A 72089-nucleotide genomic window follows, 5' to 3' on the forward strand; every position below is an offset into this window, starting at 1 on the left:
CCTTCATATTTGCTGCCTTGAAGAAACATAGACATCTGAGAGGGAGGCTGAGTGCTAAATTCAACCTTTTGTGTTACTGCTCTTTCTGTCACACATTTTTAACTTGTAAAATGCCTTATGTTTTTTCTTTGTGTGCTCTACTATGATTTCATATTGACACATCCTTCATTCTCTCTCTATGAAGCTTCTTGGAATAGCAGTTTGGCCTTAGGTTAAGAGTCTCTTATTAGAATCACAGAATCATAGATATGTTTGAGTTAGAAGGGACGTTCAAAGGCCACCTAGTCCAACTCATCTTCAGTGAACAGGGATGCCCACAGCCAGATCAGGCTACTTGTAGCCCCATCCAGCCTGGCCTTGAATGTTTCCAGGAAAAGGGCATCCACCATCTCTCTGGGCAACCTGTGCCAGTGCCTCACCACCCTTACTGTAAAAAAAGTTCTTCCTTATATCCAATCTTAATCTTCCCTCTTTTAGTTTGAAAACATTTTATCTTGTCCTGGCATAGGAGACTCTGCTAAAGAGCCTGTACCTTTCTTTCTCATAGCCCCCCTGTAGATACTGAAAAGCCACTGTCAGGCCTCCATGGAGCCTTCTCCAGGCTGAATAGCCCCATCTCTCTCAGCCTGTCCTCACAGGGGAGGTGCTCCATGCCTTGAATCATTTTTGTGGCCCTCCTCTGGCCATGTTTCAATAAGTCCACATCTCTCCTGTACTGAAGACTCCACATCTTGACACAGTGCTCAAGGTGAGGTCACATTAGTACTGAAGGCAGGATCACCCACCTCCACCCACTGGCCATTCTTCTTTTGATGCTGCCTAGGATCCGGTTGACTTTCTGGGCTGCAAGGGCACACTGCTGGCTCATGTCCAGCTTGCCATCCACCAATACCCCCAAGTCCTTTTCAGCAGGACTATGCTCTATTCTTACATCGCTCAGCTTGTATTGGTATTGGGACTTGCCACGACCCAGGTGCAAGACCTTGCACTTGGCTTTCTTTAACTTCATAAGGTTCACCTGGGCCCACTCTCCAGCCTGTCTAGGTCTCTCTGGATGGTATCCCATTCCTCGGGTGTGCCAATCACACCATAAAACTTGGTGTCAACTGCAAACTTGCTGAGAGTGCACTCAATCCCACTGTCAGTGTCACTGAGAAAGATGTTTAAAAGCACTGGTCCCAGTACCAAGCCCTGAGAGACACCACTCATTAGTGACTTCCATCTTGACATTCAAACATCTTTTTAGATTCTTTCTTTGAAAATCCTTTTTCTCACAATTATTTATCAGAACCAGCAGGAAGGCACAGGCAATGCTGGATGTAGGGTCCGTGAGTTAGCTAGTGAAACGTGCTCTTCACTGAAGCTAAGTTCTAAAGGAATAAGAAAATCCCTTCAAATTTGGTGAAGGAGAATGCCAACTTCTGTTTCCATGACCTTGTCATTATTTGCCTTAGAGGCATAAGATCCATGAAGATGACAAGATTGCAGGGCCAGCAGACTTATATTTCTTCATGATTATGTCCGTAATTGAAATTGAATGGCTGTGATTTTCTTAAGGCAGAATTTGAATCTAGAGATGCCCTTTGAATATATATTTTTTAAAATGATGAGGGGGGCGCAAGCTATTTATCTAATTATCTTTCTGAAAATAGACTAAGATTTTTCTAATCAGGGAAAGTCATACTCAACAGACAAGCACAAAAGATCATTTAAAATATTTGCAAACACATGACGTCTTGAGAGTGAGAAAACAGTTCTGATATCCTAGGTAGTATTTACTTTGTAATTTAAATTCCTGTTACCTATGAATATAACAGAAAAATACTAAAATACTTTGTTGGTAATTAGCAACTTCAACTAGCTTCTTAAACAGCAGAATTTTTCTATCAGTCAGGGAGTACATTTCCTTTTTCTGTCTCATTCACTGGCATATTCTCAGCAGGTATAAATCAATACAGCTTAAATCACATTCCTGGAGCTATGGTGAATTCTGTCTCTTGGGGATATGCTTGCTCTACAGCCTCTAAAAATTTAAATGCATGGACTACAGGGACTTCTGGATTATTGAATTAATGGGAAATATAGATTCACTTTGGAAGTAATACAAATCCAAAACAAGAGGTAGAAATAAAAATTTCAGAACCTCATGACTTTCTGGAATGATTCATAACTGAAAGAATATGACCAGTTTTCTTCAGGCTCATTGAAAGTTTTTTCTTTCTCTCCCTAGGAAGTAGAACCATTTTGTAATGGAACTTGTGGAGAGATGGATAACTCCGTCTTGTCAAAAAAAAAATTATATATATATATATATATTGCTTATAACTCTAGGAAAGTTCTAGAAAAACAAAATTTGGAAGACTTTATTCATAAGAAGTTTTCTTTTTTTTTTTTTAATTTTTTTTATGTTGAAATATGATTTGCTAAGCTGCAATAAGAAGATAAAAAATAAGCAAAAATATAAGAATCTTGCATTTTTTTACCATGATTTTTTCCCTTTCATAATGCATTAAATGTGACAGGACTGGGTAAATCAAAACTTCACACAATGTGCCCTCGCAGCCAAGAAAGCCAAACATATCCTGAGCTGCATCAACAGATGTATGAGCAGTGGGGCAAGGAAGGTGATCCTGCCCCTCTGCACTGCTCTGGTGAGGTCTCACCTGGAGTACTGCATTCTGGTGTGGAGTCCTCGGAACAGGAAAGACATGAACCTATTGGAACTCAACCAGAGATGGCCTTAAGAGGTCCCTTCCAACTCTAGGGATTCCATGATTCTACAAGCTAACAAGAGCAACTGGAACTTTGTGGCAAGTTCTAGGATGGTTCTCAGCTTGTGGAAATATGGAACAGGGAGACAGAATTGAAAAGGGAAGGTCACTGGTTAGGGACTGAGATGATAACTTTCAAATAGACTGAGGAGTGAAATAAGTTATTCACCAACATTTGCTAAAATTGTGCTAGTCACATGAAATAAAATTGACATCCATACTGAGAAAAAAGAATGATTCTACTGAAGAGTTCTGTGAATGTAATGGATGACTATTTTCCCATTAACAGAAATGACATGAAATAGTTGCATATTGTCAAGATTTATTTATTTGTCAAGTCAGTGAAGAAGGTGAGACTGACACCATAAAGATATCGTCTACCCCTTCAATTACTATCCTTTATTTGTGCTAAATAAAAAACCTCTTCAAATTATCATTCTTTCTCCCCTCCCCCATGTGGCCACAGTTGGTTTAAAGAGCAGTAGGATCTAGCTACATAAAAGTGTAGAGAATTGAATTAAGGAAATGCAATGTTGGATTTTCTTCTGATCAATCTCTTATTGCATCTGCAGTTGTGTCTATCCATGCATTTCTTTGAAGGCAAAGTATGGGTAGATATATCTATGTTCACTGAAATCAGATTCATTAACTGTTCCACTTCTTCAAACTTTTTGCCATGCCTTTGACATCTACATTCTTGTTTGAATAGATGAGGTAGAGGGAAGGAAGGAATGTTGCATTAACACCTTGTTCCAGAATCTCAGAAGAAAGATGGAAATAGAGATTGATGAAAACTACTGGAAAATAGTTATGCTTTCTAAGAACTGTGTTTGCAAGAGCAAGATCAGTCTAAATTAATTTAAGAAGTGAGGAGCCTAACTACTGATGTCTGAACTCCAAGAAACCAAGTTTTTACTTGGGCAGAGTGATGGGACAAGGAGAATGGACTTAAACTAAAAGAGGAGAGACTTAGATATTAGGAGGAAACTATTTACTCAGAGACTGGTGAGGTACTGAGTAGCCTGCCCAGAGAAGTTATGGGTGCCCCACATCCAAGTAGATTAACAAGGAATATGTGGTGGCAAATACTAGATGCAAAATTAATTAAAGCTTCGACAAAATAAATAAATAAATAAATAAATAAATAAATAATCACAGAAACAATTATTCCTCAGAATTGCAGGTACTCTAAAATTGAATTTCTTTTAGAAATAGATGGACTCTCGTAAGATTTTCAAGGCCTTACTTCTGTATTTTCCCTAAAAATACACTGAATGCTTTTACCTTGCTCTGAGGACCACTTGAGTCTCCATTCTCTTCTCCAACAGGTGCTACAGTTTCATCGTGTTTTTATAACTTCAAGATTGGAGATTTTATTTATTTTTGACAGTTTGTGACTGGAAGCCCTTCAGTGAATCATACTCTTAGATGCTAATCCTAATGGGGGAACTGAAGGGACATTTCATTCTGAATGGAAGCTCCTAGTGTTTTGAGTCCAAATGTCATTTTGACACTGTTAGTCTCATATGTTGTAAATTGGTACCCAGCAGGATAGTGATCAAAAGTTTTCCTCACTTCTTGTCTGACAACACAGAAAACATCCCTTCGGGGTGTATGCTTATGCTAAATTATGTTCCTAAGAAACCCATTAAAGTATGTTGTTAATTGATGATGAATAGCTTCCTAGTTCTAGGCAACATTTCTTGCCAGCTCAGTTTCCTGTGGTGTTCAAATGAGACAACATGTCCTCGGAGCTGCTGATATCAATGGTGTTGGCTATTTAAGAAGAACACACAGTGGGGAATGAGAAAGCTTACAAATATCATCTAAGAAAATCGACATTGTTTACTTTGATATTGGTAACATTCTTTAAGTGACATCACAAAACTCTGTGTGACTGTAAGAAAGCAAGTGAGAAAACAGCACACTGAGATGCTCTGACTTTTTGCAGTGCATGACTCTTTCCTTACTGTGGTCTCAGGAGAAATAACTTTTCTCTCTGTAGTTGTGAACTTATTCTAGGAGCAAGGTTCTGAATGTAAGGAAATGTCCTGGCCAACGTTAATTGTTTAAAATATTTTCAGACACGTTTCTGGTGTAAAACACTCTCAGAAGAAATTAAAGTAAGATATATTGCCATTTTGCCCTTTTCTGGATAGTTACTTATGATTAAATGCACTTGTGAAAAAATAAACCCAACACAGCATTTGGAGTTCTCCTACTCAATTCAAGGGACATCCAAGTATTGTTCCAGGTGGCTTTTATAAACCTATGGCCAAAGTCACCCATATTCTTTTAAGTACTGGGCTGCAAACATTAGCAAAATGTGAGGGTTGTCAGTGAAAAAAAGCAACATAAAGAAGAACAAATGCATTGGATGTTGTTTTGGTTAACAGGGTTTCTAGGAAATGCTGCAAGGGCTCTGTGTAAAATATGTGTTATTTGAAAAGAGAGCACCAGTATGTTTTGCCCCTTTTCTGAGTTCCTCAGCTGAAATGCTGTGAATTGTGGAACAGCACGTGAAAAGTTTGATTAGTGAGTTGTGCTGTGGGAGTTCTTACAACATATCGTATCCCTAAACTACTTTTTACTGCAATTTGGGCATACACATTGATGTGGTGCAGATTCTTATGCTGTCCAAACATCCTCTTCTACACTATTATAAAAAGAACAGAAAAGCTACCTAAGGGGTTCCCTCAAAGCCAGATGTTGTGGAGACATGAATGAGAGTGTGAAATGTTTAACAGTATTGGCACACATCATTTGTCTGTGCCTAAAACATTTCTGCTTCACACAAGCTACCTTCTATATTTCATTTTTAATAGCCAGTCACATATTAAAATATGCAGTTTTAACGTATTCAAATAAGCAGCTACACAGCTTCATTCAAACACCTGGTCTGTTGTCTGCTGAACACTCACCAAGTCCAAGATTGGTTCCCAAAATATTTGTAAATTCTATATTTTTAGATAGTTAATGCAGGGTTAATCCAACCAATGATGTTGGTACTTTAAAAACCTTAAAACAGTTATACAAATGAGAAGCAGAGCATAGAATTGGATTAAAATGAAACATAACATAAGGAATACATGCAACTGGAACATTGTTTTCTCATACATGTTACTGTGACAGTGTCAAGAACACCATCCATCTATCTCAGGATGTGCTGGCCAAACATTAGTAAAAAGAAATAAGACTTCATAAGAAATTATAAGCAATTAATTTTATCTTTTGCTCACATCCTTGTCACTCAATTAAACTGACAGAGATAGTTTTCTCCAATCTCATGTTCTCTGTAAGACAATGCAGTGAAAAGGCACAATGATATAACACAAAACATTTCATCTGGATTTTTTCAATTAGAAAATATCACATTGAGGAGCACAGGAGAACATAGTGGTAATGATGAAATCTATTGCCAAAGTAAAATAAGAAATTACCTACATGCAACTAATTAGAATACTTTTCAAAGGGATCTTCCTTCATTTGACATTTTTTTAAGTTTACAGAGATTAATCAATGTATAAATATAATTTTAATAGAAGAGTTCAAGTCTTAGTTTCAGAAATCATTGACATTTTTGAAGTTTTTTTCATTTTAGCTTTGGAAAGATTTGGGTATTTGGGAAGGATTTATACTCTATTTTTATGTGGCTTACTTAAGTGCTGACTTTCAGAAACTGAATCGGTATTGAATGAAGTATCTCTAGAACTAAGCAGAATTGGAGACTTATTAAAACCTTATTGATTACTTATGCTACTTCCAATCCAGTGGGGCATTTCTGCGTTACAAATCCTGTGATCAAGAATATACATTTTTAGGGCTGGGCCTTCAGAATCTAACTAGAAATCTTAAATTATAAAGATTCATTTTAAACCCCCCTCTCTGTTCTCCTTCATATTGCAAAGAGGAGGGGGGCAAGTGTAATAAGTTCAGTATTTCAAAACGAAAAAATAACCAGTGTTCAAAAATTCTCCAAGAGGAGCCTTTACAGCTCTTCTTTATGATAAAATGTTGTCTAAGTATGCCTGACAGGCCAATACTGTCTATGCAAAACAGAGGTTTCTGCATTCATCAGCTTTTTAGAACACAGCAAAGGCAAGATCAAAGTCACATGAATCTCTGCACACAATCACTTCGTTTAACTTGAATTTTCAGAGTAAAGTCTTTGAAATGGACGGAAATTCTACCATTGAGTTTGTGCATAGTGCCCTACTTATTATCTCAGGTGTGTAGCGACTTTTATATTATGCAGGGAGAAGTAAAATGATCCTAGATGCTAAAGTGTTGTTGTTTTTATTACTTTCCAAAGAACTACCTTTTTTTTTTTTTTTTTTTTTTTTTTTTTTTTTTAATTTTGAACACATGAAAATGTGTCCAGTGGCTTTTGGTTTTGTTTCTGTTTCAGTTGGAGCAGAATTACATCACCTCCAAACTTAAGAGCTGGCAATCTAAAATGGAGATTGCACATAGAAAATGGCTGTATTGCCAAGTAACTTCATGAAATTCCTTATGGAAGTTTGTATTAACTTCAGAAAACTGCTAGAATCTACTGTATCAGGATTAATTGTGATTTATTCTTGGCCAAGGTAGCTTATTGATTAAACTCAGTCTTGAAGCTGATATTCAGGCTGGAGTAAGAGCCTGTGTTAATAAGTTACCATGGTGAGAAGTTTGTTCCACCATCAACCCATTGGTGACCATCACTATTCATTTATGACTGAAAGATACTCTGTCCCTTCCTGCGGCCTCTTCTCCTCAAACAGATTTTATAACAACTGTCCTAGTAAGTCATTGTCCTGTTTAATCAAATATTAGAAAAAAAGTAATAATTTCATCATCGATCTCCCTTCAGAGATATCTCTGGGTCAACAGTGTAGGAAACTAAAGCTATTAATTAGATGATGAAGCAATTCTGCCAAGAACAGTAAATGACTGCTCCCACAAGATCTCTATACACCATTAATACTTTCTTCAGTAAAGTTAATCCCTCTTCACTAATGCAGAAACAGTGAGAAAAATCTATATGCTTCAATATGACAGTGGATCAAGTTCTGGCCACACAGCCTCTACTGCATGTAATTCTTGTAAATTTGGTGGTTAAGAAATTCAGTCTTTTACAAAGATATATTTTCATGCCTTCCAGTTTCTACCTCCTACTTTCTGATCATGAGGGGGAAAAAAAAAAAAAAAAAAAAAAAAAAAAAAAAGAGAGAGAGAGAGAGAGAGAAAAAAAAGCCTAATTTTCCAAGGGCTGTGGAGCTGCAGACAACTGTGCAGGCATAGAATCAGACTGGAGAGAAGGAAAGAAGAAGGAGACAGGTTGCCCAAGGAAGTTGTGGATGCTCCATCCCAGGAGGCATTCATAGCCAGGCTGGATGTGGTTCTGGGCAGTCAGGTCTGGTGTTTGGTGACACTGCACGTGGCAGGAGGGTTGAAACTACATGATCTTTGAGGTCCTTTTGAACCCAAGCCATTCCATGATTCTATGATAAGCAATGGCTGTGTTCAAAGAGAAGATGTGAAGGTGGCTTTCTTCATCAGAAGACAAGATGCCCAGCCAAGGTGGCTGGCCAGAAGGATGCAGTGTGAGAGATTCAGACTGCCACCCCAGGTCAGTGGATTTCTTTCACTCCTTCTGAGAGCTGCTCACTGACTATGAATTTTTGCTGTGCTTTCCTTTTCTAAATGGAAATTTAAGAGGGAGATTTTGAAGGACACCTGATTGACTTTGACACCTCCAGTGGAACTGCACCTAAACTGACTGAGCAAAGTGATGTACTACTACAGATATTTCTCGGCAATTAAAAATTTAGTCTTCAGCCTGACAATATCAACTTGTCTATTAGAAGTCAGTTAGGAGACCTTAACTGTCTGGATTCACACTTGTTATTCAGATATAACTGTGAGAAGCCGATGATGAGATCCAATGAGCAGTGTTGCGCTGTAAAAAAAGAAATATATATGTATATATACATGTATATATAGAAAATGTAAATCAAAAGCATATAGATATATTTTATTTATATTCAAGTTTATAAATACATTTTATATATATGCATATATATACTCTTGTTTTAACAATTGCCACAAGGAAGTTTTATTTGCTGTTTTATTTCTTAGAGAAAAAATGTGAATCACAGAATCAGAACTGCAGGAGTTGGAAGGGACCTCTAGGGATCATTGAATCCAAAGCCCCCTCCCAAAGCAGGCTCTCTACATCAGGTTGCACAGGTAGGCATCCAGACGGGTCTTGAATATCTCCAGAGAAAGAAACTACAATATTATGAAGCATACCATAGAGACAGTATGAAGACAGAGTGATCTGGATGTTCACATTTCTAGTCTTATTTTTGACCTCCCACATTGTCTTGTCAAATTCTGTTGATTGTGGCAGGCAACTGAAGGCAACTTACAAAACAAATGGATCTTAACAGGTATTGGGGGGAAGAAATGGCTTTTTAATTTTCCTCACAGTTGATAATATATGCAGATTAGATCTGATTGCTCTCAGAGATTCCAGTTTGTATTATTTTGACTTGTTTCAGGTGAAAGTTAAGTGGGTGTGGAATCCATTCCTGGATAAATTCAAAAGCCAGCCAGACAAGGTCCTAGGCAACCAGCTTTAGTTAACTATGCTTGAGCAATGCAGTTGGAACACATAACCTCCAGAGGTCCCTTCCAATCTCAACCAGTACGTGACTCTGAGTGACTTTATAAACTACTTAGGGCCCTAATCCTTAGTTGAAGACATTCAATAATATACCAGGATCTGCAGTCCCAATCACACTTAAAATCCTAACTTCTGGATCTTTAAAAAAAAAAAAAAAAAAAGTTTTTGTCTCAACATAAGAGCTGTACATATAAGTTAGGTAGATTGGAAACATTAGCAGCATACTAATAACAGTGGCTCCTGCACTGGAAATGGATAATGTTGTTTGGGAATTGTTGTTTCCCCAATTTTTTCTTCCTTTCTTTATTTCTTCTTACTTTTGAGCTTTCATAATGCTTGCAATTTTTCTCTCGTTGTTTTCTCCACAGTTGCCATGAGCATTGCTATAGAGCTGATGCCTTCCTACAAGCAAACTTCCAAACCATCTACCAAAATTTTCATTTCTTTCTTCCTCTCTAATGTACTTTGCCTCACTGTCTGACATATTGCAAGCCCTTATTTTCCATCTGTACCTCAGCAGAGCCAGTGAAAGTCAAAGCATGTTTCTTGCATGGCTATGACACTGCATCAGTCAAGTACACATGGATCCCTTGCAGGCTTATATGAATGGGTAATACTTGTTCTTAAATCAGCTAATCCACTCATATATTGGCGGAGGAGTCCATACTTAAAAATGCAGTAACCTCCTGCCTCTTTGATGGTTAGGATTTAACTATTGACAGTCTGAAGTTATGTTTTGCTCCATTTCACAAAGTTCACATCTAGGAGGATGATAAATTTAAACCTGTTCTTTTTATTCATGTCTTTTTTTTTTTTTTTCAATTTATTTTATAAACATTTGTTTTCAGAGTAGCATTTGCCCTCAACTGTAGCAATACAAATGAAAGCTTGCTCATTCTGCCAGCTGACACTATTTTGCTTATCAGAGCTGTAGTACAGTTCCATAAAATATCGTTCAATATAAACTTTTCTCCTATGACAGACTCTCTCACTCTGCTGATATATCTTCTCTTTCCAGCTAAGCTCATTTTCTATGCACAGTGGGCTAACACGAAAAGCTGTAGCTAGGTTTGCTGCTGCTGTGGCACTGTTTGTGATTCTGGGCGTCTGACTCCACCATGTAAGACTCACCTGGAGCACCCCATTGCATCTGCTTCACCAGTGTCCTAGCATCACAAAGCATTTGGGATGACATGTGCCTGATTTTGTTCTATCATCCAGGTGCATGAACCAAGCCTGGACCGGCTATTTAGATCTTTAGATAATTAGGCAGAAGAGACAGGTGAAGGAGAGTGTAGCCCCTCTGATAAATGAAAAGAAAGCTGGTCTGGAGAAGGTTAAGGTACTTAGCAGGTTCTTTGCCTCAGACTTCATAGCCAGTCAGGCTTCCCACACTTCCCAAGTCCCTGAAATCCTAAGCAAAGGACAGAGGAGAAAAATTCCTCCCACTGTAAGAGCAGAGCAAGTCTGAGTTCGCCTCATGAGGCTGAACACATACAGGTCTATGGGGCTGTATGACATACATCCCAACACCCTGAAGGAACAACTGGTTTAGTTGTCAAGCCAGTCTTCATGATATCTGAAAAATCATGGCTGTCAGGTGAAGTTTCCAGTGACTGGAAAAATGGAAACATCACTCCTATATTCAAGAAAGGGAGAAAGGAAGACCCAGAGTCACCCTCTCTGGAGGTGTTCAAGAAATGTTTAGATGTTGTACTATGGGGCATGGTTTAATGGTGAAATATTGGTGGTAGGTGGATAGTTAGACTGGATGAGCTTGGAGGTCTTTTCCAACCTTGCACATAATTTCAGCCTTTTTTTCCTCCACTACTCACTGTTAAGAAAACAGAAATAACTGAGCAAGGTCAAAATTCTCATCCAATTACATCCACTTCTTCTGACAAATGCTTCTCAGAAGATGTTATCTGCAAATGTAGTGATGCCCATAAAAAATATGAAGCAAAAAATCCACATATTTCCAGAAAATATATTACTTAAGTATCCTTTTTATTTACTTACTTTAACATAGTGAGTGTATAGTGAGCCTGCAGGAGTCACTTTCCTTTGAGTCTGTCTATGTTGTTACTATCACAGTTTCCTGATCATAGAATTTTACAGTGGCTTAGGTTGGAGAGGGATCTTAGAGATCATTGAGTTTCAGCCCCCTGCCATGAGCAGGTCTGCCACCCACCAAATCAGGCTGCCCAGGATTCCATCCAAACTGGCATGGAATGTCTCCAGGAATGGGGAACCACAGCTACTCCGGGCAGCCTGTGTCAGTGCCTCACACCCTCTGAGTGAATAATTTCCTCCATCTAATCTAAATCTCTCATCTTTTAGTGTAAAGATGTTCCCCCTTGTTCAATCACTATTAGACTGTGTAAAAAGTCAGTCCCCTTCCTGCTTGTAAACATCCTTCAAATACTGGAAGGCTGAAATGACTGAAATTGTTCAGTCAGCAGAAGACTCAAGGGAGACCTTATAGATCTCTACAAATACCTGAATGGAGGAGGGGGTCTGGACTATAGGGAATGGCCTCAAGTTGCACCAGGGGAGATTCAAGTTGGATGCTGGGAAAAATTTCTTCTCTGAAAGAGTGGTTTGGCACTGGAATGGGCTGCCCAGGGAGGTGGTTCTCACTATACACTGGATGAGAATTTTGACCTTGTTCTGTTATTTCTGTTTTCTTAACAATGAGTAGTGGAGGAAAATCAGGCTGAAATTATGTGCAAAAAAACCCCCAACTTTTGACTTTGTCAGTGTTAGTACAACAGACTACCAGGAGGAATGGGATGCCTGAGAACAACTCCAGCTAGAACTCTTCAGCCTCCCAGGCATAAACCTTCCTTCCTACTGAGCTAACATCCCAAGAAAAGAGCTTCATTCTCAGCATGGTGAACAGCATGGAGCATGCTCTCTGCTTCTGCTGAAGCCCTTTAGTTACGTGCATTCTGATGCTGTGACTGAGGTGGTCTGTCTTCACAGTGTTGCCTTTGGCAGCCAGCTGGAGGGCGGTCATGGTATAAGTAAATCATCTTGGAGGTGTTCAAGTGCTTTGTTCTCTATGCAAGCAGAGGTGGAAAACTGCACTGTGACATTGAGCTTTCTTTTCTGGAAGGTCAGCAAGGAGAATCTGAGCCATCCAGGGAGGTACTTCAGACCTTCAGGGGGAAGCAGCAATCTCATACACCAAACAGTGAAACTCAGAATAATTTGCTTGGCAAATGCAGCACCATCCTGACGTTAGTACAGCAAGAGCACATCTGTGTTGACAAAGAAAAGACTGGCCAAGGAAGGGAAAAAACTTTCATGGCTAGAATGTGGTGAAGTATCTAGTAATCTCTTACCTCTCTTTAAGTAAGCACTGGAATATCTGCATATGAATCTCAAGGGGAAGTGTTTTGTAAATATTTGTTGGACAGCCACTGGCAGAAGCTACACAGTTCTGTGACTTCTGTCATGTACATCAGGCATTAAGCTCTTTCTCCCCCTCCACATGCTGCTATTTTACCTTAGAGACCCACAAAGGCCCATGAGAGGTTAATGAGATGAACTTCATTCAAAAGAATGGTATCATAAACACTTATTAAAATTCCTGGGGTTTCTGCATGCATTTGTCAACTGGAAATTGGAAAAAAAAATAATACAAAAGTTAATGATTGAAATTAATTTTCCTGAAGGAATCATTAAATCTTCCTCCTCCCTTTTTTCCCCTCAACTACACCTCCCTTCTTCTTCATGGTCTCCAGTACTGGAAGCTTTTAATTGTCTAGACTGTCAGGCTTTGACATCTTAATCTCTTCCGATGAGCCTGGCATCTTGGAAATATAGCATCTGAATACTAAATATGGCATCTCCTGAATAGCCGTACTGCACAAACTGGATGCAGCTGGGCCCTGCTTTCCCTCAGTGCTCAACTTTGCATATCCTAGCCCTTCTGCTCTCCATGATGTAGTAATGCAGCTCCATCAGCTTCCCCAAAGTCATTCTCTTCTCCTTGATTTGAAAAGAAGAATTGTATCATCTGCCAGATTTGCCTGTAATAGAAACTCCAGGCATTCACAAAAGGAAATATTGTTACAAATTCTGTGCTTAGGTCATTTAATGTATTCCTAGTCAGGTCAGTCTGTGCCACTGATACCAGCAGTGTTTGTTTGCTTTGATCAGAGCAGAATCTGTCCTGCTGTGTTCATGTAATCAGTGTGCTGCCCAGACCTTCACATTGCGCACACACTCTTGTTCCACTGAGAACATATAGAATCAAACATATAAAATCAAACATATAAATGTTTTTTTTCTGGAAGATACTAACCAAACCTTGTGTTATAATGAAATGTACCCTGATTTACATGAACCTACAATTCTCCAGGATGAAGGAGGCTGGGGACATGATGGTTGTTTGTGTGAAAGGAAGTGGGCAGCTTTGGTCTTCCAACATTCATGAAAATGCATGTGAGAGAAGGAGGAATAATTGTAACCTGAAATGAAAAGCAAGCTCCTGATTATATTTGGATGAAAAAAATGCAGGGATCAGTTACTAATTATACTGCTTCTTTGATGAGTACTGAGTATGCAGAGAGACTGTGCACCAGCTACACTGCTGTGAGAAATAGGAGTTTTCTTTCAGGGATATCCTCAAACAAGAATGATGTCATGTGAGGCCATTGCACTGACTGTCTCAAACCACATCTCCTATCACAGCACGTACACAGTCTTAGAGGACAGATCAAACAGGAAAATACAAGAAAAGATGGCTTTCCTTCTGAAAAATGTGGAATATATTAGTCTAAGTTACATTTTCTACTATTTTTTTCCTAGGTTTCATAGAACTATAGTTGGAAGGAATCCACAAATCATCAAATAAAATTTCCACAGATGATTGTTTTAACAGCATAACTATTTCTTAGAAAAGTCTACTACCTGTCAATGTAGACTCAAGGTGCTGGAATGGCTGCTGGCTAGGTAACTATGTCCATTCTTGGAGTGTAAAGAAAAAACTGATAAGTAAGATATTAAAGGAGTGACTGTGGCTATTAACGGTGTTTTGCTGAAACTGGAAAAGATTATGCTCATCACGAAGGATGCTGCAACTTTACAGACACACCAGAAACATTGTTTGCTGGAGTCTTCACCACCACAGATTCTCATGTATCCTCCAAGACACGCACTTCTGATATAAGATAAAACATCTATCAGCCAGTTTCTGTTGTGGTCATTGACCATATAGGAGGGACAACAAGAATGAAGAGTACAGACTCTTTGGCAGGGTTTGTTTGACACAACAAGGTTTCAGACTAAAAGAAGGAAGATTTATACTGGTTATAAGGAAGAAGTTTCTTATTATAAGGTTTCTCAGAGAGATGGTGAATGCCCCATCCTAGGAGACATTTAAGGACGGAGTGGACGGGGCTCTGAGAAACCTGTTCTAGCTATAGGTGTTCCTGTTCATCACAGGGGCACTGGACTAGATGGCCTATAATGGTCCCTTCCAACTCACATGATTCAGTGATTCTAAAATCATATTGAAGACAAGGGCACTGATAATATAACCGTAAAGGCTCTCTGGTAGCAGTCCAGCTTTGGTTGAAGGAATTACTCAAGGAGCTGTCAGTTGTTCCTGGAGAAAATACCTCCTAGAGTCTTTGAGAATTTGGGCTGAGTTTGATTGGTTGTACTGGTTGTGCTCCCTGCCAACCAGTAGAGAAGCAAAAGGCAGAAAAGTAGATTAGAGCAACATTCTTCCATTTACTCTTGGATATGCCCATGTTTGCTCACCCTTCCAAGATCTGCAGCCCACTAATGTTTTTCTTATTAAACAACAACAACAACAACAAAAAAGATTTACACATTTACCATGGAGCTGAGAGTGAGGGTTTTTTGGAACAGCTCACAGAGACACTATAGAGATAAAAGTATAGGGTGAAATGTTTATTTACAAACCTTCTGATGTCACAAGAAGAGAATGCTCAGTTCGAACTGTTTGGGCTAGATCACAATTCAAACAGTACATTGATTTATTTATGACATAACATTGACTTGTAGTCTAAGAATCATATATGCAGAATTGATGTTGGCAATGTAATAAATAAATCACAAAACTAAACAGCTACAAAATGTTAATAATCACCTACAAATTTCTAAGTGCTCTTTGGAATCTTCAGAATCCCTCTAGGACCTGCTATGGGGGGATCCAGGAAACTTCTGATCTTGCACACACACATCTGAATGAAATGCAGATGCTCTGGCTGAACATGACCCAGTGTGCTCCCACTCACTTCCAGTAAGAAAGCTCTCAGAGGACCACAGAGGCACCACAAAGTGCAGATCTTCCAGCACTCCACTTACACAGTCCCCATGTCAGATGTAGGCTACACTCCATGTCCCTCATTGCCCAGGAAGGATGCAGTTGTCACAGAATCACAGAATTGTAGGGGTTGGAAGGGACCTCCAGAGATCATCGAGTCCAACCCCCCTGCCAAAGCAAGTTCCCTACACCAGGTCGCACAGGTAGGCGTCCAGGTGGGTCTTGGATATATCCAGTGAAGAAGACTCCACAACTCCCCCTGAGCAGGGCAGCCTGTTCCAGTGCTCTGTCACCCTCACTGTAAAGAAGTGCTTGCGCACATTTGTGCGGAACTTCCTATGCTTCAGTTTCTGGCTGTTTCCCCTTGTCCTGTCTCCACACACTGCTGAAAAGAGTCTGGCCTCACCACTATGCCCCCCACACCTCAGATATTTATAGAGCTGGATCAAGTCCCCTCTCAGTCTTCTTTTCTCAATGCTAAACAGATACAGCTCACTTAGCCGTTCTTCATAGTGGAGATGCTCCAGGCCCTTCACCATCTTTGTGGCCCTCCGCTGGACTCTTTCCAAGAGATCACTGTCCTTTTTGTACTGGGGAGCACAGAAGTGCACACAGTACTGCAGATGAGGCCTTAGCAGGACAGAGTAGAGGGGGAGGATCACCTCCCTCGATCTGCTGGCCACGCTCTTTTTAATGCACCCCAGAATGTCACTGGCCTTTTTGGCTACAAGGGCACACTGCTGGCTCATGGCCAACCTGTAGTTCACCAGGACACCCAGGTCCCTCTCTGCAGAGCTCCTCTACAGTAGGTCATCCCCCAACCTGTACTGGTGCATGCAATTATTCCTCCCTAGGTGCAAGACTCTGCACTTGCTTTTGTTAAACCTCATCTAGTTTCTTACCAACCAGCTCTCCAGCTTGTCCAGGTCTTGCTGAATGGCATTGTTACTGATGTCTGATCACATCCAAGGGCAATCTCTTCTGTGCCAAGATTTTATGCTTTTTTTTACCCTTGTTTTCACATCAGTGGTTTTGTTTCAAAAGTCTCTGTGTGGCTCCCTGGTTATTGTTCATTCCAGCAGTGCATGCTAGAGATTCCTCTTTTCTATGTTGCCCTCTATATGATCAGGATGCTAGACACACACATGTGCACACACACACACATCATTTACAGTCACATTTCCTTATTACCTGCTATTGTTGTCTATGACAGTAGCCATGGGAGACAGGAGCCATGTGAACACTACCATGCCTAATGGCATACATTATCTTTCGCTTCCAAGCAATAGAAATGTTTCATGGTTCAGCTACTATACTTTAGTGAATGTTGTGTGATATTTTTTTCTCATAATATCTATTGTTTTACAAATATTTTTCTCCTAGAACTGAAACAAATACTTCATGCTTGAGTAGTCTGTTTTAGCTGTATTGCCATCTTGTAAAATTTTTCTGTTCTATTTATCAGAATCATTTTGGAAATACATGGAAGTCATCTTGCATAGTTAAAGCATTTGGATTCTAAATGGTAACTGTTAAATAAATCTTCTGAAACATTTTATTCTGAACAGAAAACGAGTGTAGACTTATCTGAATTAAAACTTCTAGCTGAAAATACTACCTCTACATTGAATCTGAAAACTAAACAACCTTTGGTTTAAGAAACTGAGAAGACTCGCTATGAATTACAGTAGTTTACATTTTTCACTGAGAATGACTGTGCTGGTTTGTTTTGACTCACTGCTATATTTAGTTAATATTTCAAAGCAAAGCAAAGCCTATGTTTTTCTTCCTGCCATCCCACATCCCAGTGAGAGCAGGGAACTGACAGAAGCCTTTCTGTCAGCTCCAATTGCAGTGGCACATGCCGTGTGAGACTCACCTGACCAGATGCCCAGATCTATGCTGTAGCCTTTCATGTTTAAGGCTTTTCATCAGCAGGGAAAAGAACAATTATGAAGTGACTTACTTCATCTAAATATGAATGTTTTAAATAAACTGGGGGAATCAAGTCTTTATCTCTCGGTGACTATAAGCTGACCTGGGAAGACATAGCCAAGTGTGGACATTGACACTGAAGGCTTTAAACAGTTAAGTGAAATGAATCCAACTCACTGCAGCTCACATAAATCATCACCATGGAGGATTCAACAGATAAAAATGTCCCAGTGGTGCTCCAGAGCTGAGTGAGATCTATGTGAACACCAGAAGAATATAAGAAACATTCAAACTAATCATCAAACTAAAAATCCACTACTGTCCCTCAATAACTCATAAATAAGAGTCTAAGTCATAGAAGCCTCCGTTACTTACCAGGACACACACAGCTTGTTCTCCTAGCACTAAATTTACTACCACGGATTTCTTAAACTCTGTCTTTTAGAAGATGTGTGTTTTAGAGCAGCCTCTAGCATAAACATGAAAAGAATCATCATCACATGTTAAAATAGCACCAGTTATTTGTTGTACTTAAATAAGGAATGGTAAACTTGCAAACTGCTAGATTCTTGTTTCATAGTTTGAGGGTAATGGAGCACAGCAATGATGTTGGATAACTTGGAGATGGGACTGTATAGTATGTGGCATTCATTGGTAGCTTCTATTTGGAGATATGTCTTGACAGTAGTTTGCTTGAATTTCTAGATGGCATGGATTTAATTTCATGTCCAACACATATTTGACATGACATAAGGTAACTCTTCCAGATTTTCTTGAGAAGGATGAGGGTAAATTCACTGCTGCACTATGGACTGGTGGCTACCTATTGTCTATAGTCAAGACTCAAAGGCATTTCTGATAAACATAACATACTGATGCTTTTGCACTTCACCTAGAAGAAAGTATAGCAACACCACTAATGGATTTTGCTGTTGCTATAGACTTCTAATGAAAAAAAAGCATCATTTATAGGCCACTCCAACAGTAATGTCTCCTACTTATTTCCATGTAGCTACATCAGATACAAAGAATATAATAACATTATTTGATAGAGCAGATTCGCAGCTACAAAACACTGGTTTTCAACATAGTCACCGCCACTAGGTAGACATTTTTGCCAGTGATGAACATGAGTCTGCATGCCATACTTGTAAAAATCAGTGGAAGTGACCCACTGTTTCATGGCTGCTATGATGGAGACATTACTGAAACACACTGCCTCATTGTGCTCACATCCACTGTTTGGTCTCCATCAACAGTCAGCAAGTATCAGTGAATGTCAGTGGGTGCCATTTTTTATTTTTATTTTTTGCATGGAGGAATTCAGTGACACACATTTGCTTCATCCACACTTCTGTGTCAGATGCTGTTTTGATAGACTGCTCTTCTACTGCTATCTGTCACATGGAAACAACTGGTAATGGGATATTGGAGGGAAAGTTCAACTTCTATTACCATACAACCAACACCCACCTCTGGTGTCACGGGCCTACATAATAAAATGGAGAACATTGTTTTTGGAGGAGCCCTCATAACAGTAACCCCTTGTGTTCTCCTTTCTCTTAAACAACTAATTTACAGCAAAGCTTTTCCTAAGCGCACCTTGCAATCCTGATTCAGTTTAATTTTACTTTAGCAGTTGTCAAACTAAGTTAAAGTGAGAATAGAGTATTAAAAATGTTTATATCTTTGCACTGTATCTGTATTTCAGATTCGTGCATCTGTACTGTAAATATAGATTTGACCAGGAGGATGCACTTGGTCTGGTGAATGTCCCCCCACTGAAGAGTGCATTTAGGGTGAAAGATTAGTCTGTGTAGGAAAGGCAGGATGATAATATAGAAAGCAGGCATCCTTAAAAGTCTTCAGGTAGAGTAACAGTAATGCTACTGTGAAATTGTGTGAATAAAGGATTAATGTGATCTCTGTACAGATACATAAAGAACAATGAGCAAGAATATGGAAGAAGTATTCTCAGCATCAAAAGTGGATAATACAAGAAACAAGCCTTCACTTCTGATGTCAAGTAAAATGAGGAACTGGAAAAGGCTGAGGAAAAAAATCTCTTTTCTTTTCTTTTCTTTTCTTTTCTTTTCTTTTCTTTTCTTTTCTTTTCTTTTCTTTTCTTTTCTTTTCTTTTCTTTTCTTTTCTTTTCTTTTCTTTTCTTTTCTTTTCTTTTCTTTTCTTTTCTTTTCTTTTCTTTTCTTTTCTTTTCTTCTCTTCTCTTCTCTTCTCTTCTCTTCTCTTCTCTTCTCTTCTCTTTTCTTTTCTTTTCTTTTCTTTTTTTCTTTTTTTTAAGTGTATCATAAAATGACTTACGAAAAAAAATCTTGTCATAAAGAAAAACAGGAGGTGACTTGATTGCAACATTTAAGAACCCCTTGGAAAGAAAAATGCTAGATATGAAATGATTCCTTAATCTAATAGATAAGTATCGCAAATACAATTATCTAACTTTCAAACTAGCAGATAAGCCATTTTTTTGGGGGGGGAATAAATTATCTAGTTAAAATGCAGACTATTTTCATTATTTGGAAAGTGGGTTGGAGTATAATGGCCTTCTCTCTAAGAAGACTGGTGGCACCTCCAGACTTCAAAATTTCTGAAGTTCCCCAAAGAACTGACATCAATGACAAATTTTACAAACTTGCAAACTGTTTCCAGCTTCTTTTCAGGAGTGTGAGGGGACAAAAAATGACAACAACAACAAAGAGCACACTAAAGATTACAACATTTCACCTATACATCTGCAAGAGAGAAAGAAGCTGGAAAATGGTGAATATACAGACTGCAGATCATGACATTCAGCAGGAAAATGGTTCACAGCTAAAAAATTTACTCCTGAATTTCAATTTTGATGGCATATCATAGGAGGGAATATTAAGAAGACGATTATTTAGAAAGACTGAGATATTTGTGGTAATGACTTTACAGGCTATAATTTAAAGAGTAAAAGCGGCTCCAGGTTTTGCGTATCATTTTTAAAGTAACATTGAATTGTAAAATAAAGGAGCCCTTATTTTCCAGATTGCTCTACTCTTCAGTATAGAATTATCATTCTTTTGGGGGGGAATAAGAATGCTTTCTGGCTGTCAGCCTGCTTTCATGGGTGTCATTCAGAACTTGTCACTGGAGTAACATCTGTGTTTGTTAAATGCCTTATCTATCTTGTTATATGTAAACCTTTCTTTGGTAGGTCTATTTGCCACTTTGAAGCTTATTTGGAAGTTTAAGATCTGGAGAGAGACACCAAAAGCTGAAAACTTTATCTTGGGAATAAACATTTATTCTTATGGAGAATATAAAATGAATGTACAGAGAGAGAAAAAAAATAATAATTAAAAAAAAAAAAAAAAAAAAGAAAAAAAAAAAGAAAAGAAAAGAAAAAGAAAGAAAAAAGAAAAAAAAAGAAAAAAAAAAGGACAAAACAAAGTGAAATAACTGATGCTAGAGGCACAGAAGAATTAAAAACATTTCTGATTGCAAACTACTTTGTTCAGAAAAGAACCCTCATTGTTGGCAAAGAACAAGCACTAAAAGTCAGGGAAATGAGTTATTAGGACTGCAACTTAACATCTTCTAGTTCTGCTCAACTCCTAGTACTCTCCAGTACTGTTGTCAGAGAAACGGCATACTCCAGTCCATTTTTCACAGCAGCAAAACTTGGTTGTCACCTAGTCCAATACTCCACTCAAAGCAGGTTCACTTATGTCATGTTGCTCAGGACAGCGCTGACTCTTGACAGACACTATTATTAGCTAGCAATCAGTTGGGTTTTGTTCTGCTAATTGCAATCCTTTGAACTCAGTGGTCCAATATTCCACATATCTTACAGTCCACAGGAACCAAGCCAAGTCTCACCAATTTGGCTACAAAAATACTGAGGAAGTTCTTCTCTTCTTATCTTTTTAACTGAGGTGAGGCTGACTGATATGTGGTTCCCCACATCTTTCTCATTTTTCTTGAAGGCGATTGTGACAGATGATTTTTTTCCAGTCATCAGGAGTCGCCACAAAGGTTACCAGTTTAAATTTAGTTTAAGGAAAGAGGCTGTGAAAGTCTTGGCTCACGTGTATTGTTACTTGTGTGTTTTCAAATAAATGCTCTTGTTTATTACACAGGTTTTCTCAATTCACTGTAGTTGTTTCTTGCTAATCCAGCTTCCAAAACATTGAGAAAAGCAAGAAGTGACTACGACTGCTCATTCCAATTAGAGAAGGCTGTGACATTTTGGAGACATGCACAAAAAATCCTGAAATTTCATTCTTGAAAGCACTAAGCAAGACATTTAAAACATGAAGTATCATTCAAGAATCAAATAGAAAAAAAAAATCTTCTAAAGTCTGGAGAAAACTAGATTCCTTCATTTTTTTCATCCTATGAAACATCAATTAGAAAAATTGCTGGTAGTCACAGAATAGTTTTTAAAAACTTATTTTATGTGTTTAGAAATTATCCTATTCCCTTCGTTTCTCTTAGTACATAAAGCATGTAAACTTTCTGGTTCTTAACATCAAGATATAAAAAGGTAAACACCTTTCTGAATGAAATCCTTTCATTGTTTTTGTTTGCACAAACAATTCACGTTCCCTTATAAACTACGACTATAAAACTCCAGTTCTTTTAAAATATTCTAATAGACTTAACTCCAAGGCATAAAGACCAAGTTAGTGAGACTCATAACTAGCACAAATGTGTTTGCCATGATGATTTGTTAATGCATCAAGCGAAAACTTTGAAATCAATTGGTTCGTATTTAAACCACGCTTTGAAAACTCAAAGCTCAATGCTGTGGTTTGCTTTTTTTTTTTTCATAATGAAGTCTATTTCTTATACTGACTGATCAACAGTCAGTATAAAATGATGGGCTCTTAAATCTATGGGAATTTTACTTAATTAGAATGACTCTGATTCTCATTATATTGATTTCAGTGGGAAAACTTTCACTCATTTTAATAGGAACAAGACCAACCTTTGCTGAGGATTTGGAGACAGTCCAGTAGAGATCAGAAGTACCTGAAAGGGAGGTGCAATTGCACATTAGCTCAGGCTCCAGCTGTCAGACTGTGCTGCACGCTAACTTTCCCACCTGAGTGCATGGGATGAACTGAGTACCTGAGGCTGGCACTCTCAGGGAAAACCTTCATGCACAAATATGTGCTAAACAACTCTATCTCACCATTTGGATCCTTGATAAGGATAATTAAACACTGTTCATGTAGAGTCCATAATCCCAGTGGCATCCTAAAAGCAGGCTGCTATCAGTAGTTTTCTTAAGACCTGAGAGAGTTGTGCTGCTACAAGGGCTACAGATCCCCTTTCTTCCCATAGCCAAGTCATTAGAGCAATTAATTATGAACTGGAAAAACCAAGAGCAGTGCTTTGCTCAAGGTTTTCCTGTCCATTGGGCAACAGGCCAAAGTACACAGTGAGATTTCTCATATCTTCCTCTGATTATTTGAAGAGAATAGTAAAAGATTGATGAGGGAGGAGTGGCAAAAGAAAACACAAATCATAGTTAGCCTGAATTTATGAATGCTGTTTTTTCTGTTCCTCAATATTTTAAAATAAAACCTGTCTTGTAGCTCAGAAGGCAACTTCAAAAGGACAAAACAACATGTTCTTAAAAATTGTCATTTCCCAGAATTTACGATAATGACAGAAATACAAAATTGCAAGATAAAAAGCTCACCTTAATAGTACTTTTATTTCTCTCATTCTCCCACTAGTTCTAGATAAATTTCAAAGCAAGTCACTGCACTGGAGCACTCTGTGCCTTGGGAAAGATTCCAGGACCCTACCATAGGTCTTTAATGTGGCTTAGTTGTTCTGCGATAACCCTCTGGCCTCCAGCTGCCACTCTGAAGGCTGAGAATTTCCTGTGTTAGATCTGCCAGTCGAGCAAAGATGTCACAGCCACATTAGGGTGTCTGAAACGTCCTGTTGGAGCCCAGGCATGATAAGGCAGATAGGCTAAAAACCTAAGCAACTTAATCCCACATTTTATTGTTGTCACTGCATCCAAGCACATTCAAAACTTGATCAGAACATATAGCTGTGGTAGTATGAAAGTGATATTGGTGCTGCATCTCACTGAAGAATCCAAAGACAACTGGTAAATATTAATTTGGATACAGGTCTGAATTATCTTGCTTCCATTCTGCTTCTATCCTGCACTTCTTTGAAAATCAGGCTTCTTTTTATGGGTTTTGTTCTCTTATTTGTATTACTGCACTAACCTAGAGCATCAGAACTTATCAAGAGATAAGTCAATTAAGTGAACAAAAATTTTCAACAGCAAGTACCTCAGACTGGTAGGAACTTAATCTACTTGCAATATGTGACTTTTTTTTCCATGCTAACTTTAACTAGTCATTGTGGTTGTGCTAGCATCTGTTTAGGTACTAGTTCACATTTGTTAACATATTTACATCCATATCCAGTTTTCATTGTACTGGTCAGACTAAATGGGTCTCTATGCATGCCACTCTGGCTGTAGATGTTTGTGTTCATTGCAGGAGAGTTGAACCAGAAAACCTTTAATAATTCCCTCCAGTTCAAATGATTCTATGATTCTATGATTGGTCTCAAAACTTGTTTGTTCATGTTCTGAGAATGCATGAAGACTTATTTGCTGCCTCACTGCAACCATTCCTAATAACTGGACCAAAGGAAGCCTAAATACTTGCCTATCTTTTGATTAGAAGACCTTCAGATAAAAAAGTAGCCTACACTTTTTCTTATCAACCTAAGACTCTTATCTTTGCTGGACCCCATAGAAACAAATTCATCAGTGCAACACCCCAACCTCAGTGCTTATGACTAGCTCAGCAACCTCTTGAATACTGGTGCATCTTCTTAATTTTACTTTTTGAGGCTAGTAGTCTACTGTAAAGATTATTTACTTGGTTTCATTTGGATCATTTTTTCTCAGAATAAAGAGAAAACAGAAGGTATTTTGCAGACATGTTAATCATTTTCAAATATGGAATCACTGAGTAAAAGCATTGAAGAAGTGTGGCTAAAGCAGCCTTCAAAAATTCTTTAAAAAACCTTGTCTAAGGAGATAGGGGGAATTATTTGTTTGTTTGTTTGTTTTATAATTAAGTCCCATTCTTGCAAAATATGTAGGGTTTTGCATTTATTTCATATAGGTTGTGTGCTATGAAGGTGTGGTACTTGGATTGGTTACATCTAGTTGTAACTCATAGTACTCATTCCTCATCCAAATGTCAGTCTGATGATCTGTTCAAGATCTAGGGTTGATGATGCTTGATTTTCTCATTAATGCCGTAGTCATACTGACTCAGACTGAAAAAGCTGTAAGTCAAGCACTAGGAAATTTGACAAAGATGAAGCAGATGACTTATTATTGACAGATATTCTTTCCTTAATCACCTGCAGTTAAAAATGAACACACAAAGGTACACCTGTGGTGCCAGTAAATGCAAGCAGTTGCAGCACAAATTATGAAGAATAGAGTGTTGCCAAAAACTCATGCAGAGAAATGAATCTCTTCCTGATGGGCATCATTTTCCAAATGGGATCTTGCATGCTGTTGTGGTATGAATGATGAGTTTCATGCAGATACAATCTGCAGTTCAAGTGCATGGGCTGGTGAACTGTAGCTGCTTGTCTAGGAAAATGAAAACAAGTGATAGCCTAGCAAATGAGTATTGTAAAATTAAATTAACAGAGAGGTTGTCTGCATTAGTCTCTGGGTAAAGGGCACTTTGCTTTAAAAATATCTTAGCAAAAGAAATAACTCCAGCAGAATTAATTTTTTTTATATACAAGATCTGTGAATATAACTTTGATAATTCAGGGGCTTCAATCTTACTTGTTGATATATCAGCAGCAAGAGAACTCTCTTAAATATTTCATTATTCACAGAATCTGTGAAGTAATTCCTGAGTATGAGTTTTGGTCACTCGCTCCTATGTAGGCTGATCAAACCACTGTAATGATTTGCTAAAGCCAGATGGTATGCCTTTGGATCTGATAAGATTAAATAGTCATTTAGGAAATGGTAAGTTTGATATCAGTTTTGCACAAATTAGACCTTGCCAAAATTTCTGTCTTTCCAGAAGGCAACGCACTTCTTGCATTGCCCAAGTAAACAACTATCTGATGTCATCCCATGATACCCAGTTTGATATACACACAGAATACATTCTGACAGTGGTGTTGGTGGTGCAAACATGAAATACAGTGCTATAAAACCATTTTATATAACAGTGAACCTATCAGCAAGAAGATTTAGGAAACGGTGTGCATGTGTCTCATGCTCTGTCAGTCTTACAGATTTTCCCATTTCCCAGGCAAAACGCCCTTGATTTTTACTGAAGACAGAGCTGGTGGACAGTAGTTACAGTAGTTTACAGCTTTGTTGTCAAGAATGCTCTACTGTTTATAGTACTACATTTGTACATATGACTGTGGCTGAGACAAGCTAATTTCTAAGCCTTTATTCATTCAGGATCTAGGCTTTTCTTTTTCATATTTTTTTATCTCAGTGGAAAAGCATTAGGTAGTCCACTGCTGGAGAGTTTTTCTCAATGATCCTCACCATTTTCCCATTGAGTGATTCTTACATTTTAGTGAAGTCTCTCCTTAAATCCTTGCAGCATGTAGATGAAGCTTGAGTTGAACAGTGGTGGAAATACTCCTCACTACTTTTCATGTCCATGCCCTGTGGCTGCTCTAATTTTCTTGGGAATAACAAAAGAATGTTTCAAATTCAAACTGCAAAATCACTCCTTGCTTTATGTGTGTGTGTGTTTGTATACAAAACCCTTGTGTACAAAACCAACGTAACAGATTAGTCATCAACACTCTGCCTCATAACACCTTCCAAGGTGATTGTTGTTCCCTCCAGATTCCTGATGAAGTTATCAAATATTATATCTTAATTGCATAAGAGATGTATTTTAACTTTAGGATTTGCAAAAAATACCATTCATCAATCAGCCACCTGCAGATGTTTGTTTTTTAAAATTTCAAGCTATACCAAGTAAATATTATTTTAGAAGATAGCTAGCTTCATGCTACTTGTATATTGTGCAGCCTAATGGTGTAATTATGATTGATTTAAGTTTATTAAGTCATGGAAGATTCTATTTCCTTTCTGGATAGATACAAAATAAATAAATAAATAAATAAATAAATAGCATAATATCTTAATGTGTTGTGATACTTACTGCAAAAGCAAATCAAAAAGAAAAGCAATTCCTGAGATTTATGAAGCTGTGGTACTACTTCAATTTTAATAAAATAAGGTCAATGATAAAAAAACATAAAAATATATAATTAAAATAATATAAAATGTAATTGTGCATGTTATATAAATGTATAATTGAATTAAAAAATGATGGCTAAACTAGTCGTATAATCACTTCTCCATTGAAATAACCTTGACTGGTAAAATGGAAATGGCTTTCCAGGCAGGTGTCAAATTGAGAGTAGTATTTATTTTACACCAGTATAGTTGATTTCCTTCCTTTTTTTTCCCAGATTTGATTTTCCCATCCTACTTTCATAATTGAACATTATCAGCTTTTTCATTTCCCTTTAATATATATATGTGTTCTTTTATTTATGTGTTATTTCTGCACACATTCCACAATAAGTTAGAATGTATCTCAAGTTAGAGAGTGAACTCATCTCACCTCGACTTCATTAGCTACAATGCAAATTCCTTCATGTGAATTGGCTTGGCTTTACTCTAGTCAAAAGAAATTCAGTCAACATAAGTCAACAGAGTGTAGAGAACAAGTTATTGCAGCCTAAAATAGCCACCAAGCTTTGATAAGGTAAATAATCCTTTCTCTTTCAATGCTTATATTTGCTAGATCTCTGTCAGTAATAATAGGAAGTAAGAGAGCTCAAAATTAGCTAACAACAAATTTTGAATAAATAAATAAATAAATAAATAAAAATAATCTGAGAGACTGAGTTTAGAAACTCAACTGTTTCTTTTCTTATAAAGTGGTTGTTTACTTTTCTCCTAGTACTTACCAGCCCCTCTTCTATTGTCAGTCCCAAGTCTGAAGGACACTCAAGCTACTTCAGCTCTAGAAAATGGTTGTAAAATACAAAATGAGTGCTAGTAGTAGTAGTAGTACGTCCATGAAAACAAGAGTTTCAAATCAGATCATTAGAATACATTGCATTGACCTCAGTTCACTAAACTGTGCAACTTATCCTCATGTTATTTGAGGTTTCTCATCTTTGTTGAAGGAAAATTTGAGAGCTCATTCTGGCAACTGGAAAAAAGAAATCCCAAAAGCTTTACTCTGTCCTTTATAATTCAGATTATATATATGCTGTACAGAAAAGAGTATATTTTTAACCACATTACTGTTAAAAGATGGGTATATCCTACTCATTTCCTAGTAAGCAAGGGGTATGTAGCTGTGGATGTCTGTGTTGTCTATGCATAGAGAAAACCCAGTAATTCCACAGGAGTAAATAAGAAAGCCATAAAACCACCTACCTCACTGACAGGAAGAAATCATATTGATAAAGCTGTAGTTTGCAGCCTGGATAGGGGCTTGGGTTGTCTATACTTAAAAAGAGACTTTTGTTTTGCTAAATTTTGTGAATGGGAAGCCACAGGGAAAACTATGTTTGGTAGAAGAGTTAATAATAGACCAGATGGATCTATCATACAATTTACAACTCCTTTCTCCCTCAGATCGCTGCTTTTGTCTTCCCTGTATTGTTCTACTACACTGAGCTGAACATTTTAGCACTCTTTCTAGTCCTCCTCTGAAACCTCCTAAGTTTGTCATTGCTTTTCTAGCAGTTTAGTATTTGGTTAGAAAGCTGACAAGGTGCAGGAGGCAAAAAGGCTGCTTCTTCCTTGCTTCAGGAATCCTCTGGATACTCATCTCCAAACACAGGATATTTATCTCATATTGCACAAGAGACATGGATGTAAATCTCTGCCCACTACTAGATTCCATCTTTCAGCATTAGAACACTCACAAAGAGAATATTTATGATGAAGTTTATGGTTATACTGCTTATTCTATTTCAGAATTATATATTAAATTGTGGATGAATAAGAAGTTATGAAGTAAATAGAGTAATATTATGCCATTATGCTTATGACAATGTAGGCATCTTCAATAAGTAACGATCACTTTATATTTGGTAAATCTTACACCTTAGTGTCACCTAGCTCAGCTATCCAAAATTTATATATATGTATTCATTTGTATTCGTCAGATGTATTCATCAGTTTGGGGTCCTTGTATTCATCTTCAGAAGAGAGAAACACTCTTTTAAGATGAGGGGTGAATTACCTTCAGGAGGTGTGTAGATTTTCCTTTTTAAGTATAGAAAGAACTTGTTGTGATGAGTCATCTGTCCTAATTCAAGCATCTGATCCTTGATCTATGACCATGTGTCTTATATGGTTGTTGTAAAGAAGGAAGCCTCCTCCTCATCTTAACTATCTGAAATCTTTACAATTCTGAGGAAAAGTTACCCTAAAATAGACATCTAGAGTTTAGACATCTCAAGTCTGGCCTGATGTTTGGGTTAGGTGCCCTAAGACTCTTTTCTAACACTTATAACTAGAAGTGAAGACATTAATGTTCAGAGGAGTAGGAGGCCTCTGTGCTTGCTCATATGTGTAGGCACAGCACCGTGCAGAACCCTGAGTAAGTTAGCTTCAGAATCTAAACCCACAGCTCTGCTGAGAAGCAGGATTAATACTGCTGAGAAGATGGATTAATTAATCAATCAATCAAGTTATCATCACTATCTGTGAGCACAAATACAATGTTTCTAGCACTCACCCTAACACACCTAACTGGGACTGTGGCATGTGACTAGTGTGGGCACACCAGCACTGAATCAGCTTAGATGTCATCTATTCATACTGTGACACTGTACTTGTTGTTCTGTTGTTTTAATACCCCATCAAGCAAACAGTAATCTATAAGATGAACTCTGTGAGAATATCTTATGTTAAACTGTACACTTCATAAGCAGTTCAATTTCTAAGATCAAGCACATCACAGAGCTCTAAAGTATCTTTCGAAGTTTTCCCTGCGGAAAGTTCTTTCTATCCTCTCTGTGGTCATCCCCCTCAGAAAGACAAGTTAAGACACCTTTTTCAAGAAGCCCTTTTCATTTTCTGTCTTTTGTGATTCAGTTCTATTATAATTCCGCCCCACTGCATATTTTTCCTAGAGCCTTTTTTTAAATAAATCTTTTTAATTTTTCTTTTATTTGACTGCATGATATCATTCCCTATCTGATCTTTCCCCATCTGATTAAAATCACACAGCTTGTTTCAGAGACTGGATACCTGTAATTGGCTTTCTAATGTCATCTGAATCCTTCTCTGCTCCACACTACAGTCTGACTCGCCTGCAGAATGGACATCTTTGTTTCATCACTTCTCTTTCATGGTCTCTTCCCTGTAATGGTTTGCACTGACTTTTGCCTTTGAGCATTTTCTGAAGCTGTAAGATCACTGTTGGCTTATATCTCACTTTCCTTTTCATAAGAGTAACTTCATAAGCTGAGCTTTACAGTAAGAACAGACACTGAGCTGTTAACCCGCAGGTTTTGGTAAAGGTGGATAATGGACTAAAATTGATGTCCCTCACCCAGATTTAACGTTAGGCCTCAGTGGTGTGAGAAAAACGGAGCAATGCTGCCCCAGAGATGAGAAGCTATGATACCTGTGAACACAGATGGAGACTGACCAAAGAACTGAAAGTGAGGATCAGAAGCCTTGCTGCCATAAGAAGACAAGAATTCCAGGAGAGATATCCCCGCCCTGCCCTACATCCCAGCTGTCTACAGCTGCCTCAGCAGCCAGATGTTATTGCTTATGGAATGGAGTAGTGTGTCTTCCCACTGCTTCTAAGCAAAAGTTTTTCCAGCATATGCTGACTGTGAAGCAGAATAAAGGTTGTGGTTTTTTGTTTTGTTTTGTTTTGTTTTTATCCCCTTTTCAGACATCTATTCAGTGTCTGGATGAACACTTGTTTAAAAAAGTTTCTATTTATTATTCTGGGCAGACCAAAGAAACGGCACAAATAAAATAGCAACATCTATTCAAATGCACTTTTAAAATGCTCTGGAGAAGGAAAAAAAGAAAAGAAAAGGAAAAAAAAAAAAAAAAAAAATAAAATAAAAAAAAAAAACCAAAACTCGTTATTTTTACAAACCGAAGGCAAAATGGTAAGCTTTGCCATAGACTTTAAAGCTCAGACATTTCTAGGAAAAAAAATAACAAAATGAAACAAGGAACACTAAATTGACAGTGGCACCTCACCTCACATGTTTTGGAGCATGCTAGAACACCATTCCATTCAGTGAAAAACATTAAACCCTACAACTACAGTCTAGTTATTATAAAATCTTCAGGCATTGATTTCCCATAGTGAAAACAAAAACATAACCAATATTGCTTCAGTACCAACTGTGCATGCTTTTTGCACATTTGTTACTCTATGTATTACTAAACTTACTCAGCTTTTAGGACTGTGCTTTTTGGACCTTCTCATTTGCCTGATGAATTCATTATCGCATTACTCACGAGCAGCCATAAATACTGTAGTAAGTCTACTGTAGGTTTTTATTGACTCAATTATTCTTCCACAATATTTTAAAAGATGTTTAAAAAGCAACTGTACTTCCTTACAATTAAAAACTTGAATGCATGCTTTCCTTTTTGAATGCTACTGTATCGGTATTGGTTCTGCCAGTCTTTTTTCTGTCCTCAAGCTTTACTATATCTACTTGATGCTGTCTGTTGCAGTGCAACCCCCTGGAAGAGATTGGATCTGCCAGCAGCACCAACAACATTCACAAGTGCAGCAGGCTCTGACTTGAGAAACTACTTTCATGTCAAGCATCTTTTCTGAGGGTGATAGCAAAATCCTTGTCCCCTTGCAACTGCCTGCATGGACTTACTCATTCCATAACAATCCAGTTTTAGAAAATTAATTCTCAAGGAACATTTAGTACACTATATATCATGAGTACAGATAATTATTCAGCTACTGATCAACTCACCCATCATTCCCTTTCTGCTGTTTCCCAGAGGATGCTGTACCCCTATATCCTTGCTTAACTCCATGACCTCATCTTTGTCCTTGCCTGAGTTACCTGTTTTTGCAAGGCAGCAGCAGTTAGGACCTCCTCAAGACAATGTTATTGTCTCCTTCTGCACCTCCAGAAGACCTGCAGATAAAAAGTGAAAATGAATTTAATTTCTTTATGAAATTCTTGCTAAGAGGTAGATCCATTTTACTTAGATATTTCGGTATTACCAGTTGAATTCCACAAGCATTTACCTTGAAATAAAATTTATTGTCAGATCACCACAACACTTGTGAAAGACAATCTATATGAGTAAATTCTAAAAGTTCAAGCCCTAGAAATGCCAAGTATACTGTTTGATGAAATCATATTTTTATCTTTTTACAACATAATAGTCAGTTTCAGAAGTAGTTTATTTCTGAACTTCCCTTTATATAGCAACACTGAGGCAAACTGAATATTCTTTAGTGAGAACTACTGGTGATGGGTGGATGGTTGGACTGGGTGATCCTGTGGGTCTTTTCCAACCTCGGGGATTCTATGATTCTGATTCTTATCTCTGATAAACATTATAGCTGCTGTTCATTTATACTCTCTCTAGAAGATGAAAGTGGTTGGAGGGAACATTACAGAGACACAACTCTCTCAAAGACTCAAGAATTAGTTACAAATATTTCCCACTTTTCCAGTTGTCATCTGTTCAGTTTCTGAGTTCCTTGGTGTCAGTCACCACAGCATTCACAAGGGAACCATATGGCAACACAAGAAAAAGGGAGCTAAATAGGCATCATCTGTGTACAGATCAGGTGAACTTCTTTCTTGATATGTAGCCCAATAATCCAAAAAACCCTCTAAATAATAAAACCAAAATGACACCGTGCCATTATCTTCTTTTTTTTTTCTTTTTTTCTTTTTTTTTTTTTCTATTTTGCTGATTTTAAAGAGGAATTACTGTTCCTTGTCTCAAGGAAAGTGCGACTATTACTTGCCGGCAGTCATGTCCATAGATCCTTTCAGCTTACATACATCATGTGTATTAGGCCACTGTCTTACTGTATGTGAGTATTCATTTTTGTCACTCTTAAAAGAATAGCATATTCTGTATAGCATCATGATCAATGAGGGAGGAAAGTGATTCTATTCAGTCAACTGTGGTTCCTTCTTTATATTTGCATACTCTTAAATCCACACATATACAAATTAGTTACCCATCATCTTTATCATCTCTTACAACCAAAGTCCACAAAATAAAACTGATCCAGCTGATGAATTCTGACTGCAGCTTTTATTTTGAATGGAGGTGAAGAAGTCTTCTGGCACTGATTACATCTTAGTGCTGCTGGTCATGTCTTTGTTCAGGGGAATGGAAAGAACATCAAGCATGCTTGGTTTCTGGTTGATCTTGATACTTAAAAGAGGCTTTGCTGCAGTTCCCTTGGTTAAACAAAATGAAGCAGTGATTCTTTTTCAGCTAACTACTATGCTGTTCTGCCAAGAGGCCTGTATCATAATAAGAGAACATTTCTGGTGCATCTCTGGGACACAATTTATGGATGAATTATTAGTCTGGAACTCAGCCTGCTTTAACAATTATGTATAAAGTGACTTTCTAGTTTCCCAATTTGTAACTTCCAGGAGCATTTTCCAACTTAACTTAAAGAAGTGGCAAAGTAGTATAATATACAGTTGTGTACAGTAGTAAATCGTGAGCCAAACATGTGCAACATATTCTATAACTTTCAGGTATTTCTTATGAAATATGGAAAAGATTTTTGATGATAAATGTATCAGAGAGATTTGATGCAAATGATCAGTCTGTGTAGAAAGTAAAAATGTTAAGATTTAAAAAACACTGGGAAACTGCTGCTCACTAGATCTGCCTGTACTCTTATTTATAGTGATGTAACCACAGAAGGAAAAGACAGATTTTCAAAGAAGATGAGAATTCAATCTACAGTATGATATTACAGGACATTTTGTAATGTAGGTACTGTCTTGCTTCTCCAGGATGCTGAAAGGAAGCAAGCATATGTTGATGACAATAGCAGGACTAATCCACCCACCCATTCAGGGCTGTAGCACTAGCCGGATGCAATTAATATTTACACTACATGCAGTTATTTTCGAGCATGTGTCTTTTTTAGAAAACCGATGTTACAATATGGATGAAAAACTTACACATCTCCTGAAATTATGTAGTTCTTTGTTAGTGAGTAACCACCAATCCCCAAAAAGGCACTAAGAAGCAGGAGGAAAGCAGTAAAGGAGGAGTGGTGGCCAGACCAATGGCAAAAAGGAGAAAAGGTCTAATGGACTGAAGAGCCAGTTTCATAGATTTTCCTTCACTGAAGGTAAACATTCACAGGAGCCATTGTTGGATATATACTCTAGGTTTAAAATAGCAAATTTCCACACACATTTTGTTTATGTAACAGAGTATTTTCAAAGAAACCTCAACCCAGACAAATCCAAAATGAAGGCCTTGGTGAAGGGGGGTGATGAAATATTGGAGCAGGCAAAAGCACTTCTGCAAACAAATCAGTTTTTTTAAGCAATCACAAAGCTCAACTTTTTGTCCATTGAGGTGGAATATAAAACATTAGTTAGCAGGCTTTGCAAAATTAATCTGCTGCAGCAAAAGATGCAGCATGAACCAGAACTTTCTGAAGACAGTGGTATGAATTTATACCACCCAAGTTTTTAGAGCCTTTTAAGGACAGAAGTACTTGTCCTGTATTAATTAGCCAAATAAAGGCTGGACAATTTTTTTTTTTCATGTTCTCTTCTAAGACAAAATGGGCATATAATATCATATGAGGAATCTTTGCATTGCCTTTAATTTTTCTTCAGGCTTTTCTGTTGGATCAGATTGATTGTGTGGTTACAAGTGAGTTATATGACAAGTAAATATACTGCAGATCGCATCTGTGCTGAGATTCTGGAGGAGGCTATTGAAGCTGATAAATTATTTTCTGTACTGGAGAGCACTATACCATGCAATCCAGAAGCATAAATCATAATATATTAATATGTACGTCTTAAAAGTGAACGAGTAAGAGATTTATAGGCAGAAGCTTCTCCTCCTGCTACCACAGGAGACAGCTTCCAGAGCAGCTTTTGTAAACACAGTGGTAGAGTAGTCAGTGTTGACGGATGGAGCTCACAAAAATTCAGTTTCAAAAGGATGTGGAATATTGAAAAATCATTTGTCTTAGCAACTAAGCGGTGAAAGCTTTTCTAGACACACAACAAACAAAATAATTGCAAACCTGACGGTATGTAGAGATTGCTGGGCTTTTAATTTCATTCAGTAGATTCTAGTAGCTCTAGTAGTGTGCCTGTGTTTTGCAAGATACAAAGTGTTCTTTCATTAAAGGATTTTATTTCTGGATAAATCAGACTTTTCTGTCTTTAATTCTTAATTTTTGAACCAAGTGTTTGTATCTAGCTATTGTATATAATGCTACCCATACACATTCCAAAACAAATGTTATTAATTAAAATGCCAGTTTCATCTTTAGTTTAGAACTGGATCTAATTAATATGCAGGAGCTGTACAAATATTTGATAAGAATATTAAATGAAAAAAAAAATTATTTTAACATGTCACTGTTCCATCACTTTCTTCACTGAAAAAAAAGAGGACCTTTCAGAGAGTAATTTCTCAAAATTATCAGAGGTGAGTTCACCATTTAGCTTTGGTCATTTTTCATTTTTAAACAGTAGGGTGTTAAGATGTTCTGTATTGCTTTATGGTCTAAGCACTGATCTTTCTTACACCATGCCAAGTAAAACGTAAAGAAAGTAGGTAGGCAGCTAAGAAACCAGTGGTGAAAAGGCAAGTTGAAAGTTCTTACTCAATTTTGGTTAATCTATCAAGAAGCTGGGCTAAAGAGAAGGAAATTATGCTAAAATGAATTGATTACATTTCTCTTGGACTATGTCTATACTGATATAAAGGACTGCTATGTAGCACTGAGTCCAAATGGTATGGAAAAGCCCAAGTATATACTAGTAACTCTCTTAGTGCCACAAATGTTGTGGTTGCATGCAAACCATACTCCAGGAACGGTTGCTCAGAAGGCTGTGATTTGTGCCCAGAACTCTGAGAAATACAGCACAGTGATTCTTGTACCAGGGCCAGGCAACAGTCTCTAGCACTGGTCAGTCTGCTGATGTAGATGCACTTTTGTTGCCCAGTAATGTTAAATAAGTACAGTGTTTAGGTTCTCCATTTCGCTAGTAAAAGTCATGACTTCCAGTTCCAGACCCTCATTAAATTAGGCTCCAGAACACCCACCCCAGCCTTATCTAGAAGCCATACTTTGCTGAAGTCACAGAAGTTTGGAGTCTTCCTAGAAACTGACACCTAAATGTCATGGGAGGACTGAGACAAGCTCACTAATGTGACTAATCACACAAGAAAATTAATGAAACAAAAGGATTGTGATAAGCACAATTCCTGAGCAGTGCAGAAAACAAAATAAACATTTAAGGCCAGAAGAGACCATAACTACATTCAATTTGTTGTACCAGAAGAGGTTTGCTTGCAACATCTTTTACTGAAGGATTTCAGATGTGTTGTGTGTAAAACTCTAATGCTGCTCATAAGCAAAAAATGGCAATTCATCAAATATTCAGTTCAGATGGTTTTGATGCAACTTGAGTACTCTTTTCAATTTTGGACTCCTCACTGCAATGAAGACATTGAGGCCCTGGAGTGTTCAGAGAAGGGCAATGAAGTTGTGAGGGGTCTGGAGTACAGGTCTTATGGGGAGTGGCTGAGAGAGCTGGAATTGTTCAGTCTGGAAAAAAGAAGGCTCAGGGAAGACCCTATCACTCTCTACAATGACCTGAAAGCAGGTTGTGGTGAGGTGGGGATCAGCCTCTTTTCCCTTATAACACCCTATAACTAGTGATTGATAGGACTATAGGGAATGGCCTCAAGTTGCACCAAGGGGAATTCAGGCTGAACTTTAGGAAATACTTCTGTGAAAGAGTGATCAAGCTCTGGAATGGGCTGCCCAGCGATGGGGTAGTGTCATCGCCCCTGGAGGTGTTGAAGGGAAGTGTCGATGTTGTACTGAGGGACATGGTTTAGTGGGAAATATTGGTGAGAGGTGGATAGCAGGACTGGATAATCTTGGAGGTCTTCTCCAACCTTGGTGATTCTGTGATTCCATTTTTCAGGTCTCTACAATGAGCTTACACTTATTTTTGGAAACAAGAGGGGGAAAAAAAAGGCTACAACTATGAGTTGTATAACAAAGTAAAGAGCCTCTTCTGGTTTCACTCAGCTGTATAATGAGATGATCCTGTGTCTAATCACAGAAGAAAGAATGAAATGTATCTACGTCCTCTTATGTAAGATGCTTTATGGTTGATCAGATATGTGAAAACAGCAAAATCCACTTTCATCTACTGGAATAAGCCATTACTTATATTCTTTTGAAGTTATTCCTCAGTATTTTGTACAATGATGAACATTTAATTATCAGACAGATGTTACTATGTCCTGTTTTTATACAAAATAGCCCTTAAGAACTATAAAATATCTGAAATACAGTTGTAATTTTTTCTTCACTTTCTAAAAATAATGCTACAAAGACTGCCAGCTTATCTGAGTAGTAAACATTTTATCTTACTCATTATTTCAAGCTTATTTTCTATTCATATATATTACAAATAGTATCATTTTCTCATTTACATAAGAAAAAACACATAAAGTTCAATGAAATTACATCCATGAGGACAAAGAGGTTTCTGAAGGTGTACTTCTAAAATTAAATGCTCTAGAAAACTGCATTCCCTTAGGGACAACACACTATCCTGTAGTGGATAAGGAAAAAACAAACAAAGAAACATAAAAAACCTTTAATAAGATCTAAAAAAAGAACAAAAACATAATATTTTTTCACATTGATTTTAAATTGAAATGAACAAAAGCTTTTTAAAGGGAAAGCAGGGAAGTTCTGAAACAGCAGGCATCTCTATTAAGCCAGTGTGGTTAATTGCAGGCATTAGCAAGACCCCACAATGTGAGATCTACAGTAGACATGGTAAAAACCACTATTTTATAAAATGACAACATGTCACCTAATATGTTTCTGCATATCTAACATTTTTGAAGATTTATTACGTAAGTGAATGAAAATGATGATAATAAGTGAAATTCACACTCACTTGAAATTTTATGTTTTTGACAGAAAGGCAAGACAAACATCTCATTTTCTGTCTTTGAAAATGGAGTTCTTGACAAAGTAAGTTTGACAGATATGAAAGAAGTCATTATCCTCATTATTACTGGTTTGTTGGACGGTACCATGATATTCTATGACACTACAGAGTTTTTAGGATGTGACAATGTCCCGGATTATTCCCTATCTAAAGAGAGCCTAGAGGAAAAGCAAAGAAATGGAGAAGAAATAGTGTTCACAGCAGCTGTGACCAGCATACTGAGAAAGTCTGGAAAGAAGAAGGTGGCATCAAGATGAACTTAGAGCTACTAGTGCAAAAAGAGGCTTCAGCCCTGGTGTACAGTGAACTAAAATCAAGAGTGAGGAAAGAAAGCATAACAAATTATGTATTCAAGAATTGCTGGAAAGGGAAGGAATATTCAGATTTAGATGGTGTGCAGCTAATCTGGGAGGTCCTGCAAATAACTGTTAGCTGAAATACCTGTGCTAATGTGGAAACCAGCCCTGCTCAGATTTGTGGCTGGAGTAGATATTCTTCAGGGATCCTCCCAGACTTAATTTTCTTGTGATTTTAGAGCTTGTCTCGTCAGGTCTGCCAGCCTAGTCTGTCAAAAGGCAAAAACTACTCTCTTTTAGATGAAAGTCATTATCATTTGTTCTATCACTACACTTCCTGATAGCTTCCCTCCTTGTCTTTCCTGTAGGCCACTTGTAAGACCTTTCCAAAGCCTCCTCTTTTTCAGGTTGAACAGCCCCAACTGTGGTTGGTTCCAGCCCTCTGATCATCCTCATGGCCCTCCTCTGGACCTGCTCCAACAGTTCCCACAGGCTGCTCTCCAGCCACTCACCTCCCTGTGTGTATTTGCACTTGGGATTGCCCAACCCAAGTGCAAGACCTTGCACTTGGAAGTGATGTGATCCTGATGTGATGTTGAAATATGTTCCTTCTCTACTTGGCATATCCCTTATTGCCAAGTTTCTTGCTAGGATATACAGTCAGTGTTTCTGAAGATTCTAAACACCTGAGAACAACTAAATAGATTTGTTCTGGTCTGATAATGAGGTTTGACAGCCTCAAAAGTTTGGCAGATGGATATGATTTTTACATTTCTCTAAAGATGCAACTGGATACCGTCATGAGTGGAATAAACAATATTTATCCATTGATTGGTATGTCTAGAATGAGATAGAAGGAGAAAAGAGGGAGAAAATAAGACAGTAAGCACATCTTAATCAATTCTGTAAGAGAGAATGTAACTCTGAAAGATGCATAAATAATTCTTGCTCATTAATAATCTCAGACTCTCAAAAATAACACATAAAAACCTCATGCATAATTATTGGAGTACAAGACTGACACAGAAATCTCTCTTCACAGTCTCTGCATTGCAATATACTTGTAGGTCCATGAGGTTTGTAATAGCTGTTGCCTTATAACAAAGCAAATTAATCTCCATTTTGAGCCAGAGAGAGATGAATTTTAGCGATGGTTTGATCATTAGTTCTGCACTGTGGCCTGCCTCTGTCTATCACTGCCCTCTCAGTAAATTTTTATTGTTGTGGTATTTATTTGGTCATAATTATCTCATCTGTACCTACACTAGCCTGTCAGAGTAAGGGCTTGTTTTCCTGTACTGATTTGTAATTCTATTACACAGCCCATCAGCCTCTTGTTTCTTCTTATTATAAGCAGCGCCCTTTTCTTGTAGCAGCTGTGAATATTTGCTCCTGCTTTACTAAGCAACAGGTACTTGTTGTTTGCCTTTAATAATGGGAAGCTAATAATGTCATCCCAGGCTGCTTCCTGGAAAATTATGCTCTCCCAGTTCTCTTTCTTTATTTGTGTAGTATCAGCCAGTTAATATCATATGTCATCCTGACAAGTCACAGGAAAGGGACTAGAACACATGGCAAGAGGGATGCCTAGTAGCAGAGACTGGGTTAAAACCTCTCCCATGGCTTTCACAGCCCGTTAACCACCAGAGACACATCAGACAATGCTGCTAGCATGGCTGTTGGCCCCAGCTAGAACTAAAAGCCAAATGCCTGGGGAAGGCATCACTATGTGGGAGGATGTCGTCATCATGGTGCAGCCAAGGCCATGAGTGTGCAGGGCATCTTTCAAGCTAGGAGGTCTCCTGAACTACCTGATGGGAAGAGGGGCAAAGCAATTTGTTGTTTCCTTGTTATGGCACCTAAAGGCTGGGGAGGGGGAAATTTTATGGACATTGATCAGATATTTGCAAGACACCAATGCCTTTTATAGACATATTTTTCCTCTTTCTTGATCAATCTATTAGCCTCATTCAATAGATTTTTAGAGTATCTTATCCCCAGACACAGAGAAACAGTCTCTCCTTTGTTGATACACTGACTGCTAAAAAAAAAAAAAAAAAAAAAAAAAGGGATTGAAGTTTCTGGAGATTGAGGTGTAAGGGTGGTCAAAGGGTCATATAAATACCATATCAGACAGAGAATTGGTTCAAAGAGAGGAACAGTCATATCTACAAACTAAATTCATTGTCCTTGAAAGAATTTATAAGGGCAACTTTTCTATAAATCCTCACATGATATTTCTTTTTCATCCCTCAACTGATGATAAAATTTCTCTCCTCAGGTTCCTTGGCTCAGATTCCCCAATCCACTTACTGCTGGACACCTAATTTAGTCTCACCTGTGACGATCCCAAGCCCCTAGTTATTCCAATGCAATGAGCTCCTTCAGAGGTGTATCCTCCATCAAGTGTGGTTACTTTGGGTTCTCACTCAAGTGCCAGAATCTGGGGGAAGATTTACTCAGAGGTGAAATTAATTCTTCTTCTTCCCTCTGTGTTCTGTAGGAGGCTTGGAATTCCACTGTATCCCCTCACAAATTCATTCTCTTAACTCAGAGCAGGAAGACTGTGAAGATAATTCACAAGCTATTCCTTTTTCCCTGGAAAATGCAGACTGTGAGTTTAGTAGACATCTGAGCTATCATTCCTGGTAAATACCACAGTACTTGGAATGGCTCGGTTCATTCTAAGTAAATATTTTGATGACATCCTAGTAACGTTTGTTGGAATCTGAAGTGATTTAAGTAGCACCCAGAGAGAGACTCAATGAGTGCCTCAAGTGGAGAGGCACATTTTGTTGACAAAAGTTCTAGAATAGGTTCTCAGAAATGGGTAGGCCTTATTATCCAACTATGATGTGGTACAAGCTGATAATGGAAAGGCAGCAAAGATTTCTTAGGAAATGTGTGTAGTCAAGAGCACTTTGTATTTCAAATAAACTAAAATCTTGCAGTACTACTAGGTCTACTAGCAGACCAAAACAGATTCACAAAAACCCTTTTCCTTGTTTATTTGTTTGTTTTTTTCTTCTCTTTTATACTGTCATCATGAGGTGGGGAATTGGTGAGGGAGAAAGCGCACTAGCAGAATTTCACAGCAGTTTGGTCAAGAGGTAGAAGTCAGCCCTCCTCCATTTCAGGTTCATCTCAGGTTTTTTTTCAAAGTACTTCATGCACAGTCCCTGAAATATTAAAAAAAAAAAAAAAAAAAAAAAAAAAAAAAAAAAGTAAAATCTCTAAGCAAAATGAGCTAATGGTCTCTTCTCACCATAGACTTCATACCTGGGCTACCAGTTTAACAGGTCGTCCTTAATCTTTTCCTTGCTGACTCACCAACAAAAGATAGTAAGATGGTTTGGGACTGTGCTTTTTTACAGCCTGCATTGCTGTACTCATCCTGAGTGTGAGGTTCCCTTCATAGCAACTGTTCTCCTGATCTTTTTTCACGGTGTGGAAGATGGATTTCACTAGTGTCCTCTTGCTCTGTTTGCACTGAGTTTCTAGTAGCCTTCAGAGACACTGCTGTGCTTTATATGCGTAACAGGAGGTCTTACAGAAATGGCTTTATATATACTCTGTTGAACTGTTCCGAGCCCCTCTACACCTTTTCCAGGAGACATGGGTTTCAATTGCCGCTAAGCAGAGCCAGGGCATCCAGGATACTACAGAAGGTAGAAGCAGCAGCCATTTGTTAAGAATAAGACACCTGAGGCTAATCATTATGGTCATAAGTAGCATGGGACTAAAAACATCAGTATCCAAAGGAAATAGTACACATTAGTGAATGGTTTTATTGAAAAGAAGTGCATGGGTGGGAGGGTGCCTCAGCTCTTTAAAAGCAAGATGCTACGGGGAGCCTGTGCAGTTGGTTTTTATGAGCACAACACTGTGGGACAAAGGGAGGATGCCTTTCAAAATTAGTATCTCTTTGACTTACGTTCTCACTAAGGCAGTAGCAATTTTGAGCCCATGCTCTTTATGTGGCTACTCAGTCCCTTTGTAGAACCATGTCTAGAGATGATATACAAGAATCCTAATTCCATATTTTCTTTATACGGTAAAGATGACAAGAAATCTTTAGAGAAACAACGTAAGAAGGAAAACAGAATGAGAAATAAATTAGACCTACATTTGTCTCATTCAGTCCCACTATGGAAATAGACCTTAGCTGTTTTGAAAAGTCAGATAAATGGTGCAGTAATTTATCTTTTTCTTAATCCACTTTGCCAACTTGCTATGAGGTGAATATAGAGCTGCTATATATGGACCAGGTGTAAAAGCTTGTTCTAAAATGACTGGCTCCCTGCTCTTTTAGGATGTAGCAATCAGAAACAAATGATACATTTTACCAGATCTAAAATTCTAATTAAAGGAAGGAGGAAAGGGGTCAGTTAACAAATACATCAAAGTACTTCATGTAAATTTGTTTTCTCTCCCTGACAAGAGCGCTAGACATTAATTAATGCCTATGGTAAATGATCTGGATAAAAATATTTCTCTGTGTGTTGTGGGCAAACTAAAGATTCTGTTGAGTGGTGGGGTTTCTTGTTTGTTTTTGTTTGCTTTGTTCTTGATGATGTTGTTTTGTTTTGTTTTTCCGAAGTCCATCCTGTTTTAGGGAGCTTTTTATCACTGTTTGAAATGTGACAGTTCCTAAATCCAAGACACAGACCACAGTTCACCGTACTGAGTTCTGACCAAGCATATTTGGTTCTTCCCTTTATCATTTTTAATGTATTCCTGCTTCTTTTCAAGTTTTGTTCATAGATGGAAGAGATTTTTCCATTCAGATCAAATTTTTCAGAGCCACTGGCGTGCTGGTTATCAAGACAAAGAACTTCCATTGGTCTTCCAGATGTCTGATTCTTCCCAGTCATCACAGAAATGTTAGTGTGACAAATTGTGATTAGTGCAACTGAAAAACTAAAAGAGCTGAATATTTTGGTATTCAGTGACATGAGCCTTGGGCTTCTAATATGGGCCCCAAGCTGGTTAATGACAAAATTTCTTATGATTTGGGCTGGATTATGATTACAAATCCAGCATTTATATCCAACCTCTGGATTAAAAAAAAAAAAAAAAAAAAAAAAAAAAAAAAAAAGCAAAACAAAACAAACAAAAAAACTTATGCAAAAAGCACAGAATGAAATATGTAAATTTTGTAAGTCAGACTTATATTGATGGGGCTGGGGACCTTAAGTTCACCAGAAGAAAACAAAGAATTATATGAACATCAGTTTTATGGTAACAATTCTTGGAAACACAAGAAGAGCTGGCATCGTACGATGCTTTTATTTCTGGTATCATGTAACTTTTATATAGCAAACTTCTTCATAATATGTCCTAAATAATGTTCACCCTGAAACTTCTGGGTGCCTGTAATATATAAACCCATTGCAGTTTCTTATTTTGTAAATGCCGGCATGAATTCAAGGCTCCAACATAGAATTAGAGGTTACAAACTATGCCAATTTGCTTAAACACTTGGTTTGGAAGCTCTGTTCTTTGCATACCGTGGATCCTGAGATCTTCTGATGATGAGAGCATATATGTATTTGGAAATTAAATAGGTTACATGGTAAAAATATTAAAATTAAGCGATGGTCATTTGGGAGAGATCTAGTCCCTACAAAAATCTGCTTCTTCCCATTTCCTGATGGTATTGTAGATGTCTGAAGTGTTTACAGACAAGTGGAAATAGCTGTAGCTGGACATTTTTCAAAAATGAGATATTTTCCATCAGCAAATTTAGATTCACTTACAAATTCTTTTCAAAGAAATATGAGTTAGTGGACAAAATGTTGTCAAAGTTTTTTTTTTAGGTCCTTTATGATGAAAGAACACCAGAATATTTTTATTTTAAAAGTAAAGTAGTCCCAATTTAGAAACTGAAAGATTTCATTCAATTACAAAAGAAAAACTTGAAAACAATTATTTAATATATTTCCTGGAGTCATAATCATCAGAGTACCCACCAGAAATTCCTGGAATTAAAAAATAAAATAAAAAGAAATAAATAAAGAAATTCCACAGCAGACTACTACATATTATGCAAATAAATTAAAATGTTGTCTTTTTTCCAGTCCAATGCTAACTACCTTTAAACAAGGAGGTGTTTTTGCTGTCTTTGGGAAAGAGAGGAAAGAAAAGTCTCTGTCAAGGATACAATCAAAGATACGCAATCTGCCAGTCCATTCTCTGCATGTCTTCAGAATAGTTGTGAATTTCTGTAACCATTATCTAATGACCTTACATGTTCTTTTCCTGGCAGTAATGACAGCCATCATCTCACAGTCTCACTTAGCCATATTGCCTACCACATATACCTAGGTCATTCTGAAAGTGATGCTTCCCATTTATTTCCACATAAACTACAACAGATACAAAGAGCATGAAAACACTATTTGATAGAGTAAATTCTCAGCTATAAAACACTATTCTACAACAGAGTCACCACCATCAGCTATGCATTTTCAGCAATGGTGAACAAGCGCCATGATGGCAAAAATCAGCACCAATGGAAATGATGCACAGCTCTTACAATGACATTGTTGCCCACACAGTCCAACTTTCTCTGTGCTCATATCTACTATTTGGTCTCCATAAATTCTCAGCAAGCATTGATGAATGTTATGCTATCTGAGAACTATGCTGTAAAACATTTTTCTTGGATGTTGCCCTTTATTACGAGATAGAAAATCCTGGATAATAAAATGAAGCAGAGATAAATAAAGCTTCTTCTAGCCGGAGAATTGTTCATATAATAAACAACTTCTCATGCTTGAGTCAGAATATCTACAGAAATGTGAGGACTTCTGACATGAACACTGTATAAAATTCCAGCATACCAGAAGGTACATACAACAGAAAACTTCCTCTGTTAAATAATTGCATGTCCTTTAAATCCATTCTTTATACACTGAGTTTCACGAGAACAGTTTTAAACAACTGCAGTCATCTTGGTATTGCTTTATTATATTTTGATTATATTCATATTTAATTATAATTATATTTAATTGTATTTAATTTATATGACAAACAGAGAAAGGAGACCTTGGAAGTGTGATTAAAAGAGCAAAGTTTTACTGCAAATGCAATGTTTGATTGTTGAGATCTACAATCCTATGAAAATATTGATGTTCTCTTACAGGTATCTTTGCATAAGGTCAAACAGTTGAATTAAAACTACTGGAAAACTCATCTTCCTTGGCAAGAAGATTCCCTTCTCCTTAGCTAGAATGTGGTATCTTCCTTACCTTCAGAAGTATAAAGATAAAGTGAAGCAGTTTGCTTCTTTTACTGTTGATTTAAACAGTCTCACAATTCTGTTTTGCTTGCTATGAAATTTTAATGTGATTTAAAATGCAAAATGTCGCATGTCATAGATGGCTAAAGATTCATATTCTGCTAACAGTTCCATTAAGACTACTGTTAATTTAAATAATTGATTTCACGTTATCTTCCAGTGGGTATTGAAGGCCCAGGTGCTATCTCTCAGTTAAGGAACGGTGTCTTCTGGATGTGAGATGGTATCTTGGTTACTTCTGAGTGTACTTATCTCAGTATGCTAAGATTTTAGCTACTCTTCCAAAAGGGTAGAGAAAGCTCAATCAGTGGCACAAAGAAATTGCAGGATTAAACTCTAGTAAAAATCCCCTTGGAATCAATCCGAAGGATTGCTTACCTCAGAAAGCTTCATTGTGGTCCTAACAATCTAATGAAACCTGCTTGTGTCTCAACCCACCCCAACTTAATTGTTTGTACAATTATTCAGTTTTATCTTTCTAGCATCCAAAGAGAGAAATATGTTCTCTCTTCTTGACATCATCAAGAAAAGGGTCATGTCAGACAGATGTGTAAGTTTTCTTCAAAAATATTTCTTTTCCTCTCCCAAATCAGTCCCATGTATTTCACACAGTATTTGATTTGTTTCACTGAATTCATTCATCACTGTTGACTAAAAATGTAAGTACTCCTTTGTTACTTCATAAAATGTTTTATAGCATTTTATAGCATTTTGTATTGCCAGCTAATTATAAGTGAGCTATCATGAATCTTAAAAGAAAAATATTAGCAGACCGAAGGAATGTGAAATGTACAGCATAAGGACAATGCACCTTCATTTAATGTTATCTACACTTTTGCTTCATGTAAACTGGCTCAAAAATGTGGACTGAAAAAATGTTCCAATAGATACATCCTTGTTGTGTAATTCTCCAAATGAAGAGACCCTAGAAACCTGTAAACTAAGTTGCTGATGAATTAAGTTCTCCTTATTTTGGAGATTCGATTCTTCTCCTATGGATGACATTGATCAGATACCCTTTCCTGGAGCTGGGCACTAATGCTACCACATCACGTGTTTAAGGGAATTCTTCTACAGTCTTATTACTGGAATATGAATAATTATTAACAAACAGTAAGGCCAATTTTCTTTCTGCTTAAATATCATTTGGGTTCAATTACCTGATAGTAAGATGAACGGGTCATTGAGTTTGCCACTTTATTGATTCTAGGTTTAGCTGAGCTCTGTTCATTTTTTTATTTGAGCTCATTTTCTCTGGCTTGAACTTTGACTGTGTTATTTGACTGCAAGTTAGCTTTCATGGAAATTACTGAGAGGATGAGACCTTACGCTCCTGCATGCATCTCTGCATTCAATTTGAAGATGACTTTTGCAGGGAATTTTTTCTCTTTTACGATATTGCTCCATGGCTGCAATGTTCAGAAGGACTCAGGAGCCTGTAGGAGGACCCTTCTCTTCTAAACTGTATGCAAGTGGTTTGTGCTTATAAGATGAAAAATGCAGAAAGCAGTCAAGTACACAAACCAATGGGAACGGAGATGCTGAGACCATTTTTAGCATGGGATCACAAGCAAGGAGGGGTCCCACAAGATGGCATTAGTGGGACAGCATCATGGGGAGTATGGGCTGGCTTGCAACAGAAGACCACTGCCAGTATAATTCATCTAAGGGCAACTTCTTAGGTGCTGACATAGAATTCAGAGACCATGGGGTTGCTTTGGCATGAGGGTGGTATAGGAAGAGCCTCCACAACCTCCAGTACAGCACGATGACTTCTGGGAGAAGTGGGGAGACAAGGGTTAATGCAGGAGGCAATGCTCTGGTGCTGTTGACATCTCCAGACAGTTAGATCTCACTTGCTGGAACTACTCTGGAGTCATCTGGTTATGGGCCAGTGTTCTCATGTGATATTGCTGATTGATTACATGGGGAAAAAAAAAAAAAAAAAGTCTCTAGCAAAGTTCAAAAATATCATATTATATTATTATATTGCCTGGAATTTCCTCATTGCTTGTTAGAGTGTTTGGGTGTTTGGTAATGAACACAAATTGCATTTTACACATTTTACAGCTAACTTTCTCAGACAGGAAGATTCTTACATGAACTACATAAAATTTTACAACAGAAAGTAGTACTTCTGGAAAGGAGAACATGCCATACTTTTGATTTAAAAATGCTTCATTTTTCTCTAAAAGGAGGAAATGACTGCCTGGTTGAGATAATTACACACAGTGTCTTTCCCATCACCATGAAATATGAGTGCCAATGATATATGTGCCAGATAGGAATGTATAAATAAATACTTCCCAAATAAATCACTCAGTGACCATCTGAAATTCCTTCTTCATCACTACAGTGACAGGCTGGATGTGAACCTGCAACCCAGAAGGGAATACTTCAACTTTTTGCAGTCAACTTATACATTTGGACATGTGCAGAAAGGCAGAAAGTTCCTGAACCCTCTGAAAAGGACTAGAAGCCCTAAGATGTCCTTCTGATCATCTTTGTTCATTTAACCAATAAATTGCTAGAATACTATCTGCTTTTTTCTCTCCAAAAGTAAGCACTTCAAGCTTAAATTACTTTTTCTTAGAAATATATTGACAAGTATGAGCAAGTTCATGCCTAGATCATACTTGGGTCCAACAAAGATACAGACTTTGTCACTGTACTGTTCCTTTCCTGTTCAAATTTATTTATTGTTTTGATCTCACTAATATCATTTTTCTTGTTATTACAAAATGAAAACCATTGAATCTGAATGCCAGAATAAACATATTACGTTAGCAGATTGCATTAGTAAAACGCACTCCAGAGAAAGAGCTGATGATAGTGTCCTGCAACAAACCATTATTGTGAGATGGGGTACATACTACATAGATGATTCTCAATCTGTCTTATTGCAGAATTGTCTCTTGCAAGAAAAGAATTCAAGGTTGGAGGAAGAAAGAACATGCAGGAGTGTGATGCTGATACTGGTGTTGGGCTGCTGGGACATACTGATGACATCTTTCTGGCACAGAAGAAAGGACTCTGACTGATCCTGCTCCCATGCTGAGAATTCTACTGAGCTGATAGATAGATTGCTAGTTCACTTGTTAAACTAGTATACAAACAAAGGTTTCTTCCTTTTACAACTGTGAAAAACTAAAGGAATCAGCCTCGCGCTCTCCCTTAACCTTGTTTAGTTCTTTGGACAAGACAATGGAGCTACTGCCTTCAGGTATCTGACCTTTCCATCCCAGGGACATGAGGATTTCATCTTTTTCCTTAGATTTTCCTGTTGCTTATGTCCACTAGTCCTGTTGATTGTAGGTCAGCTGCAGAAAGGTTGCTGCTTTTATTTCTTCCAAAATCTGTCTCCCTACTGGTACAGAACAGCATGGCAACAGGGTGGCTGGATTGCACTGCAGTTCGTGAGCATGATCATATCTGACTTTCAAGAGTCCAGGTGTGGGGTTTTTTGGTATCTATCAAAGCCTCTGACACTGTCTTTCACAGTATTCTCCTGGAGAAGCTGGCAGCCCATGGCTTGTACAGGCATTCCTTGCTGGGTACAGAACTGGCTGGAGGGCTGGGCCCAGAGAGTGTTGGTGAATGGAGTTAAATCCAGCTGGCAACCAGTCATGAGTGGTGTTATCCAGGGGTCGGTTCTGGGGTCTGTCCTCTTCAATATCTTTATTGATCACCTGGATGAAGACACTGAGTGCTCCCTCTGTAAGTTTGCAGTTGATATCATGTTAGGAAGAAGTGTCAATCTGCCTAAGGGCAGGAAGGTCTACAGAGGGATCTGGACAGGCTGGATCACTGGGCTCAGGATATTGGAATGAAGTTCACCAAGCTGGATCCTGCACCTTGGCCACAACGACCCCAGGCAATGCTACAGGCTTAGGGCAGAGTATCTGGAAGACTGTAGAAGGAACAGACCTGGGGATGCTGGTCCACACTCAGCTGAACATTAGTCAGAAGTGTGCCCAGGTCATCCAGTCTAATCACCAGCCCACTCCCACCATACCCAGTAACCACGTCTATTGGTGCCACTCTACTTTTCTGGGCAGCCTGTTCCAGTGCCTACCATTCTTTCTGAGAGATTTTTCTTAGTATCCAGTCTGAACCTCCCCTAGTGAAATTTGAGGACATTATCTTTCATCCTGTTCCAGTCAAAGGGTACACCTAAGTAAGTAAGCTGGAGACAGAAACCATTTTCATTGTATTGTTTCAGAGAGATTCAGTTCAAGTGACTCAGTAAGGCAGTAAGAAGCACCTGCCTAGTTTTGAGGTCTCCAAAATTTCTACGTCCCCTCTCCTCTCACCCTCTTGCATGATTTTTCTCTTTCCTATGGAGAAACAGAGCAGCATGTAATGAGCCATGTTTCTCATCTACTTCTAGCCCTGGGAACCTTATTGATCTCATCAGTGTTAAATTAGCCTTGATAGTGATATGGTATTTTGGACATTACTAAGCTGCAGTGCTGCCACTTCCTAAACATGCCATAGGCTTTGTTTCAAATGAATGCAGCAACAGATTAATCAATACTGAAAGGTTATCAAAGCCTTTCTCCTAATAGCGGGTTTTCGCAGTGCCCAAGGATTTTCTTTTCTCTTGGTTATACAAAAATACAACAACAACAACAACAACAACAACAACAAAGATGCTTATTTTTAGTGCTTTTACTGCCTTCTTCTGGAGAGTTGTTTTCTCTCTCTGACAACCCATGCTGTTCCCAAGCAGTGTCCTGGGCCCCGTGGTGCTTCTTCATCTATTCCCACATCCAGAAGAACACCAAACCAGTCCCAATTCCCATGGAAGCCGTAGCAAGCTAACCACATGCTGAAGTCTAACTCAAGTATCTACACGTAACTAGCACACCCATGTCCCTGCTTGCCTGCTTCCAGTGAGAGCAGATCAATGAAGCATGCAGCTCCTTAAAGACCTCCCAAAATAGATATGATCATCGTAGGTTTCCACTGTCAGTTTTTCAAGTTGTGTGATAAAAGACTTATCTCCACCCATGAAAAAGAGCAGGGATGCACAAGGATGTGTGTGTTGAGGTGGGGAGGGTCATGGGATACACTGAAGCCCTGTCTTGGCCCTCCTGGATACCATCGGATTCAACAATCTCATAGGCTGAGTGAGACACATCAAGCTGAATCAATGGGAGACTCTTCCAAGGTCAATGCACAGATGGAGGTTGACTGTTTGCATTTACAAGACTCAGTATAAGATGCTGGGGAAGAAAATTTTGAATTGGATGTTAAATGGGGGAGGGACAAAGAGGTGTGTATGCATGCTTGTGAGTGCATGTGTCCTGGCAATGAATGATGCTCAAGTGAGAACAAGAGGAGGTCTTTGAAGGCTAATTGCTAAAGTAATTCTGTACAAGGGAGGACTTGTATTCTGGGCTTCACTCTAATGCACATGTAAGTACAAGGTATAAATCAAAAAGACTTTAAAAAAGGAGGAGAGTTCCTTTTACTCTACAACATGCTAGTAAATGGAAACTGGGGTATTCCTTGAAACATCCATCTGCCTTCAAGCATGAATTGAATTCAGACTAAAATATCCAATATACAGTAAATTTTTATTTTAAAAGCAATCATCTGTGAAAGGAAATATTTCCTTTATAAAGGTAGTAAGGAAATTTTTACAGCTTTTAAAATAAAGGTCTGACTGCTCTTGTACTTTATAAAGGAAGGCATTTAGCACAAGCACGTACTTTTGGAAGAGGCTTGACATTGTCCATTCCAAGCAGCACCAAGTGTGTTCTCATAGCCCAGCATGAATGTTGTGTGTTTCTCACCCCTCTTCACCACCCACAGACACTCTCTGCATTGCATTTTCTGTGCATTAGGTTCAAGCACCTAACTCTCCCTGTGTTGAACCATGGCACAAGCTGGAGTTTATGGGAAGCTCATCCCCTCTTCCTTTGTGTTCAGGTGCATACGGTTGTATACAGACTACAGGCCATGTAAGTCATCTTCAGAGGGCAGAATCAGGCATTGTTCCTGAGGACAATTAACATCACCTATATCAGGCTACTGCTTTGGCTCACCTTTAGGGAAACCAACTTGTTTCCTTATTTCATGGATGACGGTGGGCTCCTGAGGCAGATGAAGGGACTTGCTGCCCAGGTGCTCCATGTGTGACTCAAAAATACACACCCACAAGATCTTCTCACTCTAAACACTCCTAACCAGTATGTTACCATGTCTTTAATTTATGAATTTGCTGCAAGATTTTCCTTGCTATATTTTTTTGTTTTGTTTTGTTTGATTCTTTATTTTATAAGATTGCTAATCCTTGTTACGATATTTTATTTGAGAACAAAATCAGTTGTTTCTGGCTTTTCCCACTTAAAGGAAATACTAGAGAAAAAAATTCACCTCCTCCTGTTTGCAGTTTGGGATGAAGTCCCTGTTTGTTCTTTTCTTGTTGTGTCTTGTCCTGAGCCTTGCTAAAGAATTCCTTGTAGCACATATAATTGTAGGATACAGCAGCAGGATGTATATAACATAGAACAAATGGAATAAGATATAGGACATACAATATATGATAAAACATAGACATCATTAAGTACAGAAGTTGTAATATGAATTATATATTACATTTTATGTTATAAAGTACATTAGATTGCATTTTATTTATACAGCAGAAGGTTGCGGAGAATTACTCTGACATTTCCCTTTTCTTTTTTGTTAATTCAGAATATAACACCTTTTGGGGAAAATGAAAAAAAAAAAAAGTTCATAAAGTCAATCAGTGTAAAGAATCACAGAATGTGAATATTACTTTCCATCTGTAATTACACCTCGGGCCTTCCAAAAATGAACAAAAGGCTTAGGTGGATTTTCTTATTTTGATTAATGATAGCTCTTGTAGTGGATCTTCTTTTCCAGTAGCTATATAAAAAATGAAGCTTAGCATCATCTTCTAAAGATGGAGGAAGTGTAAAGCTGAATCAATATGACTTTAAAAGCTACTGTTTAATTAGTGTCAGCTGATTAGAGAGACATTTGATTTAATAGGAGTGCAACCTGCTGGGATTAAAGGCCAATAGTATTTGTATATATTTTCCGATAATTGCTTTGTCCATCTATGTACATAAATTGCTCCAAAAATAATGCTTCCTATTTATATCTGGGGAATGTACAACAGATACAAAGAGCACAACAATCATAGAATGACAGAATCCCCAAGGTTGGAAAAGACCCACAGGATCACCCAGTCCAACCATCCACCCCTCACCAATAGTTCTCACTAAACCATGTCCTTCAACACAATGTCCAAATGTTCCTTGAACACCTCCAGGGTCAGTGACTCCACCACCTCCCCGGGCAGAACATTCCAGCACCTTACTATGCAATAGAGCAAATTCCCAACTACAAAATACTATTTTTCAACATTGTCACCACCTTTAGCTATGATGAATGTCAACAGGTGCCTTTTTTTCTATACAGAGGAATTTAGTTCCATACCTTTGCTTCGTATACTCTCCCACGGCAGACGCCATTGTGTCAGGCTGCCCCTCAGCTGCCAGTTGTCACATGGCAACTAAATGTAACAGAATATTAGTGAGAAGATACAAACTCTACTGCCATCCTACCAACATCTTCTGTCATTGTGGGCCAGCATAATAAAATAGGAGACATTACTTTCTTGTGTGATACATTATGGTAATCATCTGATAACTGTAGATGGCAGACAAGAAAATTAAGCTATGCAAAGATGGTGAAATTACCTGATAAAAGTATAAAATATGACAAAGCACATGACTTTATATACAAAGTGGTCATATTGCTCTGTGTTCTTGACCCCTTTGTATAGCTTATGCAAGAAGTTCTGATCCAAGCAGCACGGAGAGAAGAGTAGTTAAAAAGATAATGCTAATACTTTCCATATTGTAACCTTGTGATCCATAAAATAGATTCAACTTCTAATATTACTCCAGTACTTATAAATAGTGGTGAGATTCCCAAATGTATTGTGCTTGAGAAAACAGCCAGGATCTTCAGGTGTGGCTGTGGTGTTCAAAGTGAACTGATGGCATCATATGAAAAAACTCTGAAGAAATGAGAGAGAGCAAAAAGAATTGTTTAGCATGATTTTTTTTTTTTAATTTATTTTTTTTTTTCATAATAGGAGCTTAAGTTTTGTTGACTTGGTGTTTCTAAAAATAACAGCACACAGGAGTCCTTTGTGCCAGGGACTTTTCAAATCCAAGACATGGCAGCAACTGGACAAATCTGAGAATTCAGCCACTACGATTTAATAATTAGTGCAGTCCTCAGTGAAATACAAGTCAAGTGATTTCATAACAAAATGCTATTTGATGAGTTATCTGACCATTAAAACTAAACCGTGGGGAGAAAAATGTTACCAGGACAGCATACTTGCATCCCACATAAGGTGTGGGCATGGAGACTTTATCCTTAATTCCCTTTCAGGCAGTTCCCTTTTTTTAAACCAACAGCCTGTAATGCTGTCATTTTGCCAGAACCTGTGCATATACTTCAGTACTTTCGCAAGTAAAACACTCTTTATTTTCAGCAGGAATTATAGACGAATATGAATGACAGTGCCATCTTTGGCCCTACTTTAGGAGAAAGGCAATTTTTGCAGTCTACTAAATTCCTTTCGAAGTTAAAATAACTCAATTGCAGTTCTAATAAATGCTTCATTCTGGAGGCTGAAAATTTAACATCCATGCCAAGAAGACTAAAATGAACAAAATTTTCAGACAAAAAAAAAAAAAAAAAAAAAAAAAAAGCACTTTCATCTTAACAGTTTGCTTTTAATGTAGTATCTGTATTCTAGGAAATTCAGATTATCATAGGCACATAGCAAATATCTGGGAGGTGGAATTATCCCCAGTTGTGAGGTTATTCAGAAGCAAAATAGGATACCATTCTTGAAATCAGCTCAAGGTTCTCTCCAAATTTCAGAGAAAGGAATTTCATTAATTTGAGCTTCAGGGCAGAAAGCCAATAATAAACCTGATGAATACGTACTTGCAGTTCAAGTACAAAGTCAAGTCTGCGATTTCACCATCCTATCTTCCCTTTCTCTGAAAAACAGAGTTCTCTGCACTACTCTCTCTCCTCTTTTGAGATTAATTATTGATACCAAACAGTATTCATAGCAGTTATCCTGTGGGCCAAAGGCTAGAAAGAAGCACAGTGAAATTTTGGACAGAAATCTCAAGACATATTCAAGACAGAACCCAAACGGAGCATGGAGAAGTCTCTAGATTAGGGAGTGGACAGGATAGAGATGCTACCTTTTTGCATAGCACAAGGACTCTTACTGCAGTAGTTTCATGTAATAGTCTTATAATTAATCTATTTCCTATTATGGAGGCTGCTATGTGCTTTCCAATGAGATTTGCTTCAATTGAAAGTAGGAGGATTTTCCACTTCAGTTGTTCCTCCGTTCTTCCCTTCAACCCCCTTGTCATTAAAGAGTTTGCAGGAAGGCAAAAACTCTTAAACTTGCAATTGATACTACATGTGGAAAAGAGACATCACCTGATATGAACAGTGTGTGGGAATGAAAAGACATCTGCTGCAAAAACAAAGATGGAAATACTGTAGTGGTTATTTTTCTTTTGCTCTGGTCCTAGCATTAAAACAGCAAAAGAGATCATCAGGACATTAATTTCATAGTAATTGTAGGGTCTCTGATATTGTTGCCCATTTCAGCTAATTGTGGAACTGTAAGGCAAAGATAAGGCATCACAAATGCATGTCTGTGGCAAAACATCTCAGTTCCCATCTTAACTAGAGGGTTACAGAGTACAAGAAAATATCTCAAGAAATGGTGGGGAGCAGAAAGGGAAAAGGATCCCCAGTGCTACTTCATCATAGAAATCCCTCTGATTTCCTGAAAAGGAAAGTTAAGAATGAAATTGAATAGGGGAGGGGGGGGGGGGGAAGGGGAGCAGTCTGGAAGCAAAAACAACAATAATAGCAACAAACAATGAGAGTAAGAGAAGGAAGGAGAGAGCTTTGAGCCAAACCAAAGACTATCACAATGATGTCCTTCTCTGAATAATTGGGTGTGGTGACATTTGATAGTACTACTGTAACCTGTGATTAAAATCCGACAATCGAACTTGAGTCCAACTGATTGAAATGAAACATTATCACTTTCCTTGTTGGGCTCTCCTCCATGTTGTCACATAAACAGCAATGGTGGGAAAGGAGCCTGTCAGTGCACCACTGGAACAAAAGTACTCCTTGGCTAAAATGTTTTTCTCCACACACTTGCAACCACTGGAAAAAGAGAATATGTACAGCAACAGTATAATTCCCAATCAGAAATTGCCTTGTCCTGGGTGGAGTTTCCTTTAAGGTATCTTCTCACCAGAAACCTGCACCAGCGCTGTGAAAACATCAGAAATACCAGCCAACTCAAGACTCAAATTCTTGCAGTGTTCAGTTTTACCCATAATAAAAGCATCACTGTGCATGCTGACATTCAAACGCAGGTGTATGAGCAGTGACATCTTTTCATATTTCCAGCTAAATATTTTCCACCATCAGTCAGCAACTGTTAGGCTTGTTATCCCACCAAGCAGGTAGCTAAACTGTCTTCCCAGCTAGCCTGCCATCAAATGCATAATGACCCCAGAAAAAAATCACTGGTAGGCACAGGCACCCCATAAGTGGACTATAAGTGGAAGGAAAAAGCCTCAGATCACTCACGTTGTATATACATGATTGCTGGATCACCTTAGCTTCTTCAGACACTAAAACATGAAACATCAGCCACAGACGTCTGTTAACCTCCTTTTTTGATTGATCAAGGCTTACTTAATGAGTATAAATATGTCTAGTTGTCATATTTATGAATAGCTTGGTCTCTCAACTCATGTATCACAGTGATAGCCCCAGCAGACCTCTGCATCACTGTTTGCTTTCTGGAAACCTTAACACTTGCCTATGGGTAAATGACAACATGCCTGCTTGACCACCTTATATAACCCCAAAATGACAGCTGATTTGGTAGAGTCAGATGGCCATGTTATCTTGCTCATTCTATTTTTCTCACTGATAGGTCTACTTATCTTCCTGACCTGGAAACGAAGGGACAGAACTAAATCCAAGAGCATATACTTCCTCATAAAGTATACCTTCAGTCACAGGACGTTGTTTCAGTTCCAGATGTTTCAGCTCTCCCAGCAGGGGATGCTGGGAGAACTGAACATGCATTCAGTAGATGTGAGATTCACATCTTCTGAGATATTTATGTCTTAGACCTATAGCTCTGTGACCTCCATACTAAGGTGGGTAACCACCTTCTTGGAACAATTTGTTCTTGAAATGCCCTCCACCATGGATCTATGCAGGTCTCTGGTTGCAAAGCATGACAAGAATGTTCGCTCATACTTGGAAACCCACATCCAAGACAATCCTAGCCAATAACCACACACGCATGAGTTTTTAGAGGATTTGGCAGCAAGTGGCAAACTCTAGTGAAAACCCCAGCCTGGAAAAGTAAGCCCAGAGGTTAATATTTACGGGGACAACTAATTTGAAATATCATTAATGCAGTCTCCTACACTTAAATATTAATACTACATGATTTAAAAATAACAATGTGCATATAACTAATGTGAACAAATATATTTAACAACACACTCTCTAAATTCTTTGCTTTTCTGATAAAAAAAATATCACACTTAATAGTAACAGTCATACATTATGTCACCCTTGCACGTAACAGTGGGGAATGAAAACCCTGTTCCTTTAAGGCAACAGTAAGGGTGTGATCAGTTGCACAGAAATGTTGAATTATCCTTCTGGGATGTACCAAAGTTCAGCAAGTGCAGATGCCTACTGAAGGGGTTAGGTAAAGGTTTAACCCACTTTACTGATCAAAACTAGCAGTAGCACCACAACAGCATAATACTGTAGCTTTGGCACTAAAAGGGAGCTCACCACAAGCAAGGTAAAGCCCTTTACCCAGTGATCCCCAAGAAGTGCTGGGCTACTTAAGCTACAATTGCAAGGATGAGGAAGCACAAAGATCTAGTAAATCGTTTGGGGTGTGCAGTGCTGACGTTCAAGAGCACAGGATTATAGTTGAGACAGTACCTTGCAAAAGAACTTCTTTATGGTCATTGTGAAGGAGCACTGGAACAGGCTGCACAGAGATATCATGGAGTCTCCTCTGAAGATACTGAATACCTGACTGGATGCCTATTTGTGCAATCTACTGTAGGGAACCTGCTTCAGCAGAGGTATTGGACTCGATGATCTCTTGAGGTCCATTCCAGCCACTGCATTTCTCTTATCCTGTGTGTGACTCTGGATGAGGTTTGTTGTGAAGCGTCAGAAAGCACAGTGCAGCACCAGCCCTGTTTCCCACCCATCTACTACCTGGATTTTCTGTGCAGAGGACTATCTTCATGGCATGCTTACACTGAATCCAATAATCAGTGGCAACAATTTTACTCTTGTCCTTGAGAAGCAGTACGATAAACTGCAAATAAACAAAAGAAACCCCTGCAATGTCCAAATGTGATTTAGACATCATATCTAAATGAATAAATCATTCCTGAAAGGCAGAAGTAATGTTACTATTGAATTAGTGCTGGATGTTCTTTTGTTAAATTGTATACAATCAAAGCAAGGTGCCAAATTGCCAACTAACTGTCTGGAGGTCGATTTTTAAATTCACGGATGAGCTAATGCATTTGTGGCAGTGATCATAAAGGGAGGAGTTCACCTTGCATTAGCCTTGACTCATAACTATAAATCCACAATGTTACCAGAAATAGATGTCCTATTTCTTGTCATTGATCTGCAAGGCATAATTTAAACATTTACATGTCCTAATGTTGAGCCTTCCAATTGCCCGAAACATCTCTCTCCAGGGAATGCTCACCACAAGGACGGGGACTGTAAAAATAAGAGCATATTCAGTAAAAACTGGGAACCTTTGGCATCTTGAAGTTTATCAGAAGTCTCATGAGTCAATGAGAATCAAAAAAGAATGAGAAGAATCCAATGAGGACATGACAGAAGGAACAAACGTATGTTAGATTTTAGTTTTGGTGGGCACGGAAAATTGGAAGAGAAAGGATTCTGCATGACTATTAAGAAAAATGCTGAAAAAAATGCTATAAAATTAATTGAGGTACTGCCTCGTCTTTCAGCAGAACTAATGTTGTTGCTATAGTCATTCTCTTCCAGAAAGACTTTGGTTCTATGAGCAAAACTAATAAAAAATCAGAGAATTTTTGTTCCACTTGAAGTAATGCTACGTGTTTCCCTGAAATTTCTATTTTAAAAACAGCATGTGTGGGAAACCTTCTCTAATGAGATACTAGTAACGAAAAGATGTGTTTATTTAGGTGAAGCTTAATGACAGCACTCTCAAGATTGCAGAGTGACTGAACAGTTATCTGTAGGCAAGATGGGAGAGTGCATAGATTAATTTACACACAAGTTTGCAGTAATTCATAAGTGCATATTTAAACTTCTCACCTGTTTCTTGTGAATGGTTCTTCTTCCAAAGGTCTGGAAATTGCTACTAGATAGACAATTAAACAAGCAGAGTATGTCCAACCATCACAGCGAGAGGTTTACATACTAATGTGAGATTATCGGAGTTTCAAATTCTATCATTTTTTACTTCTTCACCAGATATACTTGGAATCCAGCACATTTGCCTGCTAGCTTTTATATGCCTGTAGTTTTTTATTTATTTGCTTGTTACTGGTTTCTGTTTTGCTACTGTTTTCAAAAAGTCCTTTGTATAACAATTGACAAAATAGCCATGTATGAAATAGTAAATCAACTGTCTGAATGTCTCTATTATGTATTTAAATTGTTCTTGTGCTATCTTCAGATCTAAACACAAATGTAATTTTTTCTGTGTTTAAATTCTCTGATAAACTGAATAAAAATCACACTACTTTGTGTACTGGAGGAAGGAATCATTCACAGTGGCTGGTCTTAACTCCAAGGCAGATGTATTCTAGGGATCCATCCCTTGATGGTGGTTTGGAGCATTCTACTAAATGAAGTACCCATGGGAGAATGCCTCTGTCCTTTGCCCATGCACCTAGATGCCACCTAGTGAAAGCCCAAGCTCAAAATCTGGGACCTTTCATGTCCAGTGACCAGAAACCCCAATCTCAGGACCTGAAAACAGTCCTGGTCCCAGAGCTCAGGTGTAGTCTGTAGAAGTGTTTCTCCACAGGTAAGATACTCAGCTCATTTTGGAAAAGGCAAAGCACACGCTGACAAAAGGCTGGAGTGTCACTGCTAGCCATGTTTGTAAGAAATACAACATCACATATGACATCCAGGTTTGGCAACACCTGGATTCACGTTTCATGGGAAAATTTTAAAGGTCTCAGCATCACCTTAAGAGAAACAGAAAGATTACAGTCATTCAGATAAATCAATTATTTACTAAAAAAAAAAAAAAAAAAAAAAAAAAAGTTCTGAACATAGCTCATGGAAAGCAATAAGAAAAAAACAACTCTGTTTGCTCCTTGGTGATGTCTATGATAATACATACTCAGTAGAGCTGAATATAATTTCTTTCTGCAGGAAAAGACTGTTCCTGTTTTACAAAACTTCCATGACTTTTTCCATTGCATTGGTAAGTAATGCTCTGAATTCCCTTAAAATAGGTTTTCTTGCCAGGGACAGCTGACAAATCTCAACAACAGAAAAAATGAGGTCTTAGCTTTTCTGATATAGGCCTCATGTGACTTGCAGTTAGAACTTTTTAAAATCCAAAATGTGGACTTTTATCAGTCTTCTAATCTCTTTTCTAGCACTGTTAGCTAATAAAGCTCTTCTTAATCTGTTTTTCCTTTTGCTCTCCTAACACCTGTATCAGTCTTTTAAAATTGTAGCTTTGGTATTATCTAATAATTCGTAATGCAGAAAACTCAGCTTTTATCAGTTTTGAGCTTACCATCCTATATTTCATTGAGTGTCCTTGTTTTTGTTATGAGATGAATACAAGAAAAGCTCCTCATCCATTTTCCTTAGGCTATCATTATTTGGTACATATTTACAATTTCTCCTCACTCTCTCTCTAAATATTCCAGTGTTTTTGCAGAAACTTGCTAGTTTCTGACTACTGCAGAATCCTCAGTCTGTCTTGTAATAATATCACTTGTCATTTTGATTTTGCTAGAGTCAGAGCAATTTCTGTTGGAAGGAAATTCTGGAGGCCATTTTGCCCAGTTCATTGTTCCAAAGCGTACTGGCTTCGAGGTTAAGTGAGGTGGATCAAGGTCTTCTCCCCTTAGGTGCTGAAAGTCTCCAACCTGTTCCAGAATATCCCAAGACAACCTTGTGAAGTGCTGAATCATGTCCGTGGGAAGAAGTATTTTTCCTGTATCTGACTGAATTTTCCCTTATCACAGCTTGTGCCCATCACCTCTTGTCCTTGTATGTCTGTCTTCCTGTGCACCTCCCTTTCACAGTAAAGGAAGAAATTAGACACTTACTTCTCTCTCTCTCTTTTTTTTTTTTTTTTTTTTTAAGGTTGAGCAAGACCAGATGCCCTATTCTCATCCTATTCATCATGTTCATCGTCCAACCCCATGAGCTGGCACAGCACCCCTCCACAGAAACTCTTCTGCTTATTGATGTCCTTCTTGTGTCTAAAATTGGACACAATATCCTAGATACACCTTGATTGCAGCCATGTAGAAAAGAGAAATGCTTACTTGCTGGCTATATTCTTGATAATACAGACCAGTCTGTGGTAGTCATAATTCTGACTCATTTTCAGCCTGCTTTACACTAGTATTTCCAGGATATCTTTGGGCAAAGTAACTGCATAGTCCGGTACACCATTACTTAAGTCTTGCATGGATGTTTTCTTGTCCCAAGTGCAGGATTTTGTAATTTAATTTGTTGAATTTCATATATTCCTTCAGACCACAATTCCACTCTGTTGTGATTCCTGTGAACGACAACTCTACTCATGAATACATCAAGCTCTCCCCTCAGTGCTGTATCATTTAGTAACTCCGTTCCTTCCCAAAGTGCAAGTCACATATGGAGGCTTCCAACTCTTGAAATCACAGCATTAACTACTGTTAACAGGCACTTATTAGCTTTTAATTCCTTCCACAAATAACTTCCAGTTATTTTTAAGAGGTCTAATACTTCCTTCTATGTGACATTGTGTGTATAAGCATCTTAACAATATATACAGCTGCCTTTGAGACATGCCATTTACATACAGAAGTCCAGCCTAGATTTGAATGCCTGCAGCAATTTTGTCCTTTTCCAGGTTCATATGGGAGAAAGTTCTGTGGTTTAAGAGAACTCAAGTCTACAATTTTTTATTGTCTTGACTACTCTTTTAGTATTCATGAGTTTCTTTGTGTATCACCCTAATTACTTTAGTTTTCCCTTTATCTTAACCTTCAAGTCCATGTTCACTTACATAGATACTGAAGTCCCAACACATTCAAGATACTGCCCTGTGCAGAGATATAGAAATATACAAAGAATATAGGATGAAGATCTTCAGTAGCCTAAGATATGTTTTTGGCTCATTGCTGACATGACCTGCAAAAAAATTCAAGGATCTTTCAAGCGTGCTAGCCTAGTATACCAAAGGTCTGCTATAACCATACAGATGCTCTTATTCTAATGCTGCAGTTAATGAACATAAGCAAATTCCAGATTTTAGGCAAACATGAATTTTAGTTTAAGGGTCTCTTCCATAACTAACATTTAATTAATCATGAAATTCATGTTACACTTTTGAAACAGAAGGCTCCCTTCCTTAAAGGCTATTCAGTACTTCATATTTAATGCTCTATACATTCCTTATTTGAACAAAGGCAGTACATACCCTCCTGGCATACATCTACCTAAACTCAATCAACTTTGAATTTCCTTTTGAAAACCATGTCTCATGATTCCACTGTGACCAATTAGCATGACATCCTTCAGCTTGATTTTGCCATTCTATAAACAAATCTGATGTTTAAATGTTCCCAGACCTCAATATGTTCTGAAACTAAGTTTGGCCAGCAGCAGTTAGCATTTCAAAATGTAGTGTCCAAATCCACCAAAATTAATTGGCTTTTGGATAAATAACATTTAATCAAATTTTCTGGTTTTATCTTTTCCAGATATGATAGGTTTCTAACTACAATTGTTACTCTCTAGGGTATATAAATGCTACCTCAATCGTGACAATTAAATGCGGTGCTATAAAGGGAACAGAGAAAAATAGAACCAAGCTCAGTTCTTAAAACATACAGTACAGCTGCTGCAAAAACGGTGATGACATTTCCAAGGTACTCACTTTCAAACACATGTCTGCAAGACACAGGTATGCTACTAAATAGCCATCCTTGAAGGCTCATGAAGTGGTGAGAAGCTTTGGGGATGATGATATGCCCAGAATGAAGTATCATATAGCTGTTCCTGATAATGCTTCATACCTGCTACTGGCAGGGAGTGCTGACACATGAAGACAAACATGAAATCAGAGTTAAGATCAATACTGGATTCAAAGGCCTCCTAGGAATAAAATAAATAAATAAATAAATAAACAGCTCAATAATCCAGCTTTCTTTCAAATCAGGTAATTCATTCTACTGCCAGTGATTCTGTAATTCAGAGTGAGTGGGTACACACAGTTCAGAGGAAAGGAAGATCAGTATTACTTTATTTCTTATGCTGTAACTGCTGGGTGAACCTGAACAGTGCTGTAGCAAACTGTATGCCTCAAAAAGGAGCTGCTAAGCAGCTTGAAAGAAACTGGTCCAAAATCCAGTTATCATGAGTGCCTGATGCTTCTGCAGTTTTGGTTGAATTTTCTTTCTGAATCTACCAAAAAATGGATGAAATTGCACAGTTTATTTCCATGGCAGATATATTAGACGGATAGGAAAAGAAAGTTAAGAAAGAAAAATCACAACAGTAATTCATCTCATAGTTCCTGGTGGCCCACAGAAAGCTCTACTTCACCTGAGACTGCCAACAGTACTTTTCCCATCCTCTCAAAAAATCCATTCTAGATGAGAGATAAAAGTAATCTAAAAGAGGGCTTTTTTTTTTTTTTTTTTTTTTTTTTTTTTTTGCTACCTGACTATAAGTTATCTCTGGTTTTACTGTTATACAATTGATTTCCTTCACAGTTCATGGTATGACTTGATTTATAGTATTCATAATGTCACTATGTAGACCCACGGCTCTGACCTATAAATATTGAGGTGTGAGGCTTCTTCATTTATAAACAGTAAATGGTGAGAGCAAATTGGATCAAGTGTTGTGGGCTGCAGGAGGTGTGAACTGAAAAGCTATCACTCTGTCTTCCTAATCTAATGTTAATATTTATCACTTTGCTGGAAAGAAGTCCCCTCCTTTTGCAGCATCTGTACTGTTAACATTTTTCCGAACAGTTATATTGTCACCTTATTTACTATGAGAAGTAATGAGGAGGTTTGAAGAATGTAAAAGCTGACCAATCTCAATAAACATACCATTAATTTGAATGGGGAAATGAAAGCCACACATAAAAATGTACTTCCCATGACTTATTTCTAACTCTGCCCAGAAAGAGAAAAGCTCTTATTTTTAGTTAAGAGTTATTTACATTACACTGTATGTTCCCATCAAAGGCACAATGTCTTTACTTCCCAGAAAATAGCCATTGCATTCATCATTGTCAGAAGTAACTTCGTGCTATAGTGGTAGCCATCCCTTGCCTGGAACTCAGTAAGAGTTCCAAAGCCTTTAAGAAATGAAAAAGAGAAAAGAATTAGGAAAATTTGGCTTTACTGGATTAAAATGCCTATTTTAAAAATCTTTGTGGGTAGTCATTATATAGGGATGTGAAGGGCTGTAAACACTGTCTTACAACTGGTGTAAGAAATGTCAGCAATGACTAATGAAACCATCTCAAACTTGTAATAAAATTTTTACAGCTACCCAGATCCATTATCGATTTTTTAGCTACATATTATTTGTATTTCTCCAAACCATCTACAAACACCAAGGCTTTAGGAAATGTGTGTTGTTTTTTGTTTTTTGTTTTTTTTTACAGGAATTGTGCTTCACTTAGCAATGTTTTGCCAGCAGTTACTGATTAAAGGAAATCAGTGCACACACTAGGGAGGCAGCTTATAAACATCCTGTTGGGATATGTGCTTTGCTTTCTTAGGCACTGGAACTTGAGGAACTTGGCTCAAAACATTGCCATCCCTGATAAACCTCTTTACCTCTCTTTTCTCCAACTGCACCTTGCAGTAAGAATAGCAGGACCATTTAATGTCAAATGGAACTTACTGCTTCATGGAAATGCTCTACGGAGAAGGTTAATCTTTGATGCTGTTTGCGAAGCACACTTGAGGATGGTTGTCAGCACAGAGCTAAACGGAAATAATGGGTTTCAAATAACCTACAGAGGACTGGACACTTTTCATGGCAATCTCATAATGAAGTCTTTATCACAAATCTTGTTGGAAGCCATAATTCTTTATTGGTTCTATTTCTAAGGAGAAGGACATCATATCAATTGGTAACCTGAAATGAATGTGGAAAAATATTGGAAAAAGATATTTATATGACTTACGATTATATATGTATATATATATTTAGGTTGGATGTTAGGGGGAAGTTCTTTACTAGGAGAGTGGTTAGGCCCTGGAACAGGCTGCCCAGGGAGGTTGTGGATGCCCCGTCCTTGGAGGTGTTCAAGGCCAGGTTGGACGGGGCCCTGGGCAACCTGATCTAGTGGGTGTGTATGTTTGGTGGCCCTGCCAGGCAGGGGGGTTGGAACTACATGATCCTTGATGTCCATCTTCCAACCTGGGTGATTCTGTGATTCTGTGATATGTATATGTATATACAGATACCTAGCATATCTCTGAAAGAATGGTCAAACATTCCAGAACATACTACAAGGGAAAAGATGTTAAAGACCCTGGAGGTGTTCAAGAAATGTGGAGATAAGGCATTGAGGGACATGGTTTAATGGGCATGGTGGTGATAGGTTGACAGTTGGACTAGATGATCTTAGAGGTCTTTCCCAATCTTAATGATTCTATGATTCTGTTTGCTCTAGCACTGACACAAAACAAGCCAGAGCTAAGAAATACAAGGACTAGAGCATTCTATTTAATTACATTTGGAAAATAACATTCCCTGTCTACTTTCCCATAATTTAATTCCTTTTTTCAAGAATCCATTAAAAGTTCAGAAGATAGAAGGAAGGAAAGAGATGTTCTAAATCTCTTGGAATTGTCTTGGGCTGTTTGCTTGTTGAAATTAAGTTAGACAGACATATGGAGAGCAATTTTTAGGGCTGTCTCTCTCTGAAGATCTCCAGGAGGTACCACTTTCCCTCTGAAAACCTTTTAAGAATCTTCACTATCTTCTAGGTTTTTTGGTTTCATGTGAATCAAGAGCTGTTCTTTCTGACTGCACGCTAAACTAAAACTGCCCATTGTCCCCAGGTGATTTTCAGGACTCTGTTCCATTTCTCATCCCTTCCTCTTTTTTTTTTTTTTTTTTTGTTTCCCCACCAGTTCAGTCAGAACTTCTGAGCCAACTGAGACTGACTTATTACTTTTATAAAAGTACGATGCTTGAAGTGAAATAAGAAGAGGTTTTTAGAGCTTGGCAGAGTAGTAAAATAAAAGCAGAGATGAAGTAAAACCTGAGATGGTGTTATCAGTTATTGTTTACAATACAGTCATTCAGTGTGAGCTGATAACTAGTCCATCCTAACAAAGACAAAAAAAGTTGTCTTCTCTCTCCAGACCAAGCCCTAGAGTCTGAAGGCCAAATTTTCTAGTTTTGCTGTAGAAGATGCATCTGTGAGCAGTAGCGTCATGGATGAAGAGACATCGACATAGGCTCCAGGGTCTCATACCTATTCCTAACTGGGATTGGGGAATTTGGGTTTATAAAGGGGCAGAAATAACAAAAAACACTGCTCCTAGAATGAAAGATTCAGAACCACAGTTTAAATTGAAAGCATCACAACTTTTTCACTCTCTTCAAAATACCCTCACCTTAAATGATATTATCAAGTATGTTTGGCTACCAGTACTTGTCTAATATAACTTAATTTTAATAGCAAGTGAAATCATATCCATAAATAAAAGGAAATAAATAAAGTGGCCTATCTCACTTAAGTATGTAAGGATTGTCCAAATTGAGCACTGTGATATTTCAAATATGAGCTAACTTTAGACTGGATTAATGAAACTGAAATAAAATATTTGTAGTGTCCTGGGAGTTATTTATTTCAATAATGTTTAAATGGGTTAAGAAAGGAAAGAGCAATCATCATTAAATCAAAAGATAATTCACACACAGACACTTGTTAAACAAAACCAATTTCTTGAGTATAGACAGAGATTCAATCATTTAGTTTTCTAACACACTTTAAGATTTAACACCAGGAAGATGCTCCGTTAAGCCAATTACCCTCACAAGATTTTTAATATGTAGAGGTAACCGTGGGGCCTGTATCTATAATGATTCTGTTTTCCTTTCTGGAATGAAAGCTGTAATAGGAACAGACTTTATCCTCATCATGTACCAGTGTGTTGTGACATAACATAGGCACCTCATGAAGAAAAGCATTGTTTTAAATAGGTCTTCACACTGTTTTATTTACAGAAAATCAATCCTCTCTTAATTTCCATGGCTGATTTATGTCTGCAGAGATGGTCAAATTTTCACAGCCCCTCAAAGGAATATGCCTCCTTAGTTTTTAAATGGATGAAATCAACCAAATAAATTGCCTTTCCAGCTTAAAAAACCATCATGAACAGAACACACTGAGAACTTTGTGCCCTGTGGAATATAATTATAACTGTCATGAGCCTCCTGTCATGTTCATAGGATTTGAATCTTTATTATGTAACAATGCTGCTTAAAAACCAAGGGACTGGCTGTGCCATTCCCATGATGAGCAGAAACATGTCACACAGCATGTACAAGCAGACAAATATGCATTCATTTATAGCAATAAAAGCAAACTAAAATAAAAGGAAGGGAGAGAGGACAGACCTCCGTCAAGACATAGGACCAGATGTTTTGGTGAGTCACTTGTACTAACCTGAACTGCTTGTTTCACCTCCCTCTGAAATCCTCAGCATAGTTAAGCAAAGGATAAGGGAGGCCACAGATATCCCTTCGAAGAAGCACTTGCAGGTATTGAGCATCAGGACGTATTGGGCACAACATGACCTGGCAGTTTTAGGCCACCCACTGTCCCCAAGCAAGGCATTTTAGTGTACCTGAAGTCTGTCTCAGGGGTTGACTGGAACAAGAATAGCATTATGCAAGCATTATCCTGCTCATCTTGTATAAGAATCAAAGCTGGCACAAGGGCAAGGATACAGCTGATACTCCTTGCTGGCTGTGCCTACACGACAAATTTTCTTGGCTCTCAGAAACAATCTCCAGCTCTTGGACAAGTGGCGTGAAGCAATTCAGAGTACAGTGCCTTGGAGTACCCTCCAGGTAATAGCAGCCACGTCTATCCTGTAAAACACAAAGCCTTGCGACAGCCCTTAGATGTGTGAGGTGCACTTTTAGCCATCAGTCACCATTAATTTTGTGCATGTGTAGTTTATTTCAGATGTAGATTTCTGAAATGACGTGAGCTGTGCTTCATTCCCCTGGGATTTCACCCTTACAACATGAAATACTGGGTATGCAGTTGCACGTCCTGAAATCTGGTGCAAAGGCAGGAGAGGTGGAGGTGCAAAAAATGCCATGGTAGCGTCGAAGAAAGAATGCAGGTAGAGCCAGTCTGGGTCTGATCCTTCCTCACTGCTTGTTGGGAGTAGTCCCTTGGCTGGATTTCCTACTGAAGCAAACCTAGCTTTTTGCTTTCTTTTGTTATCTGATTTGTTTGTTTGCTTGTTTAATTAACAGGAATGCATCAGTTTATTCCAAAAGAGAGATCCTGTAAGCTAATTTACATTTCTTCATCATGAGCAATTATGGATAGGTTCACATAATAGTAATTATCAGACAGTGTAGAGGTACCAGCAACTCCAATATAGCTCCAACAACACATTTACTAATTCTTCAATTCCATCTGGGAATATAAAAACAACCTCAGTTAACTATTTCTCATCCACCAATTCTGTTAAACTACAGACAGCCTTTTCAGTCACATGAAGTCTCCTTTGCACAAGGACAGTAAAACAAAGTCTATCATAAGTGTCTGGCTGTGCCCTTCCTTGCCAGCAGCTCACTGGCTTTCCACACCAGTACATTATATAGTTCTTGACCAGTGCTAGGCATGTAGCCCCTGGTCCATTTTTGGAATGAGCCTTCTAAGGATCTAATAACGAATCAGGATACAGTTGAGTTGTAGACAGAGATGGAGGAAGGACTTAGATGCAATAATAACACTTCTGTGTGCAAAGGAAAGTTCTTAGAACAGTTTACCATCAACCAAGTCATACAAGGGCACTGTGCTGGCAGAGTCTGTAATCTATATAACAATAACATTAAGAAAAAGAGTCAACATTCTGGATACTATGCCAGTGATTGGGGCAATATATTTGCTATAATTAAAAGCAAAGCAAATATTGCAATAAAAGTCGGTCACTCTTCAGACAGTTGTATTCCTGATGCAAATGGAAACAAGTTAAAGAAGATTGTGTAGCATGATCTAAAGCAGACAAAAATACTTTTGTTCTGAGGTTTCTGGAGATCCTTAATTAAACATTTTTGGTTTCATGCCCTGTTTTTTGTAAAAAGAGAGCAAAGTTGTTGTAATGTAGTGCAAAGACTATCAGAGGGGTTTATCATAAATCCAGCAAGTTGAGCATCATTAAGATACTCTTTGTACAAGGATTGCTTTAAGGGAGCTATGTAACTTCCTATTTCAGAACTAAAATGTTAGAGATAATGATTTTCCTTCAGCAGCCAGTGAATTTTAACACGTGGCTATACATTTTCAAATGTTTTGAGTCTCAAGACTGTACTCAAAATACATATAAGACACCCATGAAGGGGCTTCTGGGGAAAGGACAGGACACTGAAAAGAGAAAACAAGATCTCTTTCTCACATCATCTTCAGCACCAGCCATGATGCTCACAGGGGATCACTTTTTCTTGCGCTCCATCACTGTCTACCTGCCCCTGAACACCTCCCTCCTTCCCAATAGGTTGTCCTATTGCACAGGACCTGCCCAGCTTCTACAAAAATAGCCAACAAAAGGAGTGGCTTCTTCACACAAGGAGTGGTTAGTGATTTCTGTGACCCTGTTTCTCAGCTCACATCATCTCCATAACCTTTTCCCCTCTTTCCTCCTCCAGACCTATGTCTCACCACCTGACTTCTCCTCATGTAAATTTAAGTTCTGTCTTATCCATATGGGTAAGTACTTTCTTATGATGTGCCAGAGTACATAGGCACTAACCCAGAAGCCTATGGATATGGGGTGGACCACATACTACTGCCATGAAGCTTCTTACACCTTGTGCCATATGTCTCCCTCCAGGATCCCGCACCTTTATCCTGGGTTCAGAGATATACACTGAGCATCCGACGAGTACTCTGTTCCAACTGTGGTTTTATCTTTCCCCTGTGACAGACTTTACAAAACAGCATGTGGGAGATGTCTGCATGCATTTCACTGCAAAAAATAATAATGAAAATACTAATAATAGTTATCATTACTATTATATTATAAAGACATTTGAAATATTTATTCTAAATTTTCAGTAAAAAGATCTCAATATTTTAAAAATCCTTACATGTGCCTGCTTTTTCTTGCCACTGGAAAATGAATTCTGCAGTGAATCTAGAGTTACAAGAATTTTGCAGCAGAAGAATGTTATACTTTCATCAAATTGAATTCATTTGTAGAGATATATTGACTTGCAGCTCTGTTCCTCGCTGGGACGATTTATTGGTATCCTTGGACTATTTCTTCCTTTAGCACCTTAATTTGAAGTTATTATTTATTATATTTTCCCTCCATTTAATTTTCAGAGTAAATACAAGTCAAACAGCGTTTCTCGTTTCCTTAACAAATATTAACTATCAAAGTGATGGAATTCACAGGCCAGCTTTAAAGCGTACATGCATTTTACCTTTGTAAATGGAAGTAAAGTCATTTCTCTGGGTCACTGTGAAAAAAAAAAATGAGCTTGATTCAGTTGGAATCCTTTAATGAAACTATTTAGATAATCAATTCAAATTAAGGTGTGGAGTTTCTTTTGTAAACTGTTGGGTTATAATCATTAATGATGTCAGTGGTTGGGGTTTTCCTTACCCTGCTATCAAATTCAACTTATTATTGTCTAATGTAAAACTTACAAGATTGATTCACACTGAGAAACATATTAATGTATCTAATTAAACACAGCAACTATCTAGCATAATGTGAAGGAACTGGGAAGCTGGCTAAAATTTAGAGATACAAGGACAGGAAAAATTGGTACTACTGAGGTTTTTCTAAATGCTTCTCCGCTGTAATTTGGCTTAATATACATTGAATTTAAAGGTATGTAAAGGCATGGAAACAATTGATAGTTGTAATTAATTTGACTTCAGCTGTGGAAAGTATGAGGGCTGGCAGCCATAAATCACCTAATTATCTTCTGCTTATGACTTAGAAGAAGTCTAAAACATATCACCTGTTTTTCACAATCATTTTCTGTCTGTATTGAAATGGTTTTACTGTGAGAATAGCTCTGTTACAAATCACCTTGCCTATTAAATGTATTTTTTTTTTAAAGTAAAATGGACACTTGATAGAAAGAAGTAATATGCAAGAATGAATATCCAGAAGTGTTACCACTTCATACTCAAAAATTTAGATATTTTCATTGAAGGAAAAAAAAGCTGAAGACCAACAGACTAAAATAGAACCATTGAAAAAGACACCAAAGCTGATATCCTTAATTGTTTAGGAAATGCAGTTTCACAGGCCCAACAAGGAGCCAGGGGACTCAAGTAAGAATTAGAAAATATCTCCAAAATACAGCAAATATTCTGTACCCCTTGGCAAATGGCTTTATTATTAATTGCAGTACACTTTTCTAATCATATCCATTTGAATTGCATTAGCTACAAGTCTTTTTTTCTTGCTGTGTCTTTTTCTGTTAGATTAAGGAGTTGTATATTATGTACCAGCAGTATATTATGTTTCAGCACTGATATTTACAGCAGGTGGTTATACTACCTCATAGTGCCTTTTTTAGTATCTCACTGCAGGTCGCTCTTCCAGATTTTGATTCACTCTTTTAATCTACCTCTGAATGACAGTATTTTTCAGTTTTTGTTAAGTTAGAGACACAAAACACGACAGCACAAAATTATTCAGTTAAGGGGCTGTCAATTGATAGTACTGGTTCTAATCAATGAGGGTATGATGCAGCATTAACTTTTCTGGGCACCAGTCACTACCAACTACATATGGAGGAGCTGGATAACTGCATTTAAGAGCATAGCAGTGAATCATTGACAAGTTTTTGCAGAGACAGTTTATGAAGGTTAATTTTAGCACAAGA

Source organism: Excalfactoria chinensis, chromosome 1 (genome assembly GCF_039878825.1).
Source record: "Excalfactoria chinensis isolate bCotChi1 chromosome 1, bCotChi1.hap2, whole genome shotgun sequence".
In the NCBI taxonomy this organism is placed as follows: domain Eukaryota; kingdom Metazoa; phylum Chordata; class Aves; order Galliformes; family Phasianidae; genus Excalfactoria; species Excalfactoria chinensis.